Source organism: Glycine soja, chromosome 16 (assembly GCF_004193775.1).
Source record: "Glycine soja cultivar W05 chromosome 16, ASM419377v2, whole genome shotgun sequence".
Taxonomy (NCBI): domain Eukaryota; kingdom Viridiplantae; phylum Streptophyta; class Magnoliopsida; order Fabales; family Fabaceae; genus Glycine; species Glycine soja.
Window position 1 is genome coordinate 11,500,188 of NC_041017.1, and position 72,089 is coordinate 11,572,276.

At 35.7% G+C, this 72,089-nt stretch overlaps 1 protein-coding gene, 2 long non-coding RNA genes and 1 pseudogene across 3 annotated transcripts; 1 reads left to right on the top strand and 3 right to left on the bottom strand.

Moving 5' to 3' along the window:
• Positions 1 to 7,364: 7,364 nt before the first annotated feature.
• Positions 7,365 to 11,192, bottom strand: LOC114391242 (GTP cyclohydrolase 1-like). Its single transcript, XM_028352296.1, has 2 exons — positions 10,351 to 11,192; positions 7,365 to 8,948 (listed from the first exon to the last, which is right to left on the bottom strand). Exons 1-2 carry the CDS (start codon positions 10,562 to 10,564, stop codon positions 7,747 to 7,749), a joined length of 1,416 nt encoding a protein of 471 aa, XP_028208097.1. The 5' UTR covers positions 10,565 to 11,192; the 3' UTR covers positions 7,365 to 7,746.
• Positions 11,193 to 35,340: 24,148 nt separating this feature from the next.
• LOC114390652 lies at positions 35,341 to 35,806 on the top strand. Its single transcript, XR_003661983.1, has 3 exons — positions 35,341 to 35,401; positions 35,481 to 35,557; positions 35,747 to 35,806. It is a non-coding gene; the product is annotated as an uncharacterized LOC114390652 (long non-coding RNA).
• Positions 35,807 to 40,062: 4,256 nt separating this feature from the next.
• Positions 40,063 to 41,634, bottom strand: LOC114390106 (annotated as a pseudogene).
• A 920-nt stretch (positions 41,635 to 42,554) lies between these two features.
• LOC114390505 lies at positions 42,555 to 48,046 on the bottom strand. The gene is made up of 5 exons (XR_003661928.1): positions 47,934 to 48,046; positions 47,781 to 47,852; positions 47,059 to 47,102; positions 43,765 to 44,417; positions 42,555 to 43,076 (listed from the first exon to the last, which is right to left on the bottom strand). It is a non-coding gene; the product is annotated as an uncharacterized LOC114390505 (long non-coding RNA).
• Between the last annotated feature and the right edge of the window lie 24,043 nt (positions 48,047 to 72,089).

Consider the following 72,089-nt stretch of genomic DNA (forward strand, 5'->3'; position numbering starts at 1 on the left):
GCTGGTACTGATGGCATAGTGTCCTCAGATATAGGTGTAGAGGATGGCTCTGGCATGGGACCTGGTGAAGATACCTCCTCCTGAGCCATAGATGTATCTGCAACAACTGAAGAGGGCTCAAGAGAAGTGAGCTCATCCTCTGCTAAAACTAGCTCCTCTGTTGCCTGCTCAGGCACTTGGGCTGCGGAGGTCCCACCCCCTCTAGAAGAAGAAGGCTGGACTCCTGGCCAAGCCACCTGAGTCAGGAACTCATCTGTGCTCATAATAGATTGCAGGCCTGAGCTCTGGAGACTCTACATGATAATGACCTGCCCTCTGTGGAGGGTTTGCATCATAAAGTGAAGCATCTCTGGAGTAAACACATAATCTGATGCAAGAGCAGAAGAAGCTGGGAGTTGAACTGGTCACTGAGCTGGTGTAGGAGCAGGAGTAGCTGGAGTAGAGGAAGAAGATGCTGCAGTAGTAGGATATGATAAAGTAGATGAAGAAGGAGCAAAAGCATCTGGTGCTGCTGTAGTAGGGGGAGCCTTAGATCTCTTACCCCTGGCCTTCCTTAGCCCTCTGAATGTCACTGTTGGATCATCTAGATTCCAACAATTCTTCTTTATATATGCCAAGTTAATGGCAGGGCTAAGGCTCTCCAAGGATCTAGAATCTAATGTGACTCCTCTACCTTTACACAAAGTTGTGATTAAGGCTGGAAATCCAAGCCTAGAGGAGTCATGTTGGGCAATGATAGAAATCTGGTGGGAGATGAGGTAGCCCAGATTCATGTCCATCTTCATGATAATACCATAGATCAACTTGGCCCGATCTAGTGTGATGTCAGAAGTGTGGGAGGTAGGGACCAAGTTGGAGTAAGAAAGAACACTCCAAGTCTGAGCAAGTGTGGTCATGTTCTTCCTTAAGATCTTCAGAGGCTGACCATCAGCATTCAGCTCAAATCCCCTCCCTGGGATGCAGAGCTTAGCAACTAACTCTTGAGGATAAGGCCTCAAGAGTGCAAACCTAGAATAAGCTGATAATGTCTCCCCCTCCTCAATGATCACAAAGGTCTTCAGGAATATGTTGAAGGCATCTTCATCAAATTTTATCAAATGACCTCTGACCCTCGCCTACTTTGGTGATTTGTCCTCTAGATCATAGAGATTAGCATAGAATTCTTTTACTATGGAAACATCAATGATGCCTTCCTCAAAGCTTGTCAATGCTTCATCCCATCTTCTCTCCAATTCTTCCTTGAATTCATCAAATTCAGTATGGTAGATTACCACATTTCTCTCTGGCAGCAGCTTCCTAGGAACAATAATGTCATTATACCTTTCCCAGGCCTCAGGAGAAGTGAACCTCGATCGGTCATATCGGACATGGGAAGGTGTGGCAGGTGCCTTTCTCTTCTTTGATGCCATCTGAAAATATAAGATCAAACAACAAGATTAGTCAGGGTTATTTCCAACAAAACAGAAAAATAAAACTAAAAACTGAACTGGGCGCTAAGAGCAATAGGCTGGGCTTAGCGCGCCTTATAGAATTTTACCCATGGGCTAAGCGCAACAGACTCGCGCTTAGCCTAAAGACACAAAAAATATTTTTCTGCAGATTAGGCTTAGCGCAGCATGTTGGGCTTAGCCTAAATCTACAATTTTCAAAATGAAAGAAGGTCTGGGCTTAGCGTAGCATGGCACGCTTAGCTCAGCTTCACCAGAATGACACTCAGGCTTAGCGCACAAGCCACGCTTAGCCTAACTACAAAAGCTCAAAAACAGCGAGAGAGTTGAGCTTAGTGCAGCAAGGCGCGCTTAGCTCAACCTCCATGAAACATAACTACGGCTTAGCGTAGCAGGCTATGCTTAGCCTTATTCAAAGGTTTGAAAACAGAAGCATATTGGCGCTTATCCTGATAGGTCAGGCTTAGCATTGAACAAAAAATTTGAAAAATCCTAAGTGTTTGAAACACTAGGCCTGCTTGCCACACAGATGCCCTTAGTGGGTTCATCGCTCTCGTTTATTAGCAGAGATGAACCCGTTTAGCGCGACATGGTCCGCTTAGCGCGATCATCTGGAAATCCAAAAATTTAACAGCTGTGATGAACACGCTAAGTGCAACAAGCGCGCTTAGCGCGTTCAACGTGATTTCCAAATAGAAACACAGGGGTCTTCACCCCTTTCAGCAACATTTCCCCTAATGGGCTTCTAAGTTACCTAAAATCCAAAAATGACTAACCCTCAAACTAAAAACCCTAACTTAACACACTAGTAACTAAGAAAGCATGAAATCATCTACCCTATGGTTTGAAAGATGAAAATGAATTTGAAAATGTACTTACGTACTTGGAATATGATTGCAATGTAGAATGAAGCAAGAATAATTTAGACAAGTAGGTTCCAGCACGCAATAGAAAGCACAAAAGCTTAGGGTTAGCAAAGGCAGAGGCTTTGGTGTAAAGGTAACACCCAAAGTGCCTCATCCATTGGTTTTAAAAACTGAAATTCGTATGGCGCGCTTAGCGCATAGTTGTGCTTAGCGCGTCAATGAAACTTTTAGGTTCTGAGTAACCCTGTGCTTAGCCTAACCTAGCGCTCAGCCCAACTTAAGGTTTGAAATTCCAGTGAGCATCTGGGGCTTAGCACAGCAGGTGGCGCTTAGCGCGCAATCAAGCTTCAACTTACAGAGAGTAGTTCAGGCTTAGCGCAGCAAGCGCGCTAAGCGCACTTCCAAGTATTTCAAAACAGTGAAGGATTGGAGCTTAGCGCATCCTGCCCTGCTAAGCCCAAGTCATGGAGTTTAATTACAGAATGGATATAGGGCTTAGCTCAGGACAACGCATTTAGTGCTGCTACGATAAATTTTTCCAGAGAAGAAGTGGTGCTCAGCACAAGATGTATCATTATTTTCTCCTATTTCTTAACCCTTTTTGTCACCATTTTAATTACTGATTAGCCTTAATTGTCAAATTAATTATGCAGTTTTATCATTTGGGCCTACTTGACTAATTTTGTGTTTTTAATTTAATTTCAGGAGAATTATAAGCAATTGGGCTTGGATCCGGAATTGGGCTTGGACTTGAAGAGAGCAAACAATTTTATTTTATCAAATCTTATCTTATCAAGATTTTATTTCATCTAGATTTTATTTCATGCAGATTTTATTTCATCCAACCTTATCTTATCTTGTCCAGATTTTATTTTATTTCGTTTATGGGCTTGGACTTAAAACAGATTTGTATGCTTTGGGGCTGAGGACCTATATAACAGCACCAGGGTTTTAGTTTAGAGAGTTTTTGGAGAGGAGAATAATTTTAGAGTTTTGCAATTCCAGTTTTTACTGTTCACCCACACTGTTCACGTAACAATAAAATTCATTGTATACAATTTCATTTTCGGCTTCAATCTACAATTTCGTTTTCTGCTGATTAATGGAAGGCTAAGTCTCCAGCGTTGTTTTCTCTTGAGGATCAAGCACAGCTCTCTTTGAGGTTTTGTTATTATTATTGAATTCTTATAAGTTTTTCCTCTTCACCAATTGCTCTGTAATTGTTGCTATTAATCCATGCATGCTTAGTACTTGATTAATTGTCTCTGTTCTTAATTTACATTCATCGTTAATGATCAGTTTCGTTCATGATTAATTGGTGTATGTGTTATTTAATCACATAATGACAACCTTATGTCAATTTTCGCTAGTAAGTTAATTTAGGGTTGGATTAAGTGGTTGAACTGATTAGGGATAAATCCTCGTAACCTAGGATAAGAGACTTCCTTGTGAATCAAGGGGGAACAACATGTTTTAATTCTGTTATTTCTTTAATTCAAATTTGCTTGCGGTTTAATTTACACAAACAAACAAACCCCCCAATTCGTTACTGTTTTGTTATTATCTATTATGAACGTTTGGTTGACCATTGCTCATTAGGAGATGACCTAGGATCACTTCCTAGATACTTCATTTTTAATGTTTATTTGATTTGGGTACAACCTCGATCAAATTTGGCGCCGTTGCCGGGGAACCAGTGGTCCAAAGGCTCATAATAGTGTTTAGTTGTTTTGAGTCTAGCTCTTTTGTTTAGTGTGTGAGTGTGTGTTGTTTTGTTTTGTGTAGTGTTCTATTTCGCATTTCAGTCGCGTCCCCTGTTTAGCACTGCCCTGTTTCAGTTGCTCATAAAATTGCGACTGATTTTGTGTAATGTTGTGTAATGCTGATTTTGCAACCCTTTGATCCTGAAATAGATAGAACCTTTCATAGATTAGTTAGGCATAGTGTGCATCCTAATCATTCTATGCATTTTGAGCATTCTGAGTATTCTATTGCTAGTGATTCTGAATATTTTGATTTTGAGCATTTGACTACTAATTTTCATACTAAGAACATGGCTCAACCTCCACCACGTGAGAGGACTCTTAGGGAGATGGCTACACCTGTTTCACTTATGAAAGCTTGTGCATTCAATATCCTAATGAGGGTGTTCCATATGTTCTCAAAACTGGACTAATACATTTACTGCCCAAGTTTCATGATCTTGCAGGTGAAGATCCTCATAAGCATCTTAAGGAGTTCCATATTGTTTGTTCCACCATGAAACCCCCTGATGTCCAGGAAGATCATATCTTTCTAAAGGCTTTTCCTCATTCTCTGGAGGGAGTGGCAAAAGATTGGCTATACTACCTTGCTCCCAGGTCCATTTTCAGCTGGGATGAACTTAAGAGGGTGTTCTTGGAGAAATGTTTCCTTGCATCTAGGACCACTGCCATCAAAAAAAGACATTTCAGGCATCAGGCCACTTAGTGGAGAGAGCTTGTATGAGTATTGGGAAAGATTCAAGAAATTGTGTGCAAGCTGTCCTCACCACCAGATTTCTGAGCAACTCCTTCTTCAATATTTCTATGAGGGACTTAGCAACATGGAGAGGAGTATGATTGATGCTACCAGTGGTGGAGCTCTTGGTGATATGACTCCTGCTGAGACCAGGAATTTGATTGAGAAGATGGCTTCCAACTCCCAACAATTCAGTTGGCTATAAGAGTGACTTTTTAAGTCATATTTTCAGTTGGCTATAAGAGTGACTTTTTAAGTCATATTTTCGGTTGGCTATAATAGTGACTTTTCAAGTCGTATTTTCGGGTGGCTTTAGAGTGACTTTTCAAGTCATACAAGAGGGTGTAATTCTAAAAAGGTTCCCTCAGTGTAGTGAAAATCTTATACAGTGATCTGGACTGTTTTATCCGGGGGACTTCATGGTTGATAGTCTACTTGCACAATTTTTTGCAGTACCACGAAACGTCTTAAAGAAAGCGACATTGTCCGCGACTCAGTCAGTAATTTTTTCGATTTGCCATAAACTATTGTTACAACACAATTGAAAAATATAATTTAAAGTGATTAAAATTTCCTCTAGAGAATAATTAGTGTAGACAAAATTGTAAAAATGCTAAAATTAGAAGCGAGTAAGATAATTTTAACGAACAAGAAAAAGATAAAGCTGGAAAGTGCAAGAATAATTGAAGGATATATAGTTTAATATGAGATTTGAGTTGAAGCTCCTTCCTTCTTAAGTATTTATAGGAAAAAAATTTATCCTCAAATATCACCAGCAACTACCGAATCTACAAGTTTAATCGTTTTCCTCCATGATCACCTTGCTCCTTAATTATCGGCCTCTTTTCTAACCGGCACGTCCTCTATCATTGACTCGGTTTTATGATTTCAATGGCCAATTAATTAATCAATCAATTAATTTTTTATAGGCCTCTTATATAACGAATGGACTTGAGGTCCATTTAGGCGCAATCAGCCTCTTTATTCAGCAGTCTTGAATCTAGTTACCGAAAGAAAATTAAATTTCGTTTACCAATAAGCCCTTTCCAATGTGATTCTTTTATTTCACAATTTACAATTATCTATCTTTCAAAGACGAACTTGAGACGAATTTATTGATTTACTCTTCTAAAATTTATTACCCTCTTAATTACTACTATATAGCATCACCTTCATCACTAACTAAAAGATGCAGCAAATCCAAAAAAATGTGAAAATATTTGATCATGTCCTTTAACCAATTAAGAAAAAAGGACATAACAAAACGGATTTGGGATCCCCATAATTGTCACATACATTTAAATAAGAGCAAATGATTTTACTCCTTGTCCGTACATGTACATTTCCAATGTTCGAAAGCTTTGGGCTTGTTTTTCTTGATAATTTTTTTTTTATTTTCTGCTTTTAACTTAATTACAAAATTTTCACCCTGTTTTTAATATATTTTCTATTTTTAAATATTTGTATAGTGAAAATAACTTCTTTTCTTTTTAGTTGATAGCCTATCAAACTTGTTGTACTTTAACACTTTTAGTCTTTTAAGCTAAATAATAATAATTAAAAAAAATGTGGCATGTTTAGCTTTATAACCTGCCTAGTTTTTTCAGAAGAGAAATGTTCAAATTACACGGTAGTTGTTTTTTTTTTTTTTTGAAGAAATTACACGGTAGTTATTAGTGTTGATGCTTTTTATTTCTATAACTTAACTCTTGAATCGGGAATTTTTTGTTACTTAGCTTATCCTGACTTAATTAACAAGACTATTTGCTCAAGACTAGTAGATGCTATTGGTGATGGAAGATCATATAGATCCTTCCGTGATCCTCGATCTCTTCATAAATATTGAAAAATGTTCTATCGATGATTCAATTAAATATAATTAAAATATGTTTTTCTTACTCATAAATATGAAAATATTTAAAATTTATTCCTATAAAATTTTAAATATTTTTTGTCATCATAAAATTGAAATGTATTATTTTTTGTTCGGACATAAGTTCAAGTGAATCAGAATCTATGTGATAACTTTTTCATCAGTTGTATATACAACGAATGTAAATAAGACATTTTTTATATTAATTATGCATATAACTTATGTAAAACATGATATTTTTTAAATCAATCGTACATATAACTAATGTAAAAAAGTAATCACGGGTTTAAACATCCCAACCTTTTTTTGAGTCAAAAAATAACACATTTCAACTTAGAGAGAGAAAAATGAACTGAAAATCTTATAAGAATAGATCCCAAACATTTTCATATTTATATGGACAAAAAATATATTTTAACCCTTAAAGATAGAGTCAAGGGAGAATGCTACTTTAAAAAGAAACTAATAAAGAGAAAACATATTCTATGAATTAGGAGATCTAAGAATCTCCGATTAGTGAAAGCTACCTACCTAGTTTTGCTGAAGCTATGCCAGTATAGCACGGTGCTCTTTTTTAGTCTTTGAATTCGCTGAACACTTCCAATAACTCACCACACCGATTTCACAGCTTGACTTTCTTTCTTCGTAGCTTTGAGCATTATCTTTCTTGTCTTACTCTTTTTTAAAAGAAATTGTATCACTCAATTTCCGTGGCAGTAAAGCATTTACATACACAAATTATGAAAATGAGTAACCATTGTAATCTGCCAGCATGTAAATCTGGACAAATGATACATACAATGTAATCACATAAAAGAAAAGGAAGACGAAATATGAAGATCTAGCTATCAATCTTGAGACAATATATGAGGGTAAGCCTGTGCCACCAGAACAAAATCACAGTGATTTTGAAATGTAGTGAAATTATTATTCGATGGAATGAAAGGATGTCTTCTGAATTTATCAGTGTCTAGGCTGCTGCACTGCTGGTAGCAAAACCTTGAAAAAATGTCAAGAATGGAGTAACAACTAAATCATTTCAAGTGAGCACCAACAGGAACTATTGCCCCCCAGAAGTTGTAGCACTTGCAACACACTGCAAGAATGCATCCCTTGCAGCGAGGTCAGTGGAAAAGCGACCTAATACAGCAATGGTAGCTGTACTACTTCCAAACTTCTCAATTCCTCTAGAAATCATACATGTGTGACTTGCCTCTACAACTACTATTACATGTCCACCTAATAATAGTGGTGCAATGGTTTCTGCTATTTGCCTTGTAAGCCTTTCCTGAACCTGGAGTTTGAAACCATAAAAATGTACTACAGACTGTAAAAGGGATTTTCCAATGGGATTAGATCCTTCTGAAAGGAAGTATCCTATGTGAACAACACCATGAAATGGAAGTATATGATGCTCACATTGTGACCAAAATGGCAAGTTCAACTCAGAATGTATTTGTCTGTCATTGAAGTTAACCTCCCTATCGAGGTTTAAAGTATCTATTCCATCACAAAGGGAACGATTCAGCTTCACATCCATGTCAATGCTTTGGAAGTTCAATAGCCATTTCACAAATCGACTAGGCGTCCCTGCAAGCTCCTTCCTTAATGAATCTTCTCCCAGAGAATCAAGGATTGAAGATACTGCAGTCACCATTGCGGGATTGACTGGTACAATTTTGGAGGAAACTTTAGCAGAAAGAGCAGTCAAAGATGGACACCAGCATTGGTCAGATGATCCTCTCAAATGAATGTTTTCTATTTTGATACCTCTAAATCTTAGAAGGCAAAAGAAATCAGACCATGCATCTTCACTTTTGTTTTCAAAAATCCCAGAACCTGACAAAACAAGTGTCTTCACCCACACTTGTTGGTTCGATTCAAGAAAGATTGATTCTATGTCTGGAAAGGGGATGTGTGTACACTGAAGTACAATAGCTACACCTGCTGGCAATATTTCTTGATGCAATGCTGAACAAACCTCATCTGCAAGACGCTGAGGCTCCTGGAGTCGTTTAGCAAATACATCAACCACTCGAGAGAGTTTGCTTAAACCCACAACTCTTTGGCCAGAAGGGACATAGCCCACATGACACTTGAATTGGAATGGTAGCAAGCAAGACTCACAATAGGAATAAAGGTCAAGATCTCGGACAACCACAAGTCCACCTGTGCCGCCTGCATGACCAATTCTATTGTTTTCTAGACCGGCTTCAGGGAATAAAGCACCTTCAACAATGTCCTTCACTTTTTGTCTGTACCCTGGAAAAATATCAATTCGCTCAAAGATTAGTAATCATATTATGCAAGAAAATATGACAATTTTAAAATTTAATTTTACAGTGTCAAATTGAAAATTTTGTGAACAGAAAATATGGAAATCAAACACTTAAGGCAAGAAACAAAAAAAATAGAGGAAGAGGAATAATGTTTAATGTAATCATGAACTAATTAAGCAGGTAGATAACAAAAAACAAAGTAATCACTATATCTATTCTTATTTTAACAATAGCATGTATATAATCTCAAAGGTTAAGAGTCACTGCAGTAACTTGCAACAAACTGGATAGTTAAGGAATAGATAATAATTCACTGGTGCTTATAAATTTCAGATAAAAAAGAAAACTGGACCCAAAACTCCTCTCTCTATGAAGCATGCAACATTCACAAAATCAACAGTTTACTATAAGCCTCCCAACATCAACAGCACCAGGAGAATGAAAAAGTACACAAAAGGGACAAGCATAAAGTCTATCTAGCAATTTGTTAGAAAGCCACCTTAGTTGCAGTCTCCCCTACCTAGGCCGCAGTATCTCAAAAAGGACTAGCTATAGAGGGGCTGACCAAAAAGGTTGAATGAAACATCATAAGTAAGGAGCCACCCAGACATTGGCTCTTAGCGGGTTGAGAACCCAAATTGACTAGAGATAGGCCAAAGTAGTGCTTAAACAGGATCTGATTAAGGCTCTAAGCCCAAATTCTAAGGCAATTGCCTAAACAGGATTGAACTACCATTTTGATCATAAATTATTTTTCTCAAAACAAAAAGACAAGGCAGAAACAAGGAAAAGTAATCCATGCACAACTTCACATCCAGATTTAGATACTAGACCAGACATTCTATTCCTTACTAAAGACCAAACATCAAGGATAAAATAGTATACCACCCATCACCATTCCCCATCTAAATCTAAACAAGGTACATATAAACAAATCTACACTAATGATAATGATAATGCAACTAACCACTCGATACAAACCTTTCCCTTTTCAAAAATATAGCAATCACTAAGATGTTATGTTGTCAACAAATAACAACCTTTGTAGAACATAACTCATCAACGAGACTAACCTGATTGGCATCAATCAAATCAAACTCACTTAAACCCTTTATCTGACTAAAGTAAGGCTCTGCTTGAATAAATTTCCTCATAAACACGAGAAAAAGAAAAAAATTAACTGAGTTGTTCATCAATTTACGCACTTAACTCTTGTAGAAATTCACTCATCTAACTTTTCCAAAGTGCATAATTTGATTTTAGGGAGAAGCTCAATTCATTTTAGCTTCCTATTTTCTTCTCCTATAAGTACTTACAAATAAATTTATTCAAACATGGCCTAAATAAAAACCTTTAGCGCAAAAGATTGATATAGACATGGTCACCTCTGGTTCCTTCACGAAGGGCCTTGGCAACACGAAGTGGTGTCTTCCTAAGACCTTCCCTGTTGATATCTTCCCCAAGCGCAAGCAAAAGAACCTTCACAGCATCCTCAATTGCACCAATATCTGTCTTTGCCTCTTTCTCAGAACCCTCTTCACTACACCCAACACTCACAACATTTTCAAGCTCCCCATTCGCCTCATCGAAACAGTCCATTGAAAGATCACAAATCCCACAACAAAACTATGTCAATCCCCAACACCCCAAAAGGCCAAAAACCCAACAACTGATACCAAAAAAACCTATAAAGAAAATAAGTAAAATAAAAAAAAAATAATAAAAAACACAACTTGCAAAACTATGATTGGCCAAGAAATGCACAAGTGCCCAACTTTTTAATACCGACCCAATTAGAGACTCAAACCAAACAAAGGGTCGAAGGGAAAACCCACAAAAATGAATCCAGCAGCTTCAGAACAAGACCAGAATCAGAGAAAACATGCAAATCACAAACCAAATTCTAAAGGGTGTCACAGATCTCGGTCTCAGGAAAAGGGTGGGGATGAAGAACAGACAAGCAGAGAGGAAAAAAGTAAAAGAGAAAAGTGGATTTGTTCTGAGGTTAATTACTGATGTTAGAATGTGTGTAATCTAATCAGAATTCAGAAGGCAAAGGTGGACCCACCAACCAACCAAGGTGAAAGATAGAGAGGGAATGGAAGTTGGTGTCTGTTTTTCAGAAACGGATGTGTCGTGTGTGTTCCCTGGTGTGATATATAGAGTACTAGAGGGAGACGGTGCAAAGAAAAAAAAAAAAAGAGAGAGAGAGATGATGGTTATTCGCCGGGGTTGGTGACTAATATTAAGAGTATTCATAAATCGTTCTAGTTTAATATGAACCAAAAAAATTGATCAAAAATAGAATTCTGAATAAATTAAAAATTGAACTGATAAAAAAATTTATTAAATCGGATCGGATCGAATTATATTTAATTTTGGAAACCGATTCAAACTGAATTTAAACACACATAGAATTCTGAATAAATTAAAAATTGAACTGATAAAAAAATTTATTAAATCGGATCACGCACGCACGCACGCACGCACGCACGCACACACACACACATATATATATTCATTTTTATTCTTATTTCTTATATATTTATAAAATTATCATAGTAAATATTCTATTATTAGTTATACAATGACATACAAATAAAAATATTTGATATTTTAATTTTTTTTATATTTATTATATATCTTATCTTTTATTTAGTATTTTCTAAAAAAAAGTTAAAAGTAAGATTAAAACTGAAAATCCATCTAATCCAAACCGCTTTAAATTGGATAAGATCCAATTGTATTAAAAGTGTAAACTAAACTGATGGGTGTGAATGTATGAATACATAATTTTGATGATGTCAAAGAATAATCAAACAAGGTTGCGATCAAGATTACTTCAACAAACATTCAAAGGTTAAGCATTGCTTCAAGATTAATACGAGGTTGTTTCAACAAACAAGCACTGCTTCAAGATTAATTCAAGATCAAGCTTTGCTTTGCCTCAAAACAAAGTATTTCCAAGACATCCAAGGCTATGGTAATCGATTACCAAGCAGTGTAATCGATTACCAGAAGACAATTTTGAAAAAAACATCTTTTAGAAGGGTTTTGAAATTTGAATTTAAAAGATGTAATCGATTACCATTGATGTGTAATCGATTACCAGCAACGGAACTCTTGAAATTCAATTTATAAAGTCATGACCCTTCAAGATATAACTATGTAATCGATTACCAAAAACCTGTAATCGATTACCAGTGAAGAATTTCATAAAAAGCTTTTTGAAAAAACACATCTCTTCAAACCATTTTGAAAAGGCACGAACCGCCAATATATATGTGTGTTTGACTTCGAAAAGAAAGAAAGAGATATTCTAAGAAAACTTCATTGTCAAATGTTCTCTCAACAACTCTTGGGCAAGTCCTTGCAGATCTATTGAGAGTTCATCCAGGAACTTCAATTTGTATCATCCACTCTAAAGGAGAGAAATCTTTCTGTTTATCTCAGAAAGTCAATTGTAATCAAGAGACTGATTGTCTCTTGAATTGTGAGTTTCCTAAACACAAGGGAAAGGGATTCCTTGGGTGTTCAAAGGTTGTAAAAATGATTTTTACAAAGTTAGTGAAAATCTCAAGTGGGTTGCTTGAGGACTGGACATAGGCACGGGAAGTGGCCGAACTAATATAAATTGAGTTTGCATTTCTCTCTTCCCTTATCTCATTTATGTTATTACAATCAATTTTGTCTTGCATGTGTAAAAGACATTATTAAATTGAGTGTTGCTTCTTCTTCTGCATTCTAAGTCTATCATTTAGACGAGGGTTAAAATTTTGTTAGTGGAAAATTTTGAAACTTAATTCACCGCCTTCTTAAGTTATTGAGGCCACATGTTCAACAATTGGATGATAAATTAATAAAATTGGAATAATTAGATCAGATGATTTTCTCTCTTAAAAAATCATCCCGTCCAATCCATGAACACCCCTGACTAATAGACCTCAATAATTATAATTAATTATTTAATTATATTATGACAAAAGATTACAAAAAAAGTAGGAGGAAAAAGAGAGGAAAAAAGTATATGCAAGAGTTTCTTTTTAAAAAATAATAAAATAACAAAAAAATAAAGTAAATAATAGGCTTAGAGTACCCTAGTTATAAGTAGAGATCATTTTTTTACGACTCCCTCCCAAATTCATTCTCCTTTTTTTCCTCTCTCAAAACTCTCTTTTTCTAGCATACACCCAAACTTATCTTAGTAAAATTATGATCTCAGACTCGTTAACTGTTGGACTGTCCTGAAATTTGGACACCACCTTTGGAACTCATTTCTGTACATTCTCACCATTAGGGATTTTGAAATAATGTTTGTAGAGAGATAAATATCACTTGCATGAAGACAGTGAAATTGAGGTTTCAATCCATTCTCCTTCCCTCTAACGCTTAGAAATCCTAGTAGAGCAACTAGAGGAAAAAGTTGAGAAATCTTAGGAAACTGCTAGATACACTCTTATCATTGCCGGACTACACACGTGAGCCCGCTTAGAGGTAACGGATGACTTACTCACCTTGGGAATTATAATGAACATGTGTAGGGATCCTTAAAGGATTAATTTTGGGTTGTTTTCTGAAATTCAATTTTTTTTGCATGCTTTTAATCGCAATTTGACTGTGTTTGATGAACCAATTGATGTTCCAATGCGAAATTGTTGTAAATTCGTATGTTCTTGTGTTGAGTGTGAACCATAGAAATTGAGTTTTTTTTTCTAATTAACATGAATTTATGAAATTAAGTAAGAAGGGATCTATCGTGAGAGGGAATGAGATATTGATTTTGTATTTTCCCCTTTTCGTGCTTCTTAAGATTTTTTTATATAGTTTGGAATTAATATTATAATTTGGAATTAGAATAGGCTAACAAAATGACATTCTCAAATATTTTTTAGTTTTAACATTTAGTATGAGTTTATATATTGTTTTATATTGTTATTCTTTAAAATTGGTCAAAGTCTATTTAACTATAAGGTTCTTCGAAATTTTTAGTGAATCCTTGGTGCAGTTTTGTTTAATTATATTTCACTTTGTAAATTCATGATTAAAATATTTGTTTTCTTAGTTATTTATATATTGTGTATGTTTAAATATGCTATACTATTTGTATATTATAAAATTATGGTTGAGATTTTGTATAAGTGGCAAGTTGAGCATGTGTTAATTTATGAGATTCACGTAAACATGTGATGGTAGATTGTAACGTTGTTAGATGTTAAAATTGTGGACATGAGATATGGTTGTGAATAAGTGTGTGGTTAATAATTGATGTGGTATTACTTGTGTTGGGAGTTGTGAATTATACAATAACCTGATTGGTGTTTGTTAGAGATAAGGGAAGCAGCAACTTGTATTGGTTGTTAACTTGATTGTTGCATCTTAGTACATTTTATATTTGTTTTTGCATTGTGCATCATAATAGTGTGAGTGAAGAAAATTTTCTAAGTTAGAAAAATTTCTCCAGAGGCAAAACTTTTTGTTTTAATCAATTACAGAGTTGTCGTAATCGATTACAACAAGTTTTCTGAAGCTTAAAGAGTTATGTCTTGTATTGATTTAATCGATTATAGTAGTATTTTAATCGATTACACTATTCTTTGAGACAATGGTTTCTTTTTCAAGAGTCTCAACTTTTATCGATTACCAAGTGGATTAATCGATTACTTCTCTCTCGTTCAAGTGTTTAGAGGTGAACAAGAACTCTTTAATCGATTACTTAGGTCATCTAATTGATTACATTATTCTTGAGTTGTTTTCCAAATGTTGGATCAGATGTTGGATGAACACTTTAATCGATTAATTGGATAATCTAATCGATTACTTCATTGAAATAATCGATTACATACGGTTATGCTTGTTTTCTCTTTTGTAGAAGCAAAGCTTCATGGTGATTCAAAGGTGATTCAAAGGTGTTTTTATGATAACAATGATGATAACAAAAGATGATGACAAAGGTGATGACAAAAAGCTCAAAGATCAATCAAAGAACAACTCAAGTGAATCAAGAACAATTCAAGAGTTCAAGATAAGAATCAAGAAGAATTCAAGACTCAAGAAGAAAGTTTAGAGTCAAGAATCAAGATTCAAGGTTCAAGATCTCAAGAATCAAGATCAAGATTCAAGAATCAAGAGAAGGCTTAATCAAGATAAGTATGAAATTTTTTTCTCAAAAATTGAGTAGCACATGATTTTTCTCAAAACATGTTTACCAAAGAGTTTTTACTCTCTGGTAATCGATTACCAGATTGTTGTAATCGATTACCAGTAGTAAAATTGTTTTGAAAAAGTTTTCAAATTGAATTTACAACGTTCCAATTAATTTCAAAAAGCTATAATCGATTACAATGTTTTGGTAATCGATTACCAGTGCCTTTGAACGTTGAAATTCAAATTCAAATGTGAAGAGTTACATCCTTTCACATAAAAGCTTTGTGTAATCGATTACACTTATTTGGTAATCGATTACCAGTGATTGTTTCTGAATAAATCAAAAGATGTAACTCTTCAAAAAGGTTTTGACTTTTTCAAATTGGCTTTAAGGTTTTCTAAAAGTTATAACTCTTCTAAATGGTCTTCTTGACCAGACACGAAGAATCTATAAAAGCAAGGCTTTGTTTTGCAAATAATGAATTCATTCAATCTTGAATACTTTTTCAATCAATCTCTTACAATCCTTTACAAGCCTTGAATCTCTTTGAACTTCTTCTTCTTCTTTGTACCAAAAGCTTTCTGAAGTTTTCTGGTTTTTCAAACCTTGAAAACTTGTGTTATTCATCTTTTCATTCTCTTCTCCCTTTGCCAAAAAGAATTCGCCAAGGACTAACTGCCTGAATTCTTTTTGTGTCTCTCTTCTCCCTTTTTCAAAAGAACAAAGGACTAACCGCATGAATTCTTTTGTGTCTCCCTTCTCCCTTGTCAAAGAATTCAAAATGACACAGTCTGCGAATTCTTTTGATTCTTCCCATTTCCTAATACAAAAGTGTTCAAAGGACTAACCGCCTAAGAATTCTTTTGTATCCCCATTCACAAAGTATCAAAGGTTTACAGCCTGAGATCTTTGTCTCAACACATTGGAGGGTACATCCTTTGTGGTACAAGTAGAGGGTACATCTACTTGGGTTTGACTGAGAACAAGAGAGGGTACATCTCTTATGGATCAGTTCTAGTGGAGGGTACATCCACTAGGGTTTCAAAGAGAACAAGGGAGGGTACATACCTTGTGGATCTTTGCTTGTAAAAGGATTTTTACAAGGTTGAAAGAAATCTCAAGGACCGCAGGTCGCTTAGGGACTGGATGTAGGCACGGGTTGTTGCCGAACCAGTATAAAAACTCTTGTGTGTTTGTTTCCTTCTTCCCTACTCTTTTACTTTCCGCTGTGCATTTAATTTCCACTTTTACTTTCTGTTAAGTTTCTCTTCTACTCCTCATTCTCTTAACAATTTAGTAAAAGCCTTAGAAGAGTAATTTTTTAATTAGTAAAGGTTTAGGAATAATTAATTCAACCCCCCTTCTTAATTATTCTGAGGCCACTCGATCCAATACTAAACAATCTGAAAATCAAGAGATAATTGGAGAATACTCAATATATCTCTAAAATTACTTCTTAGCCTTAGAATGACGAAGATTTCATGTTGTCATTAGTGAACAAGAAAAGAGAATAAAAAAGCTTTATAGTAACTCACACCTTCTTAATCTTTTGATTTGGAAGATCTTTTCTTGAAAGTGAGTTGTGTCTTTCGAGTAGAAGAAGATCAACTTCTCAATCCAGTAAGGTTTTTGTGGAAAGATTGGTCATGTTGTATCTCTCCTACTTGGTTTATTCATGTGTATGGTTTTTACACGGTCTTGTGTTTATGCGTGAATTGCTTACAGCATGCTAGAATAGGGTTTTCTAGTTTGGGCTAAGAGTAGGGTTCTCTTAGGCTTATATTCACAGAGGGTCCTAGTGTTGCATGCCTTAATCTCTTTTTTAGGGGAAGGAATTGTAGATTGATTGTGATTGCTTGTAAGAATTCTTGATGCATAGTGGAAATCTAATTCAGGTTGTGGATTACATAACTAGATTAGCTTCTCTAGAAATAGAGAATGAACCATTATAAAAGATTGTGTCTTTTTCTCTCGTTCATATCTTTCTCTCATTCAAGGTTTAATCAACTCATTCAAGTTTTAATCGAGTTTTTAAAGACACAAGTTGTATGAATGTGAAAGAAAGGAAGGTAATGAAGGGTCATGTGTAAGGAAGGATTGGTTAAGTATTAGTTAAGTTCGATTCATATTTGTTTTGTGGTACGATCCGCATAGAAAAGCTTTTTTTGGTGCAACTATGTTTTTAAAAGTATATTTTGTTTGAAAACCTATTCACCCCCTTCTTGGTTTATTGAGTTCCATCATCTTTTTTCAATTGGTATCAGAGCTAAGTCTTGAATGATAGTCAATATCACAGTTTTTTTAACAAGATGGGCTCAAAACAAATCACTTTCAAATAGGGTGAACATTTTTCTTTTTGGCAAAAGAGAATGGACATCTTTATTCAATCAAATGATCTCGGTGCATGGAATGTCATCATTAAGGGTCCTTTCATTCCTACTAAAGAAGTGAATGATGAATTAATAAGTGGGATGAAATGAGAGATAATGAGAAAAGAAAAGTGCAAGATGATCAAAAAGTGAAAAATATTATAACTTCTAGTTTATCTTCTAATAAATTCTTTCATACTACAAGGTGTAAAAGTGCAAAAGAAATTTAGAATATGCTTGAAGTCACTCATGAAGACACAAAGGATGTGAGAAGAGAAAGAAAACACATTCTTGTATCCAAATATAAACCATTTCAGAACTTCAAACAAGATTCACTCACATTATGAACCATCTCCTTGGTCTATGAAAAATGTTTGAAGATGAAGAGTTGAACATCAATATCTCAAATTGTCTCACAAGAACTTGGGAACCAAAGATTACAACAATCAAGGAATCTAAGAATCTAGCCTATGAACATGAACTGACTCAACAATCTTATGCAGAAGAAACAAAAAAGAAAAGGAAAGGAATATCACTAAAAGTCAACTCCTCAAGAGAAGAATATCAAGATAGTTCCAACAGTGAGGAAGATGTTGAAAACTTCAACTTGATTGTAAGAAAATTTGGAAAATTTCTCAGGAAATCAAAGGACAAAAAATTCTCCAAATCCTCCAAGAAGGTTGACAACAACAACAACTACACATGTTTTGAATGTGGTAAGCAAGGCCACATTAAATCTGAGTGTCCTATCTACCTTAGAAAACATGGTGGTGAAAAAAAGGGAAGAAAGAAAGAAAACAAAAGAAAGCCTATATAGCATGGGAAGAAAGTGCATCAACAACTTCTAACTCTTCAAGTGATGAAGAATTTTCTAACGTGTGCTTAATGGAAAAATCCATAAATGATCCGTCAACAAGTGGAGAAATTGAGGTAAATTCTGATTTGAAGAACTTTTAGAAGCATTTAATGAGATCCATGAGAAAGCTCAAAGGCTTTTTGTGTTAAACAAAAAGTTGAAAAGTGAACTGAAATTGCATGTCAATAAATTGACTTCAACACAATAAGAGTTGAACAAACTGAAGCCAGAAAATGAAAAGCTTGTTTCAAAATGTAAAGCCACTACTTGTGATGATACCTGTACTTCCTTCAACATGGATGATTAAAATTTTTTGCAAAAAAATTTAGAAAATTTCAAAAAGGATCACCATGCTGAATGTATGAAATTGCAAACTGAGCTTTCCTACCTTAAAGATTTGTTTGGAAAATTAAACAAAGGGAAGAGTGATCTTAATCACATGCAAAAGCATACTAAAGATAAGACCGGCTTGGAATATAACAAACAAACCTCCTTTTCAAAGAAAACTCAGTTTGTATCTTCAAAAGGGGTGAACCCAACTATGGTCTCAAAAAGAAAGAGCATGGTGTATTCTAGGAAAAATGCAAAAACATGTCATCATTGCATGAAAAAGGGTCACACTTCATATTATTGCTATGTTAGAAAGTTTGACATTCCGAGTGGAAAATGAATGTGGATTCCAAAAGATTTATTTGCCAAGATTAACCCCATTGGACCCAACTTAAATTGGGTACCACCTTCCTCTAATTGATTTTGTCTTGTAGGTGTGCCTAAAAGCAAGAGATTCACTATGGTACTTGGATAGTGGCTGCTCTAGGCACATGATTGGAGACAAATCCAAACTCTCTGACTTCGTGTCAAAGGATGGTGGATATGTCACGTTTGGAGATAATAACAAAGGAAAGATAATGGGAGAAGGAAATATAGGGAAACAACACAAAACTCAGATAAAGAATGTGCTATATGTGGAAGGACTAACACATAGTCTTCTAAGCATTAGTCAACTTTGTGATAAATGTTTCAAGATTGAATTTAACCGAAATTGTTGTCTTATAAGTGAAGCCATATCCGGTAAAGTTGTCCACATTGGTTAGAGAATAGGTAACATCTATATGATGAATGTTGAGCATGTATTTTTTCATGAGCTAAGTTGTTTGGTGAGTAAAATAGATGACTTATGGTTTTGGTATTGTAGGACTGCACACATTAATATGCGTCATTTAAATCATCTAGTTAGGAAATAATTAGTAATTGGTCTTCCAAAACTCAAGTTTGAGAAAAATAAACTGTGTGAAGCTTGTAAAAAAGGAAATCAAGTTAAAAACTCTTTTTAAAGCAGAAATGTTGTTTCTACTTCAAAACCCCTTGAACTACTTCACATTGATTTATTTGGTCCCTCTAGAACTATGAGTTTAGGTGGAAATTACTATGTCTCGGTAATTGTGGATGATTACTCAAGGTTTACTTGGACCTTGTTTTCAAAAACAAAAAATCAAGCTTTTGATGTTTTTCGCAAACTTGCCAAGGTGATCCAAAATAAAAAAAAAGGTCTTTACGTTGTTTCAGTTAGAAGTGATCATGGAGATGAATTTAAAAATGAGTCTTTTGAAAACTTCTATGAAGAAAATGGAATTCACCACAATTTTTCAGCCCCAAGAATACCTCAACAAAATGGTGTTGTGGAGAGGAAAAATAGATCCCTTGAAGAAGGTGCAAGAACCCTTCTAAAAGGAACAAGGTTGCCTAAGTACTTTTGGGCAGATGCTATACATACCATTTGTTACACCTTGAACAGAGTACTTATTAGAATTCTATGTAACAACATGACTTTTGTTTCTCAAGTTGAACCAAGAAACATTGATGAAGCTTTATGTGATGAACATTGGTTAATGGCAATGCATGAAGAGCTGAATCAGTTAAAGAGAAATGATGTATGGGATTTAGTTCCTAAACCAACCTCTCACAAGCCAATCGAAAACAAATGGGTGTTTTGAAACAAACTTGATGAATCTGGCATCATAGTGAGGAATAAAGAAAGATTGGCTGCAAAAGGATATAACTAAGAAGAAGGAATTGAATATGATGAAACCTATGCTCTAGTTGCAAGGTTAGAAGCTATAAGATTGCTACTTACATTTGCTTGTATTATGAATTTCAGACTTTTTCAGATGGATGTAAAAAGTGTCTTCCTCAATGGATGCATTGAATAAGAAGTGTATGTAGACCAACCACTAGGATTTGTGGATCATGAACATCCTGACTGTGTCTTCAAACTGAGAAGGGCACTATATGATTTGAAGCAAGCATCAAGGTCATGGTATCATAGATTGAGCTGGTATCATAGATTGAGCAGTTTTTTAATTGAACAATCTTTCACTAGAGGTCAAGTTGACAAAACCTTGTTTATTAAGAAAGTAAAGTATGATTTGTTAATTGTTCAAATATATGTTGATGATATTATATTTGGCTCAACTAATGAAACCTTTGCAAGGGACTTTTATGTTGTATAAGTGTGTGTTTCACATTGTCATTCATATCATTTGTCTTTGTTTGGTATGTGTTTTAGCTTATTGGTTCATGTGCATACTTAGTTTTCTTGAAGATCACATGTTTATCCTAGTTGGTTTATGATTTCTTACTGTTTTAATCGATTACTATATGATATCTGTTTGGTAAGTTTTTCAAAACTTTTCGTTTTAATCGATTATGCCACATTTTAATCGATTACCATTGCCTGTGATATGTTTCCAGTTTTGAAAACTTGCTGTTTTAATCAATTACATCCTGATTTAATCGATTAGCATTGGTTGATACATGTTATATGTTTTGAAAACTTGTTTTAATCGATTACCATTTTCATGTCTGTGGAGCTTATATGCAAAAGTTTTTGTTTTAATCGATTACATGCATGTATGTTTGAACTTTATATGGATTTCATTCTATTTTAATAGATTACATAACATTTTAATCAATTACAATGGCCTCAGGGGGAGTTATTCTAGCATATTTAATAAATTACTCTTGCATTTTAATCGATTACATATAGTAGCTTTTGGTTTTAAAGTGAAAATGAGGGCCAATTTAATTGATTGCTTTGTAATTTTAATCAATTACTTGTGTGTTTGTTGTGTGCAATCCGTTACATTTCTTCATCTTCACCTCATCAAAACCTCCATTACTCCAGCAATTACTCCTTTAACCTACCACAGCCAACCAGAACATTACTTTCCCTCTATAAAAGCCAACCTAAAGCCCCATTTCAGTCACACCTCCAACTATCTTTGAGCTATCTCTTCTAAACCCTAACCTCCCATTTTTCGAGCCTTCCTTTTGAAACTATGGCCAGCAATCCTGCCAAAGCACAAAAGAAAGCCAAGTCTTCAAAGAGAAAGCAAGGAGAGTGCTCTTAACAGGTTGGATACTTGGTTCACAAACGAGAACAAGAAGACAAACTTCAAAATGATCTATGTCATGAAGAACGTGAGGATTCCAAAGTTTCTAAACTTGGAATGGTATTCTCAACATTGGTGCAGATGAAGGGAACCTTCTACCCTAAGTTGGTAAAGGTCTTTTATACATGTGCCAAAGTTGGTATGGAAGGTAACCTGTACTCTATTGTCAATGGTGTAGAGATGGTGATTGATGTTGTAGTTTGGAAGGCAGTAGCAGGAATAGATATAGGTGGAGTCCGCAAGTTTAAGGAATCTGTGGATGGCTACAACAAAATGGCCATATACAGAGGTATGCTTCTTGACCTGGCAAGAAATTTAAGGAACAAATTGGGTGTTGGTGGTCTAACAGCGGAAGTCAGAATGCTGGTATACATTATTATGTATATTTTGGCACCAAGATCCAACAATCATGTTCGAGTCACTGATGATGACTTGCAGATTATGTATGGGCTGAAATCAGGTATTCAAATGAATTGGGTACTGTTGATTGAAGATATTATGTTGAAAAGCCGTCGACTGGTGGATTTTGAATTTCCATATGCAGTCTTGACCTCAAGATTCATTTATTATTTCAATATCGATGTTTCTAATAAGATTGTAGACTTTACCAAAGCCTCTAATGAGATAACCGAATGGCATCTCAAGAAGCTTGGCATGGCATATGTTGATCATTAGTGGATCATGGCAGGAGAGCAACTAGCAGCAATAAACGTTGATTAGATGGAAGAAGAAGCTCAATAAGAGCCAACTCATCAATGGAACCCTTTTAAGTCCCTTATGATTCAAAAGATGGATGCTATCCTTAGAGAACATTACAACTAGGCTTGAGAACATAAAAACTAGGCCATTCCTTAGTAACTTCCTGAACCCAAATGAAGATGAGGCTTAGATATGTTATTGTGCATGTTTGTGCTATTTTATGGTCTTTCTATCATGTAATGTTCTGTCTGTCTTAGTTTGATGATAGTGTTTAAGTTTGTTTGTCTTTGATTACAAAAGTTTATGTAATGTTTTTAAGTGTTAATGAATTATGGTTTATTTCTCTATTTAATTGTGTGTTTCGTTTAGCGTTTACTCAACTTTTTGGCCTTGTTAATGCCAAAAGGGGGAGAAGAAGACATTGCATATTGCATAGTACATATTGACTGCATTGCATAGCATGTTGAGCATGGTTATATATATTAGTTGTAATTTTCACATCTATGATGATGATGATGAATTAATCCTTTATTAAGTATTGAGAATTTTTCAGAATAAGACTAAGAATCATGTTTCCAATCCAATCTCAAGACTCTCCAAATGCACTCAATGTCATATTGAAGTTTGGCATCACCAAAGCCAAAAAGAGGGAGATTGTTAGAGATAAGGGAAGCAGCAACTTGGAACAACCTAAGGCTAAAGCTTGAAGCTCAAGGATAAGTTTGAAGAAGTTTTAGAAAAAGTTTTGGCATTTACATGCCTAACTCCTATGAGTGGCATTTGTATTGGTTGTTAACTTGATTGTTGCATCTTAGTACATTTCATATTTATTTTGCATTGTGCATCATCATAATGTGAGTGAAGAAAATTTTCTAAGTTAGAAAAATTTCTTTAGAGGCAAAACTCTTTGTTTTAATCGATTATAGAGTTGTCGTAATCGATTACAACAAGTTTTTTGAAGCTTAGAGAGTTACGTCTCATATCGGTTTAATCGATTATAGTAGTATTTTAATCGATTAAACTATTTTTTGAGACAATGGCTGATTTTTCAGGAGTCTCTACTTTAATCAAATACCAAGTGGATTAATCGATTACTTCTCTCTCGTTCAAGTGTTCAGAGGTGAACAATAACTCTTTAATTGATTACTTAGTCATCTAATCGATTACATTGTTCTTGAGTTGTTTTCCAGGTGTTGGATAAACACTGTAATCGATTAGTTGGATAATTTAATCGATTACTTCATTGAAATAATCAATTACCTTATAGATTTAATCAATTACAAACGATTATAGCTATTTTTCCCTATAAATAACCAGCTTGTGTTCACATCTAAATAATCTAAAAATCAAAAGATCATTAGAGAATACTCAATACATCTCGAAAATTACTTCTTACTCTCAAAATGAGCAAGATTTCGTGTTGTCATTGGTGAACAAGAGAACAAAACAAAAGAGATTTATAGTAACTCACAACTTCTTAATCTTTTGATTTGGAAGATCTTTTCTTGAAAGTTAGTGTTGTCTTTTGAGTAGAAGAAGATCAAGTTCTCAACTTGGCAAAGTTTTTGTGGAAAGATTGGTCAAGTTGTATCTCTCATAGTTGGTTTATTCATGTGTATGGTTTTTACATGGTCTTGTGTTTATGCGTGAATTTCTTACAGCATGCTAGATTAGGGTTTTCTAGTTTGGGCTAAGAGTATGGTTCTCTTAGGCTTATAATCATAAAGGGTACTAGTGTTGGATGCCTTAGTCTCTTTTTTCAGGGTTGGAATTGTAGATTGATTATGATTGCTTGTAAGAATTCTTGATGCATAGTGGAAATCAAATTCATATTGTGTATTAGATAATTGAATTAGCTTCTCTAGAAATAGAGAGTGAACCAATATAAAAGATTGTGTCATTTTCTCTCATTCAAGGTTTAATCAACTCATTCAAGTTCTAATCAAGGTTTTAAAGATTGAAGTTGTATGATTATGAAAGAAAGGAAGTTAATGAAGGGTCAAGTGCAAGGCAGGATTGGTTAAGTGTGGATTACGTCTGATTCATATTTTTTTTGTGATATGATCGGCACAGAAAAGTTTTTTTTTGCTGCAACTTTGTGTTTAAAAGTATATTTTGTTTGAAAACCAATTCACCCCCTCTTGGTTTATTGAGTTCCATCATTTTTTTTCAATGTTTACTTTGAGAAAAGTGTTTATGCGTGAGGTGTTAGAAGGAAAGTGTAGGGTTCCAAGTTAGAAACCGGTGGCGTTAAATTATAGCGTAATGCATAAGGTGTTAAAAGGAGCATATGGTAGTTTTGAAAACATGGTTTTTATCAAAAACCTTTTTCAAAAATAGCTTTGAAAGAAATCACAATTCAAGGTCTGATAAAAAATAGGGAAGAAAAGAAACTTATAATTTTATACTAGTTCTTGGCTAACCAATCATGTTCCACCAACTTTTGCAAAGTTCAATGTATTCTTTCCTCAAGCCACTTTTGACTCAACACAAGTAGTTTTACACTAGCTTCTCTAAGCTAACAATCCAAGTATTCTTTGATACAAAGTCTCTTCAGGCTTTGAGGATATACAAGACATTTTGAGAGCTTTTGACTTTAAACTTAAAATAAAATAACAAAGAATTTGAATGCTTGAAGAAAGTTCACCTGTTAGGTTCTTTGTGTCTTTAGCACTAGAAATCTTCAACTATCCTTTATTAGAAAATAACTATTATGGCTAAACAACCTTCTTCAGCATCTTCGTCTTCGTCAATTGGTGAAGGTATCCATTGAAGTACTTAATGCAACATTTAATACATGTTAGCAACTTGTCAAACTGTTTTGAAAAAACAATTTACTTATCTTCCTTTACCAACACTCCATATTCTTCGTTAGAGTCAAATCACCTGATGTGCAATCAAGTACACTACAACTTCTCTTGGCATGCCTTTTGATTAGGAGTTTTGAAAACTGAACCAAATCTTTTTAAATTGTCAAACCGGTCCAAAAAATACGAAAACCAATTAAATCAAAAATCACGAAAATAAAAAATTAGAAAATCACATTTTTTGCGATTTGGTTGAGTTTTCAGATCTTGTTATAAAACCAAACCAAACCACATATTGTAACTATATTGATTTTATTTAATGCATGTGTAACATTATGTAGCTAGTATTATTTTAATTCTTTATTGATTATAGTATGTGATTTGTAATAATGCTAAATAGAAGTAAAAAAAAATATTTCTTAACTAAAACGCGTTAAAAAAATTAATAGAAAAAATAATTCATTTTTAAAATAATATAACATAATAATTATGTAAGTTTAGTTAATAAATTTTACATTATGATAATAGATTAAAAAAAATAAAAAACCATCAAACTTAACCAAACCACCAAAGATTGGTTTGGTTTATTTCGGATTTGATATTATATTTAAATCGAACCAAACTGAACCACATCTTTATTTTATGTTTGGATCAATTGACTTTTTGTCTAAAAATTGAACCAAACCTCACCATAAACACCCTTACTTTTGATGGAGTAGATAGCTTTTATGTTTGTATTTTTTCTTTCTCTTACTCTTCAAATGATCATTTAAAGAATAAAAGAACATTCTCTGTACAAAGGATCAAACCATTTAATAGTATCATAAACCCATAAACTTAGCATCTATTGAGCTATTGTCTATTAAGCAGACACAAACACAACAATGCTTCCATCTGTTGTGCGATAAGACACAAACTTTAAAACTTAATATTTTTTGCCTTAATCAAAACATTCGAGGGACCTAGTCTATCTTATGACCTAACACTTGCCTTTAAACAAAAAATGGAATGTAAAAAAAAGGACTAAAAATGCAAAATATAATACCAAAAAAAAATATCTAGTCAAGATTTAACACCCTAAGGGATGTTACCTTAACTTGTACCTAAATTTCCCGACATGAAACTTAGAATATAAATACATCAATGATCAAGTGAAAATTAAAACATAAATCTATTGCATAACTTAATACAACACATGGTGTCGTTCATCCCATAAAGAAATATACCTAAAAATAATTCAACCAAACTACCATAAATTGGGAGGTATCAAACTTATCATCTTAAGATCAAGTGTAAGTCCATTATAAAGCCTTATGAATATATCACAAATCACACTAGAATGAGGGTTGAATAGTGTGCTAATCAAAGATAAGAACTTTTTCATAAATGAATAACTTTATCACAAGTTCAAAAAGATGTATGCATTAGAGTCATCCACTGATAAGGAAAATCAAGTCTGATGAAAATAGAGGTTGATCATCCAGTAAATGTAAAGCAATATTTTCAAAAAGGTTTTGAAATAAACACTTGGTGAGAAAATGGTGACAAAGTAAGCTAAGAGAATACTTAACAAAATCACTTAAGAGAGACGTGGAAACACTTGGTTTATACTAGTTCACTCAAACAGAGTTATGTTTGGGTCTCTTTTATGCAACTATAAAGGGTTCCACCAATCAAAACTTTGATTAGAAAACCAGTATTATATCTTGCCACTCTTGGCTATAAAAGTATTCTCCTAGCCACTTCTGGCACACCTTTAGACTCCCTCTGAATGTAAGAACACTCAAGTATTTTTTAATACTAAACCACTCATGGCTTTCACAAACAAGAGTTTGAATAAACACAATGATTCAATAACACCCAATGAGTGGATAAATAGTTAAGGTTTAATACAAAATAACTTTGTTTACCAAAGGATAAACAAAATAAGATCAATTGTATCATTCAATGATTTTGTAGAGTTTCACTTCAGAGATTTTGCTAATTTCTTTTATGATTTTCCATTCTCTACTTTTGAATAGAGGTTGTCTTTTATAGACTTCAATGAATAATCAGTTACAGGATTAGCGTTGAGTCTTGATATGACCATTGTCTCACATGTGGAGGCGAGACAACGTGGCACACTCTAATTAGAAAGGAAAAGAATAATAACACATACAACATGTGCTCCTCTTCCACGTCAAAAGCGACCTATGGAGGAATATTTTGTAAATTCCTTCTATATGTTTTGTCATTTCCTTAATTTCAAATGTTAACAATACAAATAAAGAGAGGCAAAATTGTATTTCACAAAGAGATAGATTGTGAACTTCCCTTTATGGCTAAGATTATCTTTTCATACTTAGTTGGACCACATATAAGAGTGTAAAATGAGTATGTAAGTGACTTATAAAAAGTGGACGCAAGCAATAAACACACTAAACGTATAAACATTGGTTTTCAAAAAAGTGGACCCGATTGATTTTATTGAACATTCGACACTTGATATATCTTAGCAAAATTTTTCCACTTTAAGCATGAATGCGACTTACTGAAGCTATAGATGTTGATATAATAACAATTGAGCCCTTTTCTAAAGTTGGTCTTATGCACTTAACATCATCTCATTAGATTATCAACAATTTATAGTTTGTAAACATCAAAATCTAAGGTGTGGTAAGTTGTCCAGTTTAGTAGATTGTCCAGACCTAACACCTTAATCTCATGAACCACAATCATAAACCTTGATGCTTCACTATGGTCTTTCTTACCAATCAAACCAAGTGAAAACATACCTTTTGTCTTTCTTTAAACTTTCACTCATGCCCATCTAGGGCTCCTATATGTATATCCTTTCTATTGGGTACAACCCCTCTTTTACCTTTCTTCAGGTAGCACATAACATACACATGTCCTCATCTATTGTACATGTTTACCTAACATCTTTCACCTAGTAACTAGGCATATGCATCATCTAATAGCTAAGTATAGGGCAACATACACGTCTCACACAGGCATTCACAACATATGCCTCATAGTTTTGTTTCCATTTTTATGTAGTTCTAGTTAGCTTCATTATCACATTTTCACTTGACATGCCCTTGTCTCAATTGGTTAAGCATTATCCGTCAAGAAGAATCCTTCTTGCTTGATGTCTTAGACATCCTTTCTCTCTACAAGAATGTACCTATCTTCGTCACTTGATTTGAAAGGGATGACTACCCTTCATTTGGCTTAAATGGTCTCCTAGCCTTTTCCTTACAACTCATCCAGATCGAGTTGTGTTAACCATTCCTTTTTTTATTTGAAGTTCTTTCTATATATCATTTAGTAAATAATTCTAAACCTCAACTCACCTTTGTAACTTAAGAGACCTTTATTGGTTGCACAACCATCATACATTGAAGTTGTAACACTGTAATTTCTATAATGCTTGATTAAGTATTTTAATTAGATTGCAAGCATAAGTTAACGCCTGAGAAAGACAATATCTGAAATGTGTTTGAAATATTTATTGAATGGAACCTGTACAAGCCGAATCTAAATCAAGATTAGCACACACTTCGTCCTACACTACTAAAAAAATAGGTTTTTAACATCGATCGATTATTCAAGACTTTCAATATCGATTATTGACCGATGTTAAAACTATTTACGTTAAAAGTATGAACGTTAACATCGGTTCTTAAAAAATCGATGTTTTACCAAAAAACAACATCGGTATTTGAAAAAAAAATTTGGAATTATTTTAATATTCTGTTTGTTTTTTTGTAAATTACCAACTGTAATTATACATATCACAACTTATCCTTCAAAGTTGTAAAAAATCTAATAATAAACATAAGTCATCTTTGAGAAAAAATAAATGAAAACTAAAATAAACAAAATTAGAATATGCAATATATTTTATAAAATAAATTATTTATCCACAAAATGATAGTTGACAAAAAGATTCCTAGCAAAAACATTCCAAGTATCATCTCTCACAAAATATACTACCAAGAGTTATAAACAAAAATTTACAAATATTAGTATAATATAATGTACTTAAATTACAAGCAAGTCCAAAATAAACACAAAGTTAGATGTTGCATCTAGGAATTCAAATACAATTTGCATTACAGCTTCCAAATTTTGTGATTTTACAAAAGTCCTCCATCCACAACCAATTTTTGTAGACTTCCTCTAATAATTATAAACAATTTTGCATTTTGTAATCTCTTTCAAATTTAGATGGATGAATCGTACACCTTTCATAAATAAGCATATGATACTCAACATGATACTCGACACATCCTAAAATTAACATTAAGTTCATTTTAAATATGTATATGATTTTAAAATTTGATAGAAAGAGATGCTTTTGTATTGATTATATACAATGTCGTGTTACTCACCAAACTGTTGTAAGTCACTTTGTACTCACTGAACAGGATTTTAAAAGTGATTGAGTTAGGAATTTTGTGATACAAGGAGTGTCACTTAGGATAAACTTTTGGTTAAGAGTTGCTCTTGAAGATGATCTCAAAGAAAACACTCTATCCAAAATGGATCATGGTCACTTGATGATTTCATGTGAGTCCATAGAAATCTTTGAGTTTTGTTCGTTTAACTAGTATAGTTGAATTCACTAGATCTTGATTATATGTAACAAAGTGCATGATGTCATTACTGTCTAGCAGATGTCTATACTCTAGTTGATCCTTCCATCTTACAGCAAAGGTCCTACTCACTTCACCATAAGACTACATTTAAAGTAAACTAATATAAGCAATAATGATATATTATATCATGCCATCTTTATTTGAAAATAGTCTTGAAATTCCTAACCTGATCCTTAATATGAATTGTGTTGAAAATTTCTTTTGGTTTTCTGTTAATCTTCATTATTGTCTTAGTCATCTCATTCCAATTCTTTTGATCTTCATTCATTGTTTCTATTACATCTTTTGTTAATTCTATCTATGTAAACAAAGCTTGCAAAATTTCCAATACGAATAGAGGATACATGTTTCCATGTTTGCTAAATCAAAATCTTTTTACATTGGCAAAGGAGACTAGAGTTAAGTTACCTTTGCTATTGTTACTACTTATTATGTCTGGTACAACACAATGGGCCTTAAATCCCCAAATAAAGGCTAATCATGCAAGCAACCCCATCCTAAACATCGTTGACTAATACTAAGGTAGGCAGTAGACAAGTAAATAACCAATCTAACTATGCCCCCTACCCCATCACAACATCAAGAAGTATGTTTGTTTATCAAAAAGCATATTGCAAGTTTGAATGCATATTGCCCGCCTTTTGGGATATCATCAGTATAGTTTGCACTTGCACTAAAATATAGAAAAGACTAGAGTATACAATAAGTGAATCAACTTACTAGCACTCCAAGTTGAGCCCACAACAATGAATTGCAAGTTGAAATCAGTCACTATATACAAAATATCATTCATTCAGTATTAGCACCATAGCAAATGCCTTCTTTCTTCTTTTTGCCCTTTTATTTGGGGTCTTCAATATGATTATGTAGAAAAACCACGAATGTTAGACTGATAAAAAAAGAGTAAACTTGGGAGTATTTCTATTAATTAACAGTTGTTTGAAATTTTATATTTAAGAATTACAAATATAGTATGTTAGAAATATTGTTTTTTGCAGTTAAAAATAATACCGTTTTATAGAGTATCTAAAGTTCTTGCTGACAACATGACTTTTATTTAGAAAGGTTCTAACAGGGAATTTTGTTGAAAGTACTTTTTGAATTATTAAAAACAATTCAATATTTTATTAAATGATTTTTACCTAATGTCTTTGGATCATTCATCAATCATCAACGAGAAACCATTTTTCTCTAATTTTTAAATGCCTTTAACAAATTTTTAAAATTTTTATCACCGGGAATAAAGTCTGATGTTTCAAGATATGAATAATATATCTTGTGTATGATTCTCCTACTCTGTATATAGGTGAAGTGAAAGTTTATTTCATACCTTTAATTTCTAGCCTTTTAGAATTGCTTTTTGTTTTAGAGTAGAAAAAATAAATATTATGTTCTCATCTCCCGAAATGTAATGAATAATTAGTAACTATTTTTTATGTTCTGGCGGGCTGTTTTGAGTATGCTTTGGGAGCAACTAGTTAGAAGTTATGAATTACTCCATATATAATTTCAAACCCATATATCACACTCATTATTTTTGAATTATATATATGTCATCTAACTATATATGAGTATATTAAAATGAATATCAAAAACTGATAAATAAATATAAAAAATTGACATACGCGATATACATGGAATAAGATGGAGTACATTACAATGCCTTATATATATTTTATGTTTTTATATCAGTTCAGATAGTTAAATTGTGTTATACTCCTATATGCATTTTCCTTTTTAGATTTCTATATTTAAAACTAAATCATATATTTTTATACTTCATCCTTTATGCATTTGCTTATCCCGTCTATAATTTGAAATTTACTAAATATAACTATTAAAAATTATAATAATATATATTTGCTTGAAAATTCAAAACCTTTTATTAAATAATGTATTAATTAAATGCTTTATTAAAACTGAGTACACGCTAATAATTAAATTCAAATTTACCAAGTTTAATTGTTTAAATAATTGATATCTATAAAAAAAAACTATAAGTGCTTTATTTTACAATTTTTTAAAATAAAATGATGTTAATTTTTTTTCTTGAAATTAGGAATAGAAGTTAGTTAAATTAATAATTGTAAATTTTTTATTTTAATTATTCAAAAATTGGTATAATTTTTTTCTTTGAATATCAAGTTATGAAAAAATGTTATAAATGCTTTCTTGAAACAAGGAAAAAATGATGTTAAATAATTAAATTCAAATTTATTAATTTATGTTTTTGAAAACTATTGATTTCTTTATTGAAGTTTTAAACTTTTAAAAAATGTTAAAAATATTTTCTTTAAACTAAAATAGTTGGGAATTAAACTAGTAATTTCAAATGAAGGCTTAAAATAGTTTATATTTGTTCCGGTTTAAAATATTTAATGATAATTATATTTTAAAAATTTATTAGTTCAAGCTGATGTGAGTTAAGCACATTTTTTGCATCATTTATTTATTTAATTGTGGTGTGATTAACTTTCAGGCCAAATGGAGGTTTTGAATTAATTCAAATTAGGGAATCAAGTTGTTGTTAAATAAAAAATGAAAGCTTCAAAATAAAAAAATCAAAATTGAAAGAGTATTACAACTATAAAGCACATTACTGATTATAACTTCAATATTTTTTTTTATGGAACAACTTCAATCTTTTCTTAATCATTACATTTACGCAATTTTTTTTATGTATCAAGTTTGATGTTGCTTTGTCTTATTCATTTCTCTTACAAAAATTCAACATAACAAAACTTTAGATTCCAAAAATATTACTTTTTTAATATAAATATATATTCTCATAAAATTTGTTCAGTGCATCGGAAGGGTACATAATTTAGTAGTTATAATTTTAAGGAACTAGATTTAAAATTTGAAAGTAAAATTAAAATGACATAAGATATCACAATTAAATTAAAATGACATTTTCTTTATTCTACTTAAATAGACAACTACATCAACCAACTAGTACATTACAAATTTATATAGCTAAAACTAAATTAGAAGGGATAAAAATATTTCAACAATGAAGCAAATAAAAATCAACTCGTATGCTATTAAACTTGAATGAGTCTTTTTATGACATCTTATAAGACTATAGTTTTTTTTTTGACAGACTTATAAGACTATCGTTATTCCTGTATTAATGGATTTTGCACTTAATAATTTTCAGTTAAATGTTTTTTACGGAATACATTACTCTATAATTTTCGTTTGAAACTTTATATAAACAAATACATATAGTTAAACTAAAAAAATTATTAAAATAAACTCTTTAGCAAAAAAAAATTAAAAAAAAACTCCTTTAGAAAAACTTTTGTCCCCAAATAAACTAATTAAATTTAACTGGCTATTATATGTGACAAAAATTTAATAAATATTCAGGAACAAAATATAGAATACATTAACTATAAACAAAAAAGTTTAATTTTAATCATTCGTACATAGTAAACCAAGAAGAAATATAATCTTATTTAAACCTCTAGTGAAAATAATATTATTGATAAAATTAAAGTGTATAGCTGACATTATTAATACTTTTTTGTGCAACTTGATAGTCATAATAATATATGATATTTAGCCGTTTGCTCAAAAGATGTTCTTTCCAACTCGAAAAAGATGTTCTTTAGAACTAAAAAGGTTAGTGTAAGCAATGTAAGCGTCTCGTGGTTAAGAATGATTTATTTAATTGGAGAATTTATGTTTAATTTTTATTATATATAAAAATTGTTTAGACTAGAAGCATCAAATATCACGAGTGAAATTACTCTTCGATCCAATATGTTGAAAGAGACTCGTGATCTCTCAGAAAAATAAGATTTTCTCTCGGTTTTATTTTAATCATAAAGTGTGAAATTCAGAACACCCAAAACTCGAGTACATCAGGTCACATGTGTACATGTTCAATCAAACATTGCATCCAAATAATATATTAAATAAAAGACTGTAACACGACACCCAAAACTTAAGAAAATGATAACAGCACTATTATTTGACTCTTCTTTTATTAGATAAAATTAACGTAAATGTCACTAAACATACTAGTCTTCTTATTTGGTGGGTCTCTTTCAAAATGTAGAGATATTGAGAAATGATGGTAAACAGTGTGTACCTGAATGAGTTGGCAATAAGGAAGTGAGCGTCTTTGGTATAAAGTTCAACGGAGAGATTCTTAACTGCTTGTTGCAAATCTTCAACCAAGGGTTGGGTTCCTTGCCAATGGAAAACTTGTTCCTTCGTATTTCTTCAACGTGCTCCTTTGGTGTCACCATTACCGTATGTATCTGATCACTTATATCAAAATCACACACCTCAAACTCACAACAATGAAGCAATGAGAAAGAGTGAAGATACAATTATAAGAAAGAGTAACTAAAGCACATGAAAAGGCAAAGTGAACTCTTCACACTACTAAAAAATAACTTTTTTACGACGCACATTCTAAGGCGGTTCTTTAGGACCGTCTTAGAATGTGCTTCGATGGCTTTTTTGTAATTAAAGTATAACTAATTACAACGGTTTTCAACACCCGTCTTTGTAGTTAGAGTGCGATGGCGTTTTCGTAATTTTCGTAATTCCTTCTACGATGGGTGTATTTAGCATACCGCCTTTGTTAATTTTAAAAACAATAAATTAAAAAATTATAAGGATTCCCGTATCGTGGAAAACCCTAGAATCCACCTTAAGCTGCGCAGCTTCTTCACTCTCTCTCTCATTCTCTATGAGGCCATTTCGAAGCTGCTCAAAGAGGTTTTGTGTTTTCTGAATGGCAACCGCACCGGCTCATGCTCCGGTGAAGTCACAGCCTCTACACAACTTCGCCCTCCCCTTCTTGAAATGGGGCGCCAGCGGCAAGAACAACACCACCACCGCTTCCGCCGCCCCTCTGACCCCGACTCCCGCCCCCATCGCCTCGGATCCAGAACCGCGCGCAACCGATTCTCACTCCCTCTCAAACCATTGCCACCACCACAACTACACAAAGCCGAACATGATGACGCAGACGACGCCGTGCAGAAGCCATGGAACCAGCGCCCTCGCAAGCCCACGCTTCTCCCCAAGGCCACAATCAAGATCGGCACCGAACCTTCCCGAAACCACCACCACGCCACCAACAACGGAGAATTCCACGACGGCGGCGGCGGTGGCGACAACAACAACCCCGCACCGAAGTCGCTGTGGCTCCGTGGGTTTTCTGTCAAGAGTGGAAATTTCTTCTTTGTTAATTGTCTTTCAGTGGGGAGTTTCTTATTTTATTTGGTTTTAGTGCTTGTCAGTTATGTTGAGGTGTCATGTATCTTAGCAGATACAGTATATTTTATATTCTGCAAAGCAATTATGCATCTTTTTCTTTGTTTTCACTCCTTTAGTTTTGTAGTTGAAGGATTCAAGAAAGGATTTAGACTACGGGAAATTGTGGAAGCCTCCATCAAATCATGGGTTTATACCCTGTACAAAGCCTACTCCTAATTACTCAAGTAAGAAACTTGAACTTGTGTAGTTTTTTTCAAAAAAAAATCTTTTGTATTACACTATTCATGCTTCCTTTCTTTTTAGTTATTTTCACCACTTTCAAAAGTTAAAGATGAACAAAATGGTGTGCTGGAACTACATGATGTTCATGACAAACAAAGGTACTTGCTAATTTCTTTACTGATCTAAAAAAAAATTCCCTTGTGTTTGTTGAGTCATTGATATCACATAAAATTAAATTAATGAAGTCATGGATGAGCTTAATGCAAAATGGGGTTATATCAGGTACTATCGAATTAGGCATATTTTGTCTTCTAAGGCTGATGATGTTAACATTTTCACTAATTTAGAACTGTGCAAGCTGATAGATTTTGTGAATAAGATCCATGTTACTGGCCAGAATGGGCTACTATAAGGTAAACCACCATTGCTCTTTGTAATTGTGATAAACATCTAATGGCGAGGTTAAAAAATTAACAGATGAAAAAAGTTTGTTACAACTTTAAGTAAATATTATTATCTCAAATTTTATCCTTTGCTACTTAACTTATAACAGTGCTTCGTTGTTGAGGCAAATAAGGTGACAACAAGAGTAAGAGGCACTGGAGTCCAACTTGTTCTTGTCATATGCTCAACTCTAGAGCTTTTCAAGTAAAGCTGCTACAGAGGGATGAATTACTTGAAAATAGCTAAAATGCAGGTATCATATCTGAGATCAGGTTTTATGTCTGTTGCTGTCCTTAAGTTTTTTTTTTTTTTTTTTTTTTTATACGGAAGCCACTCAGCTAAATTAAGACATAAGTTTTGATGCTTATATTGGATCAGTATATGGAAAATTGTTGTTGAATTCTATTCAAAGAATGCTTGTAAAGGGATTGAGATGTATTGCTTTATTGAAAGCTCATAAAACTACTTCGAGAAGAAGTATTGTATGGGACGTCCTTTCAATTTCCTAGACCGGCCTTTCCGCTTATCAATGGTAGCAAAAGTAGAGCACGCGATGCCTTTCAATTGTCGAAAGTGCTTCTGCCAATGTGTCAATGCTGGTCGGAATGTTATTTATTTACTTGAATATACTTTTTCTTATAGAATATATGATAGTATATGTAAATTTTAATTTTATTGTTAGTGTTTTAAACTTTGAGACTTAAGTTTAGAAGACTTAGAACTTGTCTTTAAGTTTAGTGTTTTAATATATGATATATGTTGCAGTAAAAGAAAATATGATATATTATTTATTTAGTGTCTTAAGTTTAGAAGACTTAGGATTTGTTTCTTGGTAGTTTGTTAACATTATAACTTCATCAAGTAAGGGGTTTAGCCTCAACAAAAACGACAACCTTGAGCTACTCAAGACACTATGGCAACTTTTGAGAAGGAGGAATTTTTTAAGCTCATTCATGAACAAGTTCTACTAATTTTAGCTTAGAACCAAAGAATTTAGTGCCTCAAGAAACAATAGAAAGAGTTGAATATGAAACTGGTAAAGTCGAAAGACGAAGACATCAAGGTGTCGTTAGAGCCTTCAGGAACTAGCTTGACCAACTACCAATCAAGATATATCATCGGTAACATTCTAATCCCTTCCATGGCATGCAAACAAACTTTTGTTGCTAAAATAGGCAACATATGTCTACTACTTGTTTTCAACCAACCTCTTCTTGAACATATGTTATTTCAACATTTCGAACAACTCCTATTAATGGAGCAATATGAAGGATTAACTGATCTTAAAAATAACTTTTTTTTAAGATTGATTTCCATACAAGCGATCTAAAAAACCTAGATTGGTTTTAAAAACACAGCTTTTAGATCAATTTTGTCTCATGACTTATGTAAAAGGTTTACTTTTTACATCAGTTGTTATATTAATCGATCCAAAAAGTTTGTTTTCTAGATCAATTTTTGTGTCATCTAATGTAAAATGATAACTTTTTACATCGGTTATAGTCATAACCAATCTTAAAAGTATTGTTGTTTAAATTCTCCCTATAAACAATCACCACAACATAGCAAAAGTTGATCACAAGTTATAATATATTTTCTTAACAATAAAAGAATCAAATAATGCATTCTAAAAAATATATTCTAAACATGTCCTACTCATTAAACCTTACATAATATAAACAACACAAATAAATTCATCACAACCTTATACATCTTAACTACCGCATTTTTTAAAAATGATTCCTCTGCAACTGATGTAAAAAGGTTGATTTAAATTTTGTTTTCTGCACTGGTGACTTTGATGTGTTTGAATCAATGTTGATGTATAGAGGAGCCACAAATCCTCTTTTAACCCTTAAGAAAACCACCTTAAGGTGGTGCTAATCCCTTTCTTTGACTTGATAAACTCTTGGAAGGAGTCATATGAAGTAAAAATTCACAAATCATTGCTCAAGGGAAAACACCTAACTAATTAAAGACATACAAAAGCCACACTAATGGTTATCCATCAAAGGTGGAATGAAACCCATTAAGGGAATACCTCTACAAATTCAACCAAGAAGCCTTACAAGTTCAGCAGTTAACACCAAGAGTTAAACTCCACCTTGTTAAAGATGGATTACTTTTAGGTGCTCTCTTCTATCTACACCTTTCTCTCTATGCAAAAATTAGGAGGTTTGGAAGAATTTTTGGCCAAATACATAGAATAAGTGATGAAGGCAAGACAATAAAAGAATGGTCTGACAAATAAGCTATCGTAACCAATTTGAATCCAAGGAACACTCATATTGACTATCCAAATTGTTGAGTTGAGTATAGCACCCTCACAGGTATTACTATAACAAAGGGAAAAAGTGTGCAGAGCATTGAGGGGCCTTGGCCTTGTTAGTTATAATTCAGTTAGTTAGTTAGTTAGTTGTGAGTGGTTTGTAATTGTTAGAAACTCAACTATATAAGGGAGTCATTGCCTATACAACAATTGTATGTGAGAGAAGCAATAACAAAATTTCATTTCCTATCAATTTCTCTCTCCCCCTCTCCATGTGTTTATGCATATTCTCTCATCCTTGAATCTATGAGTGTGAATGTTCCAACAAATTGGTATTTAGAGTTGTGTTCGTTCTTGGAGTTAGACGCTTCCACACACGAAGATGGCATCTTCCATTGGAAATGTCTCAACTTCTCTACATGTTCTTAGTGGCAAGAATTATGATAGGTGGTGTGTCCAAATGAGAGCAACTTTTATTTTCAAGATGTTATAGAAATTGTCAAAGATGTTCAAGAACTTGGAGTGAATCCCATAGAGGCACAAAGGGTAACTTATCAAGAAGCAAACAAGAAGGATGGCAAGGCATTGTTCATCACTCATTAGAGTTTATATGTAAATATTTTAAAGAAAATTATGGTCGTTAATATTGCAAAGAAGGCATGGGACATTCTAGCTAAGTCCTATGATGGTGCTAAAAATTAAAGAAGGTGAAGTTTCAGACCCAACAAAGTTAGTATGAAATTTTGCAGATGAAGGATCAAGAAAGTGTGACTGATTATTTTACTCGAATATTGATCCTTACAAATCAAATGAAGAGTTATAGTGAGAAGCTAAAAGATGTGATGGTCATCGACAAGATTCTAAGAACCTTGAAGGGATGAAGGTGGGAGAGCTACAACGAATACTTGAAGCATGAGAGTTGAGGCTCAATGAAAGAAACTCATTGAGATCTTCTGATCAAGCCGTGCAAGCTTAGATACACAAAAGAAATTCCAATGATGGTAGCAAGAACAAAAAAGGAAATTGAAAATGGAAGAACAAAGGGAAGAATTCTAGTGAATGATCAAGCAATTATTCGAATCAGAACTAGAATAAAGAAAAACAACAAAAGGAATGGTGGAAGCAATAAGGGTGCCAAGAAGAAATTCAACAATAAAGGGATCCAATGCTATAACTATAAAAAATAGGGTCATTTTGCTAACAAGTGATGGGGTAAGAAAGTGCCAAGAAAGGAGGATGAAGCTCAAATGGCACAAGATGAGTGTTATAGTTCTAACGATGTATTGTTGATGGCAACTACCAATTCAAAAGACTAAAATTTTGATCTTTGGTATTTGGACATAAGATGCTCCAATCACATGACTGGCCATAGAGAGTGGTTCACGAGTCTTGATGAAAAGGTGAAGAGCAAGATAAAATTTATCGACAATAGCAAAGTGATGATCAAGAGAAGAGATGATCATCAATCCTTCATAAGTGATGTGCTATATGTTCCCAGTATGAAGAATAATCTTCTCAGCCTTGGCCAACTATTGGAGAAAGGCTACTCAATGAATATGGAGCATAGCCAATTGAAGGTGTTTGACATCAAAGGAAGACTAATCCTAAAGGCTCATTTGTCCAAGAATAGAAACTTCAAGATTAGGATTCAGATTATGGAGCACCATTGCCTAGCCACTGATTTCAATGATGAGAGTTGGGTGTGGCATCACAGATTTGGCCATTTGAATTTCAGAAGTTTGAATCTACAGTAGAAACTCTTTAAATTAATACTCGGTAAATTAATAAACTCTCTAAAATAATAAATTTGTCCGGCCGCGACTTGGGCCAATGTAAAAAATTGAAAAACTCGATAAAATAATAAGATAATAATTTTTCGTGAGATCCCTTTATAATTTTTGGTCCCAAGAAAATCATAAATTAATAATTCATAGAAACTGAAAAAAAATATTACACTCTATTGAAATATGATTTAATAGTTGTTTGTTTTCCTTTAAAGTTCAAGTCTATTTGGAGCTCATCTCTAACTTTTCTTATTGCATCCAATAGCTCAGGTGTTGTATTTTTGTATTGTATCATAAAGTTGTGAAGAGTGTTTGACGCCATAAGTGCTTCCTTTCGCGTAACAGGCTCCAAAGACATCGTATCATCTTCGTCGTCATCCTCTGCATTGTTCTCAATGATAGTACCCATAATATCTTCTAAACTCTGAACCTCCGAACATGCTTCATTTTCACCTGGGTAGTTCATTAGATTGTTGATATCCATCTTATTATGATAGCCACATTGATTGATCATAGTCTCGAGGTCTTGAGTTTCTTCATCAAAAGTGGATTCATCCAAATTTCTTGCAACATCACTAGCTGAACGAATTTTACAGTGTCGAAAGCAATTCGCTATTGTTTCTTTTCGAACATCTATCATCCAAGCTAGGATTGCCAAATTGATAGCATCAAGGACATTTATCTTCCTTGGATCAGATTGTCCCACCTCATAACCTTCCAATATTTTGCGGTAAAACCTTCTACAGTAATGCATCTTGAAAGCTCTTATTATCCCAGCATCGCAAGGTTGAATCTTTGATGTCATGTTGGGTGGCAAGAAGAACAACTCAACGTTTCTTAGCCCTTCAATATTTCTTCGATGTGCTGGACAATTATCCACCACAAGTAGAACTCTTCTACCATGCATCATTTGGTCAAATGAACGAACATATTCATCAAAAAGCACACTAGTCATCCATTCTTTTTTGTTAGCTCGATACTGACAATCCAAGCTATTCATGTTGACATTTTTGAAGCAACGAGGCTTTGCATATTTCCCAATAATCCATAGAGGGATTTTTTCAGAGCCATCTTCATTGCAACAAATAACTACCGTCAGCCTTTCTTTATCTTGTTTTCTTCCTTCAAGTTGTTTTGTTGCCAGTGAATGATCAGCTTGTAGCCTATAAAACAACCCAGTTTCATCAATATTGAAAACATCTTTCATAGGGAACTGATCAATTTTCTCCCGAATTGATACCAATTTCTACTCCATGTCTTGTACATCAACAGATCCACTCTCGCCAAAACGATGAAATGACTTTATGCCATGTCGGTGCTTGAATTTCCCAAGCCATCCTATAGAGAAGTTAAAATCTGAATCATCATGAGGATACACGAGTTTCATTGTATCTCTTGCCTTTTGCAAAATTAATTCTCTTGTGATATTCACATGTTCTTGATGCTGGAGAAACCACTCATAAACAACCTTCTCCATGCCAGGATATTTTATTGGTTTATGTCTTTTGATCTCTGCTCTTCCCTTTTCTATTTCAGCAGAGAGATAGTCATCTGACCGCTTAAGTGTGTTTGATATTGTTCCTTGACTAACTTTCAACTCAAATTTTCCCTCAAGCCATCTCTGCAAGTCTTTTTGTGTGCTTGCAGGATTATCTCTCTTGTACTCACACAACTCCTTACGTATTTGATCAAACATAGTTGATTTTGCAACACCTTTTAGATGAGAAGCCATCTTGTGAGATATGGTTTGAATACTCTGACACATTCATGTAATTTATATATGTCAAACTTGCTTAAGAATACATTGAACACATTTGTTCCTCTTGTTTACATTTGTTCCAATGCATATGAACACAGTAGTTACTAATTTACGTTGAGTCCCAAGGTTCGCTGCAACGTAATTCTAAGAGGCATAGACTAATTTGCCTTTTTGTTTGGTATGTACAGTATAATTACTTAAAAAATCTTTAAATTAATAATTATTAATTTATCGATAAATTAATAACTCTCTAAATTAATAAATTTCTCCGGTCCTGACATTATTAATTTATAGTTTTAATTGTATTAACAAACAAGAGTATTGTGGATGGTATACCTCCAATTGGAATGCCAAAACAAGTATGTGTTGAATCACTACAAGAAAAGGTATTTTTGACGGTAGAAATCCGTTGGTAACCCCGAAAATCCATCGATAATTCAAAATTTCCAACGGACCAAAATTTGTCGGGAAAATGGTCGCAGGAAATTTTAATCAACGAATTTTTGTTGTCCGTTGAAAACATTCTGCCAGTAATTTTCGTAGGAAATATCCGTGGGAAATTACCGACGGATATTTCCGTCCGAAATTTCCCACGGATAATATTCGTCGATAATTTTACACAGAAATTTTCCGTGAGAAATTTATGATGGAAATATCTGTTGAAAAATTCACCGGTAATTCTATTTTATCATGAATTGTTTTTTTTTCATTTTTATTATTTAACATCGATAATTTAGGGATTTTTTTTATTTTATATTATTTAACATCAAAATTTTATTAATAGATAAATGTAACTAACGAAATACTTAAATTCATAAATCCAAAACAAATGGTAAAATAAATTATTCAGTTAAATTGAAAATAACTCTAAAAGAAAAACACAATGTGTAATATGTCAATAATAATTTTATGTTGCTAAGTCAGTAATCAAAATATTCAATGGGAGAGTGTCTCTGCCGGTCATCTGGTTGTTGGTCATTCTGTTGTTGTTGCTAGTCATCTGGTTGGTCATTGTCTTATTGTTGTTGTTGGTCCTGATACTACTGGTGATGTTGTTGATGTTGATGAATAATGTTTTGCGCTTCAGGAGGTAGGAACTGAAGGACAACTAACTGAAATACATGGATCTCCTCCTTTGATTGACGAAGCTCCTCCCTTAGTCGGTTAATCTTCGTTGAATCTTGAGCGTGACTAGAAGACCTTTGTGTATGTTGCATGAAGTTGTTATCTCCACATTTTTAACTACGAGCAACATCTCCAGTACCGTAAAGGCATCTTGTATGCTTTGGTCCCGCAACTGTAACCCAACACCGAGTCTTAAGTCTTTGTTCTTCAGTAGGGTGTAAAGGAGTGATTTGTGATTCACCAACACTTGATGCAAAATCAGACCTAGCTTGAGATAGTCTAACCTAAAATTCTTCCTGTCATTCATAAACAGATATTATTTCATAAATATAATAAACATTTTTTTAAAAAAAAAAAACATGCAAGATAATGGTCTCACATGTGTCTGCCTAGATCTATCATTGACAAATTGACTAGTAACATTTCGTAAATGAGTTTGCTGAAAGACCTCATCTACATATGCAAATTGACCAAGCTCTTTTGACTATTAAAAAACATTATAAAATAAAAATTAAGTGGTAAATTAAACAAGTACAAAGAAGTATGTATTATAATTTTAATGTATATACCAAACGAATGATGTGATCCTGCAAGCTAATAGAACCACTTGTGTGTATACATCCACCCTTTTCAGATGTCCAATTTTTTTTTGCTTGTGCAAACTTGGCACGATACCCAAGTGCATTCCAATGTGATAACAAATTATTCCAAACACAATCTCCAATCCAATATGGTCTTTTATTTTCATTTCAGGCATCCTTAAACATCTCAAAAAATCTACGAGAGGCTTTCAAGTTAAAAGCTTTCTTAATTTCATTCTCTTCCTCAGATCTCCAAACCAATTTTCTCTAAAGTATCACAAAGTTATGAAATTTTACACAATTAGCAAAATACCAATTTAAAAATTTCAAATCAAATAAAACAAATCAACATTACTATCCATTTCAACCATTGAACTAATTCATTAAGACGTGAATAAATTACCTTAAAATACTAGAAAAAAAGTTCATGATGATCTTTTAGAATTGCTCATAGTGTAGGCCATGGGTTAGCAAATTGTTGCCTAATGGACAATGTGATAGCCTTTGCCGCAACCTTAAATGGATGAAACCTAAATAGAAAAAATAATTCATGAAAAAGTAAAAGATCAAATGATGTATCATATATAATGATAATTATTTAAATTTTGTAATACTTATGTTTCATTGATAAGTGTAACCATAAGACAATCATTGAGGGGGGAGGGAGGGTCTTCCATGGCCAAATTCGGAACTTCTTCATCAATAGGCTTGTTTGCTACAACCGGGGATGGGTATGGTGTGCATGTAGGTACTGGAGACGGTCCACGTGCATCAATTAGGGATGAGGATGGTGTTGATGTAGGTACCAGGGACGATCCACATGCACCAATCAGAGATGAATATGGTCTAACTTCAGTTGAAGGTGAAGATGGTGTAGGTGCAACATCCAAAGATCTGATTAGCATAGATATAGTAGATGGGGATATGGTAGATGATGGCAGACTATCTCTAGGTGGTAGTAGTCTAACCATATATCGTTTCTTCTTTCCAATTGTCCCTTTTCCACTAGAGTCATGTGACAGGGGTCAGGGAGGGTCAACACCCCTGATGACATATCTATATATAGAAAAAATAATATTACAAATAATTAATCAAATAGAATATTGGAATGAATTAAAATTAGATAGCTAATAGAATTTCATTTCACACCAAAAATAAAATACACTAATAAAGTGTTAAAGTATTACAACAAAACAAAGATGTCACTAATAACAAACATTATAACTGGCTAACAAACATCAATATCTAATCCTCTTCAAAATTTTAAACTTCAAAGTCATCTTCTAATTCATTGTCTTATTCAATATTATTTGATTCTTCATTCAAATTATTTGATTCTTCTTCTTTTGTCAACAGATTAGTAGGGTATACTTCTTCAACGCCACCTCTTTAAATCTTGCAATCTAGAAATACTTTCAACTTCAACGACTTCATTGACATGTGACATTTCCTCTACTTGGTAAGGCACATCATCTTGTACATTATCGATTTCTATGTAACCCCTTGATTTTGTTTTAATTGCAACACACCAACCACGTTTGTCTCTTCTTATTGCTGGATATGACACATAATACACTTGCCTTACATTATGTGAACTGATGAATGGGTCAAATAAATTATATCTTTTATCCATTTGAATTTCCATAGTGTCATATTTAGGATCAACTCTAGTTCTTCTACCCATAGGATCAAAATAGTGATAATAAAATAATACTACTCACGTAGGATAACTTATAGTATTATACTCTAACTCATATATATGTTGAATTACCCATAAAAATCATTTGTGCCTCCTTCTGTAAGGCCCTTTATGTGAACCCCCCTATTTATTGTTTTCTTCCCCTCAATCCATGCTTAAGTGTGGAATTTGTATCCATTGACAAAGTATATGCGCCATTCTTTAACGTAACTCATAGGACCATACAATAAATCCTTTAAGTGTTGGTTTCTCACATTTATAGGCTCATTTATAACCTACAAATATAAACAACATAAACAATTAAATTTTATTTACAATAAAATAGAAAAATAAAATAAACTATAACATACATACTTGTTCCTTGAACCAATAGAGATGAATTGGAATTTGGAAACTCTAGTTATCATACACACCTTTTATTAAACAATATCACAAAAACAAATTGTATCAAATTCATATGTAATCCAACGATTTTTGCATTTTGGTTATTTTTTTATTTAATTATTATTTTATATAATACTTGCCAATATATAAAGAGACACTGAATTTATAAATATATCGCAACACAAAAAGAAATATAAATAACTAATTTATTTTCCCCTAAATTTTCAATTGTCTCATGAAAAAAAAGGTATTTTCATATTTAGTCACAAATCCAGATGTCTATTATGAACATATGAATTTGTTCTAAAGATTTAAATGACATATTTTCACCCTTATTGTAAGTTTAGAAGCAAAAAAAAAAAAAAAGAAATCTGAAAAAATATTATGTCAACTTTAGTCAAATTGATTTCTTGTCTAAACTATATTTTAGTACATATTTTCACAACAACAAAATTGCCTACACTAGATTGATATCCATATTTACCAAGAGTATTCATTTGAATTTGATGTATCACACAATCTTCTATTTATACATTTTTTAGTTCTATTGCTTGGAGCAAGAGTTGCAGCCTCAGCGCTGCAATTTCCAAAGGTGATGAGGAGATGGCATGGTTAATCTTAGCTTGGGTTAGCACCATAGCAGGGAACCTTTCACTATTAGGATCAGCTGCCAACTTCATAGTTTCTGAACAAGCTCGTCGAGCTCCAAACCTTGGATACACATTAACTTTTTGGACCCATCTAAAAATTGGCCTTCCTTCGATCTACTCTTATAGTCACTATATTGGGTTGACACATAAAATGATAAGAGTTTACTTGAGTCCAAATTGAAGAATCTTATCATAGAAATTTACACAATCAAAAATTAATGTTAACTTTTATTTGTAATGTATTTTAAGCTTGTTAGAAAATATAGTTAGATGAACAATGATTTTTCTCTGTTTTTATTGTTAATGTCATCAAATAAGTATATGATTATGATTGTCCTAGCTAAAAGTTTGTTAGGAATGCTTTGAAATTTCAACAAGTAATGAATGTTGGTTTGGGAGTTATGTGAAATCCTTGGCAACCCACTTTATTTCTTATCCAATTACTTTTGCATGACATTCTTTAGAGAACTACCACACCATTATAACATCATAGATTCCATTTGAGAACTCCTTATTTGAAAGCAGCAGTGGGTTCTAGCTAGGATGTTCCACAAAACCATACCCATCAATCCATTAACTTTTATTATTAAAGAACATTTTATAGTAGACAAACATCACACTGACTTGGTCCATAAGCTTCACTTCTGTCCAACAAACCATAATTACCTTAATATATCCTCAATAAGTCTTCAATTTAACCAAGTTCCACAACTCTTATCCATCCAAGATCATAACCCTAGCCCTTGACATCATAGTTTCCATACTATCCTATTCTAATAAACCATGTAACGGACTCAGGTGAGATGTGTTTAAAGATTCATATAAGCAAATACCAGTAAATGCATATGTTTGAGCTTATGAGCATCTTGTTGAAAAGTTGAACAAGCATAAGACATCATAATATAAATCAAACAAGTAGCATCATAAATACGGGCACACACAAAGAAGAAATCACATAACTGACCTCTTTCAGTGAGTTAATAAAGCTCCACTTTACACTATCTTCACCTTCACAGGGAAGTAATATATTAGTTGGATATCCACTAAAGTGTACCTACAAATAAGAGGCTACAATATTGAATATTGTTGCACGTGGAAATATGATTTTTGTAAGGGCCACTAATTTTGTTTTAATAAATCAGTCCTAATTTCTACAACAACTCTTAATTTTTAATATTATTTGATTCCCCAAATTCAAGAACTTTCTTAGTTTCTTGAATAACAACACCACCAAGCATGTAGAGATGAAGTGGGAGGAAATCCAAAAGGTGGCCTTCATAGAACATAGCGCTACATTCATATGATATTCAAAGAATTTAATTTCTATCCACAGTCTACAAAACATTTCACACCAATATAACTAATGGAATTTTTGGGCTACTTCTTGGCTAACGTTCACTGGAAAGAGAAACCACGCATCTAACAGAGAAGGTAAGGGGAATGAAACCAATTGCTACAACGAGAAACTAAAAAGTGAAAGCTTGCAATAGAAATATACAATGGCCCACAGTATTCATAAAAATTTGTTAGTCTAAGTCTTTTTTCCAACTTTCCATAGCAGTGTATCCTCATAAATTAAAGAACATAAAGCATAGAGAGAAGATGAAAGAAAAATATTCCGAGTGAGAGCTTCGCGTTTCTTCTCCCCAAGCTGAGATAGAAAACAAAGAGAGCAGATTGATTTACCTTTGAAACTGTTGTTTTTGTTCTCCTTGCAGGCAAAGCTTGCCGTTTCTTCTCCTTGTAGGCAGAGCCACTCTTTTCGTCAGCGCAAAACACACAGTCAGCCAATGGGTAAAAAAGAAAAACAAAATTGGAGTCAAGAAAAATATTACAAACCATTACTAGATACAAACGTGAGTCACAGGACGGCGCGGCAGCAGCGAGCCTATGATGGCGGCGTGGGTGGTTGACTGTGTGTGACAGAGGAGTTACTACCAGATACAAATGTGAGTGGCAGAAGGCTAGTGTTGAGTTCCTTTTGTTTGGATAAAATTTTAAATTTCGAGATGCATATTTCGTCAGCAAAATCCATCAAATTTTTTTAAATTTTTGACAAAATAAAATCTGTGGGTAAAAATCTGTCGATAATTGATACTTTCCTTCAAATAAATTATCTGCCGTTAATTCAAAAATTTCCGACAGATAATAATCCTTCGATAGATTCCATCGGTAATTCAAATACTTCTGACGGAATACATTTCATGGGAAATATTTCATCGATAATAATGATTTTTCTTGTAATGAATGTTGTGAGTCCAAACAACCATGAAACTCCTTCAAGTCAGATCTAAAGAGAATCCCGAAGTGATATTTCCATGTGTGTGGCCCCTTTGAAGTGAAATCATTGGGAGGTAACAACTACTTTGTTTCTTTTGTCGATGAGTTTACTAGAAAATATGGATTTATCTTATCAATAAGAAGAGTGAAGCGTTTGAGATCTTTAAGAAATTCAAACTACAGGTCGAAAAACAAGGTGGGAAAGTAATTAAGGTTCTTAGAACAAATGGAGAATACAATTCACATGAATTTTAGAAATTTTGTGGTGATGAAGGTAAAACTCATGAAGTGGCAGCCCCTTACACACCTCAACATAATGGTGTTGCTGAGAAAAGAAATATGACATTTCGGAACTTGGGCAGAAGCATGATGAAAGGGAAGAAAATGCCTTATTACTTTTGGGGAAGCGGTATCTACTACTAACTGTATTTTGAACAAAATTCCAACAAAAGGCTTAAGGGAATCACACCTAAAGAAGCTTGGTCAGGGAACAAGCCTGGTGTAAGTCACTTTCGAATAAGCATGTACCTAAACAAACTAGAAGAAAATTGAATGATTGTGATGAACAAATGGTGTTTCTTTGATATCATCCAATTGGGGCTTACAAGTTGTAAGATCCAAAAGTGAGGAAGATTGTAATAAGTAGAGATGTCAAAGTGAATGAAAAAAGTGCTAGAAATAGGAAACAAATGCGGCCAAAAGCATTGAAAGGAGTGTGGTTGTGAACCTTGAAGTGGATCAAAATAAGGAGAGTTGTGAAGAAAGTGGAAATTGTAACACCTTGGAAAAAAATTACAATTTAGACTAGTAGAGAAAACTCTTTGTCGTATCATTTGTGCATGTGTGAATTTAATTTCAATAATTGTATGTTTTAATCATAGATTTTAGTGCTAAGTATGTGTGTGTGTGCGCTGTTAGTCAGTGAATACGACTAACTTTTGTGTATAAAACTTGTGTATATTGTATCAAAATCCTCCAATTTATAGTTGTTTTGTAATATTATAAGTACTTTCTGTTAAATATAGGTAATAGATAATTTATATTATTTTTGTGTGTTTAATAATCAATTTCTCTCAATTTCAGGTTAATTAGGCAAATTGGCAAAAGTGTTGTTTTCACCTTCTCGCTAAGCCAATCTGCTGGCTTAGCGAGCATTCGCTAAGCGCGACACTCAGTGGCTAAGCGCGAGGAAGAATCCAGAAGAAAATGAGCTGTCAGGTTCGCTAAGTGCACCGCTCCAGGTCATCAAGCGCACTGCTTTAGCTCATCCGCTAAGTGAGAGAAGCGCGCTAAGCCAAAATCCACTTATGCGCGCTAAGTGATTCAAATTTGCGCTAAGCGCGTGAGCACGGACCAACCCACCTATTTGAGCTTGAAATCAAATTTTTTTAGGGAGTTTGGCATTTTTCTTCTTCAGAAGCCTCTGCATGCACGAGAATCGGGTCTTGGCTTGAAGCTTTTGCATGTTTAGGAAGTGCTAGAGAGAGAAAGGTCCAAATTCCAAAGAGTTCTGAGAGATTTTGTTGTGTGAAGATCTTCAGAGACAAGAACTCGAAGCGGAAACCGTTTTGAGAGCTTGAGATGAGTTTGTGAGTGATTGTGAGATCCTAGAGGTGAAGGAGACATCCTCACCACTTGTATTTTTGCAATCTTTCATCTTGTTCTTCTCTGTGTTCTAAAGGAGGTTTCCAGACTATGGAAAGCTAAATCCTCTGTTGGATCTTCCCTGTAGGTACCTGATGTAAATATACTTCTATCTATGTAATGATGTGTTGTGTGTTCTTTGTGCTATCTGCTTTTCATTCTAGCATGCCTTTACCTTGATCACGTAGATGCATGCTTTGTTAGGGTCATTCAACAGTGGAAACTGGTCTGATTCTAAAGTCCTTGATAGTACGGGGCTAAGTTGTTGTACTGTCACGAGGAATCGGGGTACAAGAACTTAGTTGTGTGTGTGTGTCTTAATGCGATCCTAGTTGAGTTTAGTCTTACAAGAGGAATCTGCGAACGAGGCTTGATCAGGATTAGGCTAGGCTATCATGAGGAATCGGGGTCTAGCAGTCCAAGAGACAACATAGGAATACATGGGCATTGTTAAATAGAGAACATCCATTTTAGCATCAGGAACCTATTAGGAAGACCAACGCGTTCTCTACTTGTTTTTACACAACATTTCTCTTCCGTGATTTTCTTTCTTTTTGAATAGATAGTTTACATACCTATTCATAACCACAATCATCTTTTCATACCAGACACCTATTTACCGAAATAGCTTGCCAGATAACACAAGTTCCCTGAGAGTTCGATACTCGGTTCTTACTGTTTTATACTACTTGTGCGATCCGGTACACTTGTCAGCCGCGAACAAGTTTTTGGCGTTGTTGCCGGGGAACTTCTTTTTATTTGGGAAGTTAGCTCGTTTTTTATTTGTCTTTTCTTTATTTTTTATTCTTTTATTGTTCCTGTAGCTACTCCTATACTTTTCAGAAGAGGAGGAAGTTCAGACACAGGACACACAGAACCAATCGCAGGACTTTTAAATTCCTATTGATTTTTTGTGCTTTTTGATTTATTAGTATAATTGTGGTGTTAGTACATTATTTACTTTTTATTAGTTTTGTGCATGAGTAGTGTAGTTGCTCATCCTGAAGCATCTGGAACAGTTTAACGTAACTTTTGTTGGTATGGTAGTGAAATAGTTTATTTATTTTGAGATATGTGTTTCCTTTCATGAATTTGAACGAATATGCATGTTGAACAAAGAAAGAACAATTGTATGAACTTACAGTAGAATTGTTAGTCAATAGATAGACTGATTGTGAAAGAAAAGCTTGAACCAAAAACTGGTGAGAGTGTGACCTTACTCTGTGAGTGAACGGCTAACTGTGAGTAATGATCTTTGCATAAATCTCTAAATTCTAGAATGATATGTATAACTTAGAACATGATGAAGGCCATGATTTGTATAGACATAAGCTCTTTTGACCAAATAGCTCACCTTCAATGACAACTATATCTTTTGCTCATTCTATAAGCTGAATGAATTTTGTCATGAATTGAACCCTAAACTTAAATGATTATCTCCTAATACCTTGTTTAGATTCTAGGAGAGCATATGGTTCAAGGAAAATTTACTCTAAATTTGGGGGAGGAAAGTCAATTAGAATGAAAAGAAAAAGGTTAAGCATTAGCACACACAACAAATAAGTTGTATGTTAAAAAAAAGGGAAGAAGAAAAGAATAAGTGTGATGTGTCAATAAGGTCAAAAGCGACTTAAGAAAATATATATATATATATATATATATATATATATATATATATATATATATAGTGAGAAGGCTACTTGTATGATACAAGAAAAGATCATTGGGATAAGTCTAGGACTTGTGCTATCTTAGAATCTAAACCTTTGAATCCTAGAAAAACCAATGAATTTTTGTAGCCAAACCTCACTACAAGCCTGAGAAAGTCCTTCTGATTCTATTTATACCTTTCTGACATGATGGCATGAGATGAAATGCAAAGATTGGCCCTCCTGTTAGTTGTTATCAATGAATAGCTTAAACACTTGTGCTTGAGTGAAACAGTAGCTGTGAGACTGTGGTTTGAGCTACTTTCCTTGATATCTGTCTTGTGATTAACAACATCTAACTGTATAGTTCACATTTTGTTCTCCTCTTTGTCTAGCTGCATATTCTGTGAAAACAACACATTGCTTCATCCTTCACATCATGCAATCAATAAATTTTAAATGCATACACCATTGTACATGAACACTGCATGTTTTTACCACTTGAGAACAAGTGAGCTGTTCTCTTTTGCTTGAGGACAAGAAAAACTATAAATTTGGGGGAGTTGTTAGTCGGTGAAAATGACTAACTTTTGTGTATAAAACTTGTGTATATTGTATCAAAATCCTCTAATTTATAATTTTTTGTAATATTATAAGCACTTTATGTTAAATATAGGTAATAGATAATTAATACTTTTTTTGTGTGTTTAATAATCAATTTCTGTCAATTTTAGGTTAATTAGGCAAATTGGAAAAAGTGTTGTTTTCACCTTCTCGCTAAGCCAATCTTCTGGCTTAGCGAGCATTCGCTAAGCGCAACACTCAGTGCTTAAGCGCGAGGAAGAATCCAGAAGAAGATGAGTTGTTAGGTTCGCTAAGTGCATCGCTCCAGGTCCTCAAGCGCACCGCTTTAGCACATGTGCTAAGCGAGAGAAGCGCGCAAATCCAAAATCCACTTATCCGCGCTAAGCGATTCAGATTTGTGCTAAGTGCGCGAGCACGAACCAACCCACCTATTTATGCTTGAAATCAGATTTTTTAAGGGAGTTTGGCAATTTTCTACTTCAGAAGCCTCTGCATGCACGAGAATCGGGTCTTGGCTTGAAGCTTTTGCATGTTTAGGAAGTGCTAGAGAGAGAAAGGTCCAAATTCCAGAGAGTTCTGAGAGATTTTGTTGTGTGAAGATCTTCAGAGACAAGAACTCGAAGCGGAAGCCGTTTTGAGAGCTTGAGATGAGTTTGTGAGTGATTGTGAGATCCTAGAGGTGAAGGAGACATCCTCACCACTTGTATTTTTGCAATCTTTCATCTTGTTCTTCTCTGTGTTCTAAAGGAGGTTTCCAGACTATGGAAAGCTAAATCCTCTGTTGGATCTTCCCTGTAGGTACCTGATGTAAATATACTTCTATCTATGTAATGATGTGTTGTGTGTTCTTTGTGCTATCTGCTTTTCATTCTAGCATGCCTTTACCTTGATCACGTAGATGCATGCTTTGTTAGGGTCATTCAACAGTGGAAACTGGTCTGATTCTAAAGTCCTTGATAGTACGGGGCTAAGTTGTTGTACTGTCACGAGGAATCGGGGTACAAGAACTTAGTTGTGTGTGTGTGTCTTAATGCGATCCTAGTTGAGTTTAGTCTTACAAGAGGAATCTGCGAACGAGGCTTGATCATGATTAGGCTAGGCTATCATGAGGAATCGGGGTCTAGCAGTCCAGGAGACAACATAGGAATACATGGGCATTGTTAAATAGAGAACATCCGTTTTAGCATCAGGAACCTATTAGGAAGACCAACGCGTTCTCTACTTGTTTTTACACAACATTTCTCTTCCGTGATTTTCTTTCTTTTTGAATAGATAGTTTACATACCTATTCATAACCACAATCATCTTTTCATACCAGACACCTATTTATTGAAATAGCTTGCCAGGTAACACAAGTTCCTCGCGAGTTCGATACTCGGTTCTTACCGTTTTATACTACTTGTGCGATCCGGTACACTTGCCGGTTGCGAACAAGTTGTTGGAGTTGTTATTCGTTAAAAAATACTAACTTTTGTGTATAAAACTTGTGTATATTGTATCAAAATCCTCCAATTTATAGTTGTTTTGTAATATTATAAGTACTTTCTGTTAAATATAGGTAATAGATAATTTATACTTTTTTGTGTGTTTAATAATCAATTTCTCTCAATTTTAGGTTAATTAGGCAAATTGGAAAAAGTGTTGTTTTCACCTTCTCGCTAAGCCAATCTGCTAGCTTAGCGAGCATTCGCTAAGCGCGACACTCAGTGGCTAAGTGCAAGGAAGAATCTAGAAGAAGATGAGCTGTCAGGTTCGCTGAGTGCACCGCTCCAGGTCATCAAGTGCACTGCTTCAGCTCATCCGCTAAGCGAGAGAAGCGCGCTAAGCCGAAATCCACTTATGCGTGCTAAGCGATTTAGATTTGCGCTAAGCGCGCGAGCACGGACCAACCGACCTATTTAAGCTTGATATCAGATTTTTTGAGGGAGTTTGGCATTTTTCTTTTTCAGAAGCCTCTGCGTGCACGAGAATCGGGTCTTGGCTTGAAGCTTTTGCATGTGTAGGAAGTTATAGAGAGAGAAAGGTCCAAGTTCCCGAGAGTTCTGAAAGACTTTGTTGTGTGAAGATCTGCAGAGACGAGAGCTCAATGCGAAAGCCATTCTAAGAGCTTTAGATGAGTTTGTGAGTGACTGTGAGATCCTAGAGGTGAAGGAGACATCCTCACCACTTGTATTTTTTCAATCTTTCACCTTGTTCTTCTCTGTGTTGTAAAGGAGGTTTCCAGACTATGGAAAGCTAAATCCTCTATTGGATCTTCCCTGTAGGTACCTGATGTAAGCTCCATTGGAGCTTGTAGGCCTAGGATCTTCTTCATCAATGGATTCCTTTGCTTATTGGAAGATGAATGGCAGCAGAATGGAGAAGGAATAGAGAAAGGAGACGCCACTTCAAGGAGAAGATGCGTCTAGAAGAAGCTCACCACCATAGGAGACCATGGGTAAGAGCTTGGAGGAAGAAGGAGATGAATGAAGGGAGAGGAAGAGAAGAGCACGAAATTTTTTGTTCTAAAAGAGCTATGAAATCTGAAGTTTAATTTTCAAATGCTCAAAGTTGAAAAAATGCACACACATAGTCTCTATTTATAGCCTAAGTGTCACACAAAATTGGAGGGAAATTTGAATTTCTATTCAAATTTCACTTGAATTTTAAATTGAATTTGTGGAGCCAAATTTTGGAGCCAAAATTTCACTTATTATGATTAGTGAATTTTAGCTATGGTTCAGTCCACAAATCCAAGATTCTCCACTAAGTGTGCTTAGGTGTCATGAGGTATGTAAAGCATGAAGGACATGCACAAAGTGTGACTATATGATGTGGTAATGGGGTGTAGCAAGCAAATGCTCACCTCCCCCTCTAAAATTTAATTGGATTGGGCTTCTCCCAATTCAATTAAATTTATTTCCCACCACGCACATCAAATATTCACTTAGTGCATGTGAAATTACAAAACTACCCCTAATACAAAAACTAGTCTAGGTGCCCTAAAATACAAGGGCTGAAAAATCCTACAATTCTAGGGTACCCTACCTACATTATGGAGCCCTAAATACAAGGCCCAAAAATAATGAAACCTTAATCTAATATGTACAAAGATAAGTGGGCTCATACTTAGCCCATGTGCCCGAAATCTACCCTAAGGGTCATGAGAACCCTAGGGTTTTCTCTTGCATCTCTAGCCCAATCTACTTGGACTCTTTTATCCAATGCCCTTGCGGGGTAGGATTGCATCATTCCCTCCCCCTTGGAAAGGATTTGACCTCAAATCCCGAGGTTTTTGAAACTCTTGGCTATTTTTCTCAACACCTGTAAAAAGAACAAAAACATATGTATTAGTGGTGTTTGGTATGTTGAAGTAAGGTAAGGTCTGAAAACCCATTTCTTGGGCATCTTCCCATGAAGGAACATTGTTCCTCACCAACTGAATGAGTGGTGCTACAAGTATACAAAAATATGGGACAAACCTTTTGTAAAAGTTTGTTAAGTCATGGAAGCCCCAAATTTTTCTTATACTTGGTGAAGTGGGCCACTCAAGAATGACCTTTATTCTCTTAGGGTTCATGGGAACCCCTTGATCACTATTTAAAAAATTAAGAAAAATAATGCAATAAGACATACCTTTTTTCTATATTTTCATGTTGATTATTCCTACCAAAAAGTATGACAAACCTAAGGTGTCACATATAAGTACATAAGTTTGTATTGAAACTAAAATTAAGAACAAACCTACCTAATGAGTCCCTATGTACACAAATCATGAAAATGTTGGGTGCATGAGTGATTTTATAAAAGAGGGTTGCACCACTCAAAACATTCATCATACCTCCTATTTTAGGAATTTGATGCCTAATAATACCTACTTTGGGCACCAACAAAGCACAAGGATTTAAGCTCTTGCGAACCAAACTCTCATCCAACAACTCCTTTACTTGAGGAATAAACTCAAGCCTAAGAGGTGTGGCAATGCTAACAAGTGTCTTTTTACAAAGGAGAAAATATTGAGGTTGTCTAAGAGGGGAAATTTCTTTAATATTTGTCTTTATTTCAAAATGTCTTTCCTTCTTACCTAACCTCTTGGAGGAGACACTTACCTCCTTACACTCCTCCTTAACCATTAAAGGTTGTTCTTCTTCTTGGGGATAGATTTCTTCACTAGATTCTTTCCCTTTTGCTTCTTCACTTTCACTAGAGAAAGGTGAAGTAGTAGCCTCATCTTGGCTACTATAATTGTCTTGGCCCCTCATAATCATGGTTTTCGTGGTGGGGCATTGAGAAGTAATGTGTCATCTTCCAAGACATTTAAAGCACTTCATAGAGCTAGTCTTCTCTTGCATACTAGCCTTAAGGGGTTGCTTTTCTATTGTCTTCCCCTTATCATCTTTGGTCTTAGAAGGAGTCACCCCTAAGATGCCTTGACCTTGGTCTTTCTTTGGATAAGAGTGAGAGCCATAAGATTTTGAAGTAGACTTCCTTTTAAGTTGTTGCTCTACCCTTATTTCCCAATCTAAGTTAGCCTCTACATTGTCCTTCCCATGGAAGTATGAGAGGTTAATGTTAGCCTATTGAGGCTTTCTTTCCTTTTCTCTCCTATGGGAGTAAGGTCTAAGATGTGACCTATGCCTTCCTTCATAATAGTCACGAAGTTCTTCACTTAGGCTCTTGCAAGAGTTATGACTACTATAAGAGGCATGCTTTTCTTTTTTTAACTCTTTTAGTAGTTTCCTTCTTTCTTCCTCTCTTTCATCTTGACTTATTTCTTCCACTCTTTTTTTTCCTTTTTCTTTTCTGTCTTGTTTTTCTTTCCACAACTTAAGGGATTTCAACTCATCTAATATCTTATACAAGGGGTCCTTAGGAGTAGAACCCTCACCATTAACACTAGATGAAGAATGAAGACTCATGTTGGTTCCTAAGTTGTGGTTCTTTCTTGTTGGGGGTTTGAAAACAAAAGGTCTAAGAAACTATGGTTGAAACTAGCCAAAATAAACAGTAAAAGAGGTGTGAAAGACAAGGTAAAAACTAATTGGTAAAAGGCAAGCTATCAAGGTGGTTTGACAATGCAAGGTAAAGGAAATAAGCTATGAAAGTAAGCAAGAAATTAAAGTGCAAGAAATGCAAACTAGGCGGATCCTAAGAGTGTTTGGATGACCACATTTAAGGTTCCCAACAAAACACTCACTATCCTAAGGGAAAATTGCCTAAAATTATTACACACAAATGGAAGTAGGGTGGCCTATTTTAGGCTCCCAACTTACTTCCAATGAAAGGCCTTTTTGTTACAAAGTTTGAAAGTAAAGAAAATTTCCAATTACAAAATTACAAAAAAAAGTCCTCAATTTTGGTGGCTATTCTCTCTTTTGTGTTTCACTCAATTTGGAGTGCTTCTTATTCCAATAGCTCTTAAGGTGGTTGTGATGGTAGCTTGCTTGTGGAGCTTGTATGGAGGCTGGATCTTTGAGCTTCATTGAGGTCCTTCCATGGTGATTTTACACCATGGAGATGCAACGGAAGGCAAAGGAGAAGAGGAGAGGGGAGGCACCATCCACTAGGGAATAAGCCAAGGAAGAAGGAGCTTTACCACCAAGAATTGCCTTGGATAAGAAGCTTGAAAATGATGCTTTAATGGAGGAAAAGAAAGAGAGAAGGGGGGAGCACAAAATTGAAGGAATAAAAGAGGAAGAGAAGTGGAACTTTGAAGTGTGTCTCATAAGACTTTCATTCATCAAAGTTACAACAAGTGTTACACATGCTTCTATTTATATACTAGGTAGCTTCCTTGAGAAGCTTTCTTAAGAAAACTTACTTGAGAAGCTTCTTTGAGAAAACTTCCTTGAGAAGCTAGAGCTTAGCTACTCACACCCATCTAAAAACTAAGCTCACCTCCTTGAGAAGCTTCCTTGAGAAGCTAGAGCTTAGCTACACACACCCCTCTAATAACTAAGCTCACGTCCTTGAGAAGAGAAGCTAGAGCTTAGCTACACACCCCTATAATAGCTAAGCTCACCCCCATGACAAAATACATGAAAATACAAAAAAAAAGTCCCTACTACAAAGACTACTCAAAATGCCCTGAAATACAAGGCTAAAACCCTATACTACTAGAATGGCCAAAATACAAGGCCTAAAAGAAGAAAAAAAAAAACCTATTCTAATATTTACAAAGAAGAGTGGACCCAACCTTGACCCATGGGCTCAAAAATCTACCCTAAGGTTTATGAGAATCCTAAGGCCTTCTTTATCAGCTCTAGCCCAATCCTCTTGGAGCCTCTTGCTCATGGCTCTGGTAACTGGTCCTTTCCTGGGGAGGATTGCATCAGGTTGGCCTCTTGCTTCTTGACTCAAATTCTTCAAGGGATAACACCAATCCTCCTTTCCAATTCCCTATATGGAAACTCACAAACAAGGAAACAAAGAGACAAGCAATAACCAAAGACCAAAAATGAGATGAAAGCTAAACCAATAGAGTTTTAACAAGACAAATTTCCAAGGATGATTCAACAATTAAAGCAATGAAAAGAATATAAAAGCAAGCTAGGACTCAAAGACAAACTTAGAATGGCTCTAGAGTAGAGTAAAAAAAATAAAAAAAAGACTCAAGAAACCTCTAGTTTTGGCACTTGTTTTCTCACTAATTTTAAATTTAAATTTCACAACTAAGATTGGTATAAAATAGGCACCAATTATAGAACAAATTTTGTAGAAGCAAAGCTTCATGGTGAATCAAAAGGTGATTCAAAGGTGTTTTGATGATAACAATGATAACAAAAGATGATGACAAAAGAGATGACAAAAAGCTCAAAGATCAATCAAAGAACAACTCAAGTGAATCAAAGATCAATCAAGAACAATTCAAGAGTTCAAAATAAGAATCAAGGCTCAAGAAGAAAGTTTCGAGTCAAGAATCAAGATTCAAGGCTCAAGATCTCAAGAATCAAGATCAAGATTCACGACTCAAGATTCAAGAATCAAGAGAAGGCTTAATCAAGATAAGTATGAAAAGTTTCTCTCAAAAATTGAGTAGCACATGATTTCTCTCAAAACATGTTTACCAAAGAGTTTTTACTCTCTGGTAATCGATTACCAGATTGTTGTAATCGATTACCAGTAGCAAAATTGTTTTGAAAAAGTTTTCAAATTGAATTTACAACGTTCCAATTAATTTCAAGAAGCTGTAATCGATTACAATGTTTTGGTAATCGATTACCAGTGCCTTTGAACGTTGAAATTCTAATTCAAATATGAAGAGTCACATACTTTCACATAAAAGCTTTGTGTAATCGATTACACTGATTTGGTAATCGATTACCAGTGTTTGTTTCTGAATAAATCAAAAGATGTAACTCTTCAAATGGTTTTTGACTTTTTCAAATTGGTTTTATGTTTTTCTAAAAGTTATAACTCTTCTAAATGGTTGTCTTGACCAGACATGAAGAGTCTATAAAAGCAAGGCTTTGTTTTGCATTTCAATCAATCTTGAATACTTTTCCAATCAATTTCTTACAATCCTTTACAAGCCTTGAATCTCTTTGAACTTCTTCTTCTTCTTTGTACCAAAAGCTTTCTGAAGTTTTCTGGTTTTCCAAACCTTGAAAACTTATGCTATTCATCTTTTAATTCTCTTCTCCCTTTGCCAAAAAGAATTCGCCAAGGACTAACCGCCTGAATTCATTTTGTGTCTCTCTTCTCCTTTTTCCAAAAGAACAAAGGACTAACCGCCTGAATTCTTTTGTGTCTCCCTTCTCCCTTGTCAAAGAATTTAAAACGACACAGTCTGAGAATTCTTTTGATTCTTCCCATTCCCTTATAAAAAAGCGTTCAAAGGACTAACCGCCTGAGAATTCTTATGTATCCCCATTCACAAAGTATCAAAGGTTTAACAGCCTGAGATCTTTGTCTTAACACATTGGAGGGTACATCCTTTATGGTACAAGTAGAGGGTACATCTACTTGGGTTTGTGATCGAGGCCGTACCCAAATCAAATAAACATGATAATGCAGTAACTAGGAAGTGATCCTAGGTCGTTTCCCAACGAGCAATGATAAACCAAATGTTCATAATATACTTGCAGTAACAGTAACAATTGGCGGGGGTTTGTTTGTTTTGTGATTTAATGAGCATAACAAGTAAACCGGAATACGAAACTAATAATATTAAAAATGGCTTGTTTCCTCTTATTCAGAAGCCATTCTCTTATCCTGGGTTATGGAGAATTTGTCCCTAACAGTATCCACTTAATCCAACCCTATTTCAATTTACTAAGCAAAAATCAACATAGGGTTGTCAATACGTGATTAGGAACCACATACACCAGTTAGCCCTTCGTCCATTAAGTGTGGCGTCCCCAAAATAATGACTGGTTTAATTAACAAAAACCATGGTAAATTTTTTTTTTTTTTTTTTTTTTTTTTTCATTTCTTTCTCTTTTCACTAAAACAAGTTTTCGAAGGAAAATCCTCACTACAGAGTCCTGAATGGCCAGTTCACAACTCTGTTCGGAGTCATTTCTTTCTCACTGCTCATAATCTCTAAACTATTTTGCTTTTTCAAAAGAAAGAACGTACCAGCCATTACTTTAGGTCGTCACGTGAAAATAAAAGAATAAAATACGGTCGATAAACTCTTTTACAAATAAAGTTACTAACGCTTTCTTTTCAAAGAACAAGATCGATCATAAATGCATTCATCATTTAAAGCTGTCCAAAATATGGGAGTTTTACAAAATATATAGTGTCATCCAGAGCAAAGGTGTCCATAGTGGTGGCTTCAGCCACATGCATACAATCATCAAATGCCTATACATCAGGTCTACCCATACAAAAACAAAAGAGTAAACCTAACAGTTAGTCCTAGATACACCCACCCTCAAAAGTATACAAAACTAATCCAAAAAGCTGTCCACTAGGATGAAGAGCCTCCGCTGATCGCCATCTCCCTCGGGCCGCTATCCTCCGTAGAGTCTGCCTCAGATGCCGACATGACTTCCTCGGGAGAATCCACCTCAAGAAGTGGATCCTCATCACCCTCTAGAAAGTCAAGGGCATCCACAGCAGGCTCAGGAGGTAGCTCCTCCAGGTCCTCCTCAGGGTCTTCCTCGGATGACGTTACCTCGATCACTTGAACGGGCTCCACTAGACGATATGGTGTAGGCGTGGGTAGTATCCACTCCACAGTGCGCTGAAGCGTCCGTGCAGGTTCATCTGGATGCACCAAAGAAGTAGCCGTAAATCGAATGGTGCCCCGAAATCGGCACCTCGTGTTGCCTTCGAGGGTCTCCCAAGCTCCCTCTAGGCACTCCATCTCTACTCGATCACGGATTAGCTGCGCCGCCATCACGATCTACAAGAAAGAAGAGAAAGGGGTAGACTCTTTCACAAGAATCTAACTGTGCTGCACACGATGCGTCTCATAAACACTACATGCAATAAAAAGGGGTATTTTAAGGCTTTCCATCTCTGGTAATCGATTACACAGCCTTGGTAATCGATTACCAGAGGCTAAACTTGAATTACACAGCCTCAGGACATGAAATATACAATAATACACTGTGTAATCGATTACACATGCCTGGTAATCGATTACCAGTGACCCATTCCTCTGTGTAATCGATTACACAGGCTGGTAATCGATTACCAGAGGCTTCCATCAACTCCCAGTTCCCTTTTTAAGCCTGGTAATCGATTACACCACTTGGTAATCGATTACCAGAGGCTTCCTTAGCTTCCTGACCTCGTTTTCAAGCCTGGTAATCGATTACACCCCGTGGTAATCGATTACCAGAGACCATCTTAGCCTCCTGTCTTCATTTTTAAGCCTTGTAATCGATTACCCACCCTTGGTAATCGATTACCAGAGGCCATAACCCACATATCAATCAAAGTTCACAGCTGGCCAGCCACCACAAGCCTCCTTGCTTTGTGGTCTTGTTTTCCTTTTATCTGTTGACTGCCAGGAGCTCGCCTGCTTAGGTACATCACAGGTTCTCACTGACCGACTATGCCCGGGTTGGGTCGGGATTGGTCAAGCTTGGTTTTGGGCAATAGCACCCCACCTGACGTCCCCAAGGTCTCCTGACCCCCGCGACATATCTCCAGGTACCACTCTGTGGTCAACAATAAAAGCAGGAAGTTTCACCCTTCAACACTTCCTCATCTCAAGCTTGTAGAATTATGGGGTACCCATCACATGTGGTACTAGGTGGCGGTCGGGCGATGGTGCACAACAAGCTTTCCACATCCACAATGCGCGCATAAACCCACCATCCCCTGTTGCCCACCTCCAACTGAGCTCACGTACTCCCACGTAGCCCATATCCTCGTTTCTCTCAACACCGGGTCCCCATCAATCCTCTCAAGCTTCCACAACATCCAAACAAAACAACATTCAAACAGCACAAGCTATCACAGCCAAGCAAAACAGAGCAAAGGCAGAAAACTCTGCTCAACACATCAACCAAAATCACAGCTTTTCTCACGTAAAGACCACAGTAACAATTCCTTCGATCCAATTCGTTAACCGTTGGATCGACTCCAAAATTTTACTGGAAGTCTATAGTGCATAAGCCTACATTGTGACCGTTGGGATCGACTAGCAAACATCCAGAACTCATTCTGTACGACTCTTTCCACAGCCAACCACACACAAGCATTTTCTGCACCAAGCTAAAATTCTGCTGCACCTATTTTGACAGCAAAATTCTGCATAAGTGCAGATTTCGAAAAATCACACTTCCTCTCATCCAATCTTGCTCAAATCGAATCCTACAAGTCCCAAATCATGTATCAAACATGTCTAAACCAAAGCCAAACTTCAAACCACAGCAACACAAAATCTAGGTGTCCAAAACCCCTCAATTCAATGGGTTTTCTAGGTTTGAAAAGTGAAATTTAGAATGAGGTAAGTTTGAAGCAAACTCTCACCTCACACAAGTCCATAACATCAATCTAAACTTGCCCAAACTGGATTTACACCTAAAATTCCACCAAATCAAAATTTGACTCTTCAACACCCAATTTTGCCCTAGAAATGGCTCTTGGTTCACTTTGGTCATTTGTTTTTCTCTCTAGCTCAGCCTAACCTTTCTCACATGTCCTAAATGACATTTCAAGCTAGTATTAACTCACTTTAACCTCCATTTACCACAGAATTCATACTTAGCCTCCAACTCTCAAAGTCTCACTCTTTTTCCACCCATAACATCACATTCTCACTTTCTAACCCTAGGTTAGTTCTACCCTTCATCTCTAACAGTTTTCCATCAGCAAATTTAGCATATAAACATCACAAACATCATCACAAAAACCCTAAAACAGAATGGGTATGTCTAACTCATCCAAACATGGCAATTTCAACAAGTTTTCAGCAAATGCCTTCACAAATAATCATCACACAGCAGAAAACTAACAAACCACCCATCACATCTCCCAAAACCCCATACCCACGAAATTTAAGAGAGAAAGAAGTCCACCCAAACCTGGATTTTCGAAGTCCCACTCGTAGCCACGCACTTCACGACCCCGAAAATGCTCCCCTTTCACGATTTGGGGCAGAAATGAGCACCAAAGGTTGAAGCTTTGTGTGGAGCTTCAATGGAGAATGGAGGAGAAGGAAAAAGCAACGTGAGGAAGAGGGAGAGAGAGAGCTGTTCTGAAATTGGGCTGAGTGAAGAGAGAGAGTTGCTTTTTGGTTTTTAAAAGGCTTTTTCCTCTTTTCTTATTATTTTATTCAAGCTCTGCCACATGTCCCTATTTGATTGGAGCAAAAAGGGCCCACTTTCTCTTTTTGACTGTGACCCGTACTCAGTCACAAAAGTGAGAAAAATCTGACCTTTGAAACGCTAAAATCCTGCCTCGGTTTGCGTGCCATTTCTCTGGTTCCAGTTTCTCGCGTTTCTCTGCGTCCGTCGGGGCCAGTTTTTGAAAGTACTCAATATATATATCAAAACGCTCAGAATGAAACCCCGAGCGTGGTTTAGAGGTTGGTTTCGTTAAATTTTAAGTCGCACGCAAAACGATGATTTTTAACTAATTAATTAGGAATTAACCCATAACCTCCCAGTTATGGATTTCTCTCCCTTAATTAGTCTAACCCGCGTATCTTGCCCCCACTATTCCTATTTCTACCAAGAACATATATGCATATGCACTGAATAATACTTATATATATAATCATTCAAAATACATCGTTTCCAAAAATTCCGGATAGAAATTTCCAGGATGTTACAATACTCCCACCCTTTTAGGAATTTCGTCCCCGAAATTAACTACTCTATGAACAAACTTGGGTACAATTCTCTCATCCTATCCTCCAACTCCCATGTAGAATCACCCTCATCGGCTCCCCACTGCACCTTCACCAACGCGATCTCCTTTCCTCTCAACGACTTCGTCCTTCGGTCAGTGATTTCCTGAGGTTGTGCTCTATAGGTGAGGTTATCCTTCACCTGTACCTCGTCCACTGCAAGTATATGTGATGGATCTGGGTTGTACCGTCTCAGTTGAGAGACATGGAACACAGGATGCAAATTCGATAAACTCGGAGGTAAGGCGATATGATAAGCTACAGGCCCAATCTTCTTCAAAATCTGGTATGGACCTAGATACTTGGGTGTCAACTTCCTAGCTTTAAGAGCTCTTCCGACTCCGGTTACGGGAGAAACCTTCAAAAACACATGTTCTCCTTCCTGAAAATATAGTGGTTTCCTCCTTCTATCATAGTAGCTCTTCTGCCTATCCTGAGATGCTTTTATCTTCTCTCGAATCAACCTCACTTGTTCATTAATCTGTTGTAGCATTTCAGGTCCAAGAAGTACTGCTTCTCCATCATCATACCAACAAATAGGAGTTTTGCACTTTCGTCCATATAAAGCTTCAAAAGGAGCCATACCAATACTGGCTTGGTAACTATTGTTGTAAGTAAACTCAATCAATGGCAAACAATCCATCCAGCTACCTTGTTGCTCTATAATACACGCCCGAAGTAGATCCTCTAGAGTCTGAATGGTTCGTTCAGTCTGACCATCTGTTTGAGGATGATAAGCTGAACTGAGCTTCAGCTTTGTCCCCAAGGCCTCATGTAGACTCGTCCAAAATCGCGAAGTGAACCTTGGATCCCTGTCAGATACAATACTAGAAGGAATTCCATGCAACCTTACTACTTCCTTGATGTACAACTCCACTAGCTTTTCCATTCTATACTTCATATTCACCGGAATAAAATGAGCAGATTTGGTGAGTCGATCTACTATGACCCACACGGCATCATGCCCACGACTAGTCTCGGGTAAACTAGATACAAAATCCATAGATATGCTCTCCCATTTCCATTCCGGAATCTCCAATGGCTTCAATTCTCCCGATGGTCGCTGGTGCTCAACCTTAGCCTTTTGACATGTCAAACATCTTGCTACATATTCGGCTACATCTTTCTTCATGCCATGCCACCAAAAACTTCTCTTCAAATCTTGGTACATCTTAGTCATTCCTGGATGGAAACTAAGACGACTTTTATGTGCTTCCTCCAAAATCTGAACTTTCAAATCATCTAGAGATGGCACACATATCCTCCCCTTGAATCTAATTAACCCAGTTGTATCCTTCTCAAACTCCACACCCCTATCCCCCATTACATCTAACACCTTGCCTTGCAAAAACGGATCATCCCCTTGAGCCTCGCGTATGTGGTCTACAAATTCATTGGTAATCTGCAACGTTCCCACAAATAAGCTCTTGGGTCGCACCTCGATTGCTAGATTCAGATCTCGGAACTCCTCTATCAATCTCTGCTCCAAACTCATCATAGTCGCAACATGTAAAGATTTCCGGCTTAGCGCATCGGCTACTACATTAGCCTTTCCTGGATGGTAGGAAAGTCCAAAATCATAATCCTTGAGGAACTCCATCCATCTTCGTTGTCTCATATTGAGTTCCTTCTGATCGAACAAGTATTTGAGACTCTTGTGATCACTGAAAACTTCAAAACGAGTACCGTACAAATAATGCCTCCAAATCTTTAAGGCAAAGACCACCGCTGCTAGTTCCAAGTCATGAGTCGGATAGTTAACTTCATGAGGACGTAATTGACGCGAAGCATAAGCCACTACTCTTCCCTCTTGCATCAACACACATCCCAAGCCTTGCCCGCTTGCATCGCAATACACTTCAAATGTTCTCTTAGGGTCGGGCAAAATTAACACTGGAGCTGTCGTCAACCGCCTCTTCAACTCTTGGAAACTTTGATCACACTTCTCATTCCAGACAAACTTCTCATTCTTACGAGTCAACTTAGTTAGGGGCAATGCCAATTTAGAAAATCCTTCAATGAATTTTCTATAATAGCCAGCTAACCCCAAGAAACTTCGAACCTCCGTTGGAGTTGTCGGTTGTTGCCACTCCATAACCGACTCCACCTTGTTTGGATCCACCGCAACCCCATCCTTAGAAATCACGTGCCCCAAGAACTGTACTTTCTCCAACCAAAAGTCACATTTTGACAATTTGGCGAACAACTTCCTATCCCTCAGGATATGCAACACAATCCTCAAGTGCTTCTCATGCTCCTCCTTATTCCTTGAATACACTAGGATATCATCAATAAACACAACCACAAATTGGTCCAAGTAATCATGGAATATACGGTTCATATAGTCCATGAAAATAGCTGGAGCATTAGTCACTCCAAATGGCATGACTAAATACTCGTAGTGCCCATACCGAGTCCGAAACGCAGTCTTTGGGATATCTTCCTTCTTAACTCGGATTTGATGATACCCCGATCGCAAATCTATCTTCGAAAATACCGTTGCTCCCCTCAATTGGTCAATCAAATCATCTATCCTTGGTAGCGGATATTTGTTCTTGATAGTGACCTTGTTTAACTGTCGGTAGTCTACACACATCCTCATACTGCCATCCTTCTTTTTAACCAACAAGACCGGCGCTCCCCACGGTGATGCGCTTGGACGAACAAATTGCTTGCTCAAAAGATCCTGCACTTGTGCCTTCACCTCTGCTAGTTCTACCGGAGACATTCTATAAGGCGCAATCGACACTGGATTCGCCCCAGGCATCAAGTCAATAATGAATTCCACTTCTCTCTCAGGTGGCAATTCACAAACGTCGTCAGGAAAAACTCCCGGAAATTCTGACACCACCGGTATACAACTAACTTCAGCGTCCTCTTCCACATACATAGAGAACAACACCATGTAAGTTCGAACATCCCCCGTTCCTTCGTTGGCCGTATCCTCTTTCAATGGTTCACTTGGAACTACATCTCCACCAAACACTAGCATCTTCTCCTTACAGTCTAGAAAGATATGGTTAGTAGATAACCAATCCATCCCCAAGATCACATCTAGATGAGCTAAATGTAGGCAAATCGAGTCCGCCATAAAAGATCGACCCTCAACAATTATAGGACACTTCAAACACACCCGAGAGGTGGTTACAGGCTCGCTCGTCGGAGTAGACACCACCATATCATATGGTAACTCCGTCGCACATAACCCCAACCTCTCCACACATGCATGAGATATGAAAGAATGTGTGGCACCTGAATCATAAAGTACATCTAGTAGTTTATCAGCAATCAAACACTTACCCCGTATCAAATCGTCGGAGGCAGCCGCTTCTGAGCCACTCATAGCAAATACCCGAGAGGGTACTTTTGGTCTTCCACCACTAATGTTGTTGTTGCTAACATTACCGCTCCTTGTGGAATTAGTGGGTCCACGATTGACGGTGTTGGAATTGGCAGTTACCGTCGGTCTCCCGGTCACCCTACATTCTCGAGCATAATGGCCCACCTTGCCACACACATAACAACGGTTCTCCTGTGTCTGCTGGAGCTGTGGGCAATTCCTCTTAAGATGCGGTCCTCCACACTGAAAGCATTGTACCCCAGTCCCCCTTGACTGGCTCATGTTGGAGGCAGCCATAGGTTGCTTCCCCTTGTTGCTAGCATACGGCTTCATCCTCTTGTTACCATTCCCCCTAAAAGGATGGTTTCTCTGAGGTCCTCCAACACCTCTAGCTTGCCTCTCCTTCATCTTGTCCTCAAAAATCCTGCACTTTGTCACCAACTGATTAAAATCCGTAATCTGCATATAACTAACCGCCTGTTGGATCTCCAACCGAAGCCCATTCTCAAACTGAGCACACAGATCTTCCTCATTCCGAGCATCTTGGTATTGAGGCCAATACTGCAGAAGCTCATTAAACTTAGCCGTGTACTCCCCAACAGACATGTTTCCTTGCTTCAAATCCAGAAATTCCCTCGCCTTCCGCTTCCTGAGATCTCGCGGGAAGTAATTCTCCAAGAACTTGTCCTTGAAGGCATTCCAAGGAATCACGCCTCCAGGTGCAACAAACGAAGGTTTCACGAACTTCCACCAATTTTCAGCCTCCCCTTGGAGCATAAATGTCGCATAAAGAACCTTATGCTCCTCAAGGCAACCCATCGCCTCGAAAATCTTTTCCGTCTCAGCTAACCACAACCTAGCACCTTCCGGATCATAGTCTCCACTGAACTTTGGCGGGTGGTTCTTACGGAAAGCCATGAGTCCCCGATACTCCGCCGGCTCCACATCACGTTCCTGCACTAGAGTTTCCAGCACAGCGGTGATGCGGTCAAGGACGTCACGGTTCTGATCCCTACCACGTCCTGCCATACCTATCCTGTAGGGAAACTATTAGCACCCAAGAAATCCTAATGAGAGAGTGTACCACACAGGCTATGACAGTTATAACAACATCCTTCTCTTTATACATACTTATACACACAACAATCCTACGAATCAGTCACACATCCATGCTCAAGACAATAAGGCAGAAATACACACAATGTGTGACTTAACGTCACTCCCCGAAACCTACTCCCAAGTTTCAGAGATACACAGCATTCACACAGCAAGACCACAAACAGGTTCACAAGAATCCAACTTTTGCTCTGATACCACCATTTGTGGCGTCCCCAAAATAATGACTGGTTTAATTAACAAAAACCATGGTAAATTTTTTTTTTTTTTTTTTTTTTTTTTTTCATTTCTTTCTCTTTTCACTAAAACAAGTTTTCGAAGGAAAATCCTCACTACAGAGTCCTGAATGGCCAGTTCACAACTCTGTTCGGAGTCATTTCTTTCTCACTGCTCATAATCTCTAAACTATTTTGCTTTTTCAAAAGAAAGAACGTACCAGCCATTACTTTAGGTCGTCACGTGAAAATAAAAGAATAAAATACGGTCGATAAACTCTTTTACAAATAAAGTTACTAACGCTTTCTTTTCAAAGAACAAGATCGATCATAAATGCATTCATCATTTAAAGCTGTCCAAAATATGGGAGTTTTACAAAATATATAGTGTCATCCAGAGCAAAGGTGTCCATAGTGGTGGCTTCAGCCACATGCATACAATCATCAAATGCCTATACATCAGGTCTACCCATACAAAAACAAAAGAGTAAACCTAACAGTTAGTCCTAGATACACCCACCCTCAAAAGTATACAAAACTAATCCAAAAAGCTGTCCACTAGGATGAAGAGCCTCCGCTGATCGCCATCTCCCTCGGGCCGCTATCCTCCGTAGAGTCTGCCTCAGATGCCGACATGACTTCCTCGGGAGAATCCACCTCAAGAAGTGGATCCTCATCACCCTCTAGAAAGTCAAGGGCATCCACAGCAGGCTCAGGAGGTAGCTCCTCCAGGTCCTCCTCAGGGTCTTCCTCGGATGACGTTACCTCGATCACTTGAACGGGCTCCACTAGACGATATGGTGTAGGCGTGGGTAGTATCCACTCCACAGTGCGCTGAAGCGTCCGTGCAGGTTCATCTGGATGCACCAAAGAAGTAGCCGTAAATCGAATGGTGCCCCGAAATCGGCACCTCGTGTTGCCTTCGAGGGTCTCCCAAGCTCCCTCTAGGCACTCCATCTCTACTCGATCACGGATTAGCTGCGCCGCCATCACGATCTACAAGAAAGAAGAGAAAGGGGTAGACTCTTTCACAAGAATCTAACTGTGCTGCACACGATGCGTCTCATAAACACTACATGCAATAAAAAGGGGTATTTTAAGGCTTTCCATCTCTGGTAATCGATTACACAGCCTTGGTAATCGATTACCAGAGGCTAAACTTGAATTACACAGCCTCAGGACATGAAATATACAATAATACACTGTGTAATCGATTACACATGCCTGGTAATCGATTACCAGTGACCCATTCCTCTGTGTAATCGATTACACAGGCTGGTAATCGATTACCAGAGGCTTCCATCAACTCCCAGTTCCCTTTTTAAGCCTGGTAATCGATTACACCACTTGGTAATCGATTACCAGAGGCTTCCTTAGCTTCCTGACCTCGTTTTCAAGCCTGGTAATCGATTACACCCCGTGGTAATCGATTACCAGAGACCATCTTAGCCTCCTGTCTTCATTTTTAAGCCTTGTAATCGATTACCCACCCTTGGTAATCGATTACCAGAGGCCATAACCCACATATCAATCAAAGTTCACAGCTGGCCAGCCACCACAAGCCTCCTTGCTTTGTGGTCTTGTTTTCCTTTTATCTGTTGACTGCCAGGAGCTCGCCTGCTTAGGTACATCACAGGTTCTCACTGACCGACTATGCCCGGGTTGGGTCGGGATTGGTCAAGCTTGGTTTTGGGCAATAGCACCCCACCTGACGTCCCCAAGGTCTCCTGACCCCCGCGACATATCTCCAGGTACCACTCTGTGGTCAACAATAAAAGCAGGAAGTTTCACCCTTCAACACTTCCTCATCTCAAGCTTGTAGAATTATGGGGTACCCATCACATGTGGTACTAGGTGGCGGTCGGGCGATGGTGCACAACAAGCTTTCCACATCCACAATGCGCGCATAAACCCACCATCCCCTGTTGCCCACCTCCAACTGAGCTCACGTACTCCCACGTAGCCCATATCCTCGTTTCTCTCAACACCGGGTCCCCATCAATCCTCTCAAGCTTCCACAACATCCAAACAAAACAACATTCAAACAGCACAAGCTATCACAGCCAAGCAAAACAGAGCAAAGGCAGAAAACTCTGCTCAACACATCAACCAAAATCACAGCTTTTCTCACGTAAAGACCACAGTAACAATTCCTTCGATCCAATTCGTTAACCGTTGGATCGACTCCAAAATTTTACTGGAAGTCTATAGTGCATAAGCCTACATTGTGACCGTTGGGATCGACTAGCAAACATCCAGAACTCATTCTGTACGACTCTTTCCACAGCCAACCACACACAAGCATTTTCTGCACCAAGCTAAAATTCTGCTGCACCTATTTTGACAGCAAAATTCTGCATAAGTGCAGATTTCGAAAAATCACACTTCCTCTCATCCAATCTTGCTCAAATCGAATCCTACAAGTCCCAAATCATGTATCAAACATGTCTAAACCAAAGCCAAACTTCAAACCACAGCAACACAAAATCTAGGTGTCCAAAACCCCTCAATTCAATGGGTTTTCTAGGTTTGAAAAGTGAAATTTAGAATGAGGTAAGTTTGAAGCAAACTCTCACCTCACACAAGTCCATAACATCAATCTAAACTTGCCCAAACTGGATTTACACCTAAAATTCCACCAAATCAAAATTTGACTCTTCAACACCCAATTTTGCCCTAGAAATGGCTCTTGGTTCACTTTGGTCATTTGTTTTTCTCTCTAGCTCAGCCTAACCTTTCTCACATGTCCTAAATGACATTTCAAGCTAGTATTAACTCACTTTAACCTCCATTTACCACAGAATTCATACTTAGCCTCCAACTCTCAAAGTCTCACTCTTTTTCCACCCATAACATCACATTCTCACTTTC

What these genes read in the sequence shown, in the direction of transcription:
- LOC114391242 (XM_028352296.1), bottom strand. Translation starts at nt 10,564, where the DNA reads ATGGACTGTTTCGATGAGGCGAATGGGGAGCTTGAAAATGTTGTGAGT. An exon ending in CCTTCGTGAAGGAACCAGAG is followed by an intron (nt 8,949 to 10,350) that starts GTGACCATGTCT and finishes ATATTTTTCCAG; the next exon opens with GGTACAGACAAAAAGTGAAG.